The sequence below is a fragment of the Rhinolophus ferrumequinum genome, chromosome 7 (assembly GCF_004115265.2).
Source record: "Rhinolophus ferrumequinum isolate MPI-CBG mRhiFer1 chromosome 7, mRhiFer1_v1.p, whole genome shotgun sequence".
In the NCBI taxonomy this organism is placed as follows: domain Eukaryota; kingdom Metazoa; phylum Chordata; class Mammalia; order Chiroptera; family Rhinolophidae; genus Rhinolophus; species Rhinolophus ferrumequinum.
The window spans coordinates 19,918,575-19,990,663 of NC_046290.1; the positions used below are offsets into that span (position 1 = coordinate 19,918,575).

The 72,089-nt window shown below is 34.8% G+C and overlaps 1 protein-coding gene across 1 annotated transcript; it reads left to right on the forward strand.

The window, feature by feature from the left end:
• Nucleotides 1–20,211: 20,211 nt before the first annotated feature.
• Nucleotides 20,212–21,773, forward strand: LOC117025120 (fas-activated serine/threonine kinase-like). Its single transcript, XM_033110895.1, is given in 2 exon segments — nt 20,212–21,661; nt 21,664–21,773. Coding segments are annotated over 2 exon segments (1,560 nt in total).
• Nucleotides 21,774–72,089: the final 50,316 nt, after the last annotated feature.

A 72,089-nucleotide genomic window follows, 5' to 3' on the forward strand; every position in this document is an offset into this window, starting at 1 on the left:
TACACCTTGGCAATATGGCCAGAGGTGTGTGAGAACATCCCAAGGTGTGATAGGAGGTACACCCAAGGAGGAGGACCCCAGGGCACAGGGCATCCCTGTGAGGACACAGAGTGTAATGTCTAAATTTGATTGAAGCTGCAGAGCTACCTGACTTCAGGGATTTGTGTGTTTAGATACTGACTCTTTCCATAATGATTAGGAGGAATTGAAATTAGAGGCCTTGCTTAATTTTCAGGTGTCATGTAAGTACATACCACAAACATTCGCTCTCCCCTACCTTGGGGAAAAAAAAAATCAACCTCATTACTTTGTAGTAATACCTTGTACTGAAAATTCCCTAAAAGAGTGTTTTTCATGTCCTCCTCTTGGAAGTTATATATAAGTTAAAGTTGGATATATTATAATACATAATATATCACTGAGAAACACAAAGTGATTTAAATTCATTAGTTTATTAATCCTTGGAAGACTATTCTAAAATACAGAGTGAATAGACACTACTATTTTACCCCAGAGAAAAACTGAGGTACTGAGTAGATATGGTAGCTACCTATCTATAGCCAATTAAAAAGAAAAAAAGAAGAAGAGGAAAGGAAAAAAAAAACTTAAGGCTATAAATTGTAGATGGTTTATATATTGTACCTGACAGAGCTCAGGGAAAAAAAAAAAAAAATCAAAAGAGACAGATTCATGCTTTCCAGCATGCCCCAGGAATGGAGGATTCTCTTTTTATGTAATCCATTCTCTTTGAGCCAAAAGCTGACAGTGCACAGACAACAAAGGGCCTGCTAGGTCTGCTGTCCAAAAATACTCACCACAATTTGTCAGTCTTCACATTAAACATGGCTTTTTTACACACCGCTGGCCTTTAAACATAAAAGATCCTGTTGGTTTCCCTAATTAAATATAGCGAGATCAAAGGTTCCCCCGATGTCTTTCTGACTGTCTAACCGTATTTCCAAAACTGAAAGCAAATGAGAACTGTAGGGGAAATGTGTCAGAAGTTCCAGAGATTCAGCTCTCTTTTTGGTGGCTTCACCTCTTTTAAAATAAATATATAAAGCCAGGGCAGCCTATGAATCTTGCACATATTTCCTTTGTTTGCGTTTTCCCGTATCAGATAATTGTTTTGACATCAGAGTTGAAGGAGACTGAAGTACAGAATATAGAGATGCCAGACATGTCATTTTGTAGAAACATGGTATTGCACTATGGTCCCATACTGCAATGAATATTTTTCTAAGTAGAAAAAGACCTCGGAACAATGCATTTTCGTAAGTCAATACATTTTATAGAGGAAGATGCATTAAAATAAAAGAGGTGACTAAATTCCTACTTTAGGCTCATGAATCCATCCATAGATTATTCACAATGGAGGTATTGTTTACAGGAAATTCCAGCCTCAAAGGGATGATCTAATCCTGATTCCTTTGGACTGAGTCAATATTGATTATTCTCATTAGGGAACAATAAGTAATAGATTTGGAAAGGGTCTTCTCTTTGAGGAGCATTATATTTTGGCCAAATAAGAACTTGAGAAAAATTGTTAAAGCTTTAAGGAAGATACGCCAGGATACACTCACTACCTTATTTCTATCCAAACAAACACATTTATTTATTCCAATATTTTAAAGATGGAATAGTTTTGAAATATAAAAATGTATATATTTTATAATAGGTATCATATCTAATATGGTATTTTATATGTAATAAGACCCTAAACATACTAAAAGGCTTTCATATGGTCTTTTCATGTGAGTATAAAATAGACTAACTGAAATTTTCAAGACTCCACTTTTTTTTTTTTTTTTTTTAAGGAGGGCACAGCTCACTCGCAGTGGCTCATGCAGGGATCCACCTTGGTGCTACCAGCAACAAGCTCTAACCAACTGAGCTAACTGGCCACCCATAGACTAACCAAATTTTAACTGACAAATAATTATCAATGAAAAGTTACCAAGGAAATACATAAATGCCCTGTATACTTTACCTAACAACAAAAATTTCTTTCTTCAATATGCTCTTTATTAAAATGTAATAAAAAATCTCTCTGGAAAACCAGATGGTAGATGACATGATAATTAAAGTCCCACAGAAGTGCGAATGAAAAAAATAACTTGCTGCTGACATAAATGACATTTACAATATCACATATGTTTTTTCTAATGAATTTAAAGATGATCTTGATATTGCAAAAGACCTTTATTCCAGAAATGAAACTGCTAGAAGAGAAAAAAATGAGGCAGCAACTTGCATTTCTATAGAAATGAAATATAATTTGAAAAAGAATAGTTGAATAGTAATGAAAAATTGACACAAAGAATAATAATTATTTTTCAATTAAAGCTCCCTATTTTTCTTTTACTCCTATTCGTCAGACATGAAATAAAAGAGAAATTTTATGTCTAATATATTTAATACCTCCATAAATACCCTGACTCTGTCAAAAAAGCTCAAATTATACATTAAGACCTATGCGATCATGTTACCACTTTACCAGCATTATGGAAAGTTCTCAGTAAGTGCTTATGAGAGTCTATGAGGCTCTGGATCAGACAGATTTTTTTTTCAAGATCTTTATTAAAATATAGCTAACATACAATATGGTATTAATTTCAGGTATATACCGTAGTGATTCAACATTTATATACCTAAAGAAGTGATCACCATGATAATTCCAGCAACCATCTGACATTGTACCACGCTGCCACTATATTATCGACTATATTCCCTATGCTGTATATTACATCCTCATGACTTATTTGTTTTATATCTGGAAATTTGGACCTCTTATTCCCCTTCTGGGTTACACAGTCTTAACTTGAGATATTTCTCCACAGCATACCAGGTGTGTGACTATGATCATGTTACTGAACTACTCTAATATTTGACTCATTTTTCTGTAATTGGGGATTTCCTTGTTATGCAGCATAAAATAGTTGGGAGGTTTAAACAGAGTGATATAAACACCACTTAATACAGTACCTGGCAAATACTAAGCCCTCGGTAAAACATCAATCATTATTTTATAGTTCACAGGTTGTAATACTTGCAGACAAAAATATAAATTAAATACTTTAATATTACATGAAGGCCATTTGGTACTTCAATTTAAAGTCTCATTTCTTAAATTGTAACATAACCTTTTTTGGCAGACCCTGTTCAACAGTTGCTATCCGTGCCTGGCTGTGAAAATGTTAATGGCTCTGCATGCTGAACAGATCTCAGCTAACTCTGTAAACAAAATGTATACAAATTTCAGGAACTGTTTCTTGTTAGAAATGGTAATAAACTGCTTATTGCTTTGCAAATATTGAACCTGGGAAAACACATCTTCTAAAAACGTATGGAGAGTAGCTGAGGGCCCACTGAATAGATAAATATGGAGGAAACAAACAAAAATAATTGTAAGACCTTATGAAATCTGGTCTTTGAGCATGCTCATGACAAACTGAAAAATTGTGCTGAGATTCTGAAAAGAAAAAAGAAACAAGGAATAAACATTCTTCGATAAATTTTAGGTATATCTTAGCAAAACTCTGTAGATAGAGAGCCATGGAAATGGAAATATTTGAACTGAAAAGCCATGTCATATGTCAAGAGATTTCATGGTTGTCTAGATCAAATTTAAATTCAATTAGCCATAGCGCAGTGGTAGCATCTTTTCTACCTAGGCATATGGGCAATATCTAACTTTGGTGGTAGTCTGTTTTATAGTAAAAACCGACTTTGCATGCCAGCCTAATTCAATCAGTAAACATCGGCATAAATTAATAATAGAAAAGCTCTTAATCCAGCCTCAGCAATAATGAGAATTTGAACACAAAACCTTTGCAAAAGGATGTACAGTTGCACTTTAACTGGAGCTTAGTGAATAAGGATCTGAGGGTTTAGTCTGAAAAATAATCTCACATGCTGTAGTTAGTAGAGAGTTAATTTTTTTCCTAGTTGAATACATTTATGTCTCTTCTTGGGTATTAAAGACACATTAAAAGAAACTGATTTTTATACATTTGTATGGATCAGTTAAAGTCCCAGGAGGAAACAGATGGTCTTCAAAATGTTTACCTGAAGCCAGTTTCACAGAGGGACTCTACATAGGGGTGAAGGGGAAGTTAAGGGCACCGAGAAGAAAGGAACAACCAGGACTTAACCACAGCAGGAAGCAGTACAACCCTGGGCAGAAGGGACAAAGAGAAGGTGCAGTGTTTACGAGAGCCCAGCCAGAGCTAGATCTCACAGCCATCAGGAGTTGTGGGCATAGATGAAGGGAGCCAAGGCCCAAACAGTAAGTATAAACACCCAGACCAACCTTTCCTCAGAGCTTTCATTCACTTCAAGAGCCTTCCCATTGGAGGAATCCAACAGAAAGCCAGAGAAGGATACTTACAAAGGTTCAAACTCCCAGGGCACAGAATAAGGCAGAGAGGAGCTGAGTGAATAGCGGGTTTGGGGTGAATAAAGGGATAATCAGAAAATAAAAAGCACAGATGAATAAAATGTGATTGGATTGCAAGCTTAACTTTTAAAGTGCCTGATAGTGACGCTATAAAAGAGATGATAAAACTTTTCTTTATGGTCACTGTTTCACTGTATGCATGAAATTGTTTCATCCACCACATTTCAGCTTTAAGTATTTTTAAATTCATATAAATGCGTGCAATAAAATGTAATTACAGCTCAATTAGAGTTCCAGTGCAATTAAAGCACATTGAAAATAAATGATACAAAAACAATCTTTGGTGTTGTTTTTGTGTGCATTTACTGGGAATTGGGCTCTTTTAAGTACCAATCTGTTATTAGAAATATATGGAAATATATGGATTTCCCATATAGTTTACCCAATAAATAAATCATAAGAAGTCATTCATCAGAGTACTGCACTTAAATTGTATATGAAAATCTGGGATTTGAAATGACAAAGATAAGGTTAAAAATAAACATCTGTACATTCCAACTGAAGGGTATTTGCACTGAAGATTTGACAGCTTTTTTTTAAAAAAAATGACAAAAATGGAGGGAGCTGAAAAATGCTCAAAATGTTCAAAGATCTCCTAAACACAAACATAAGTAAATGAATGTAAAAATACCATTTCTGAATAACACATCTTCTTTCATCTCCTACCAAAACAGCAAAAGCTATGTGCTCACTTATCCTCTAGGTTACAATGCTTAGAATGCTATGGGAGGTTAGAATCAGGGCAGCCTACTAAGGAATAAACAAATAATTCCTTGATTCCTATTGTATTAAGGAATTCAAAGCATCAGGTTAAGCGATGTTACCACACAAAGAAATCTACATTACTGATTCCCATTTTTAATGTGTGTATTATTTAAATGAGATGATTTCAGATGATTTCTGTATAACAAACACATGCACACACATACACACACACAATGGTATAACAAAACAATTGGATAAAGAACCACAAATTAAAAGAACAATCAAGAAATAATAAAAAAGAAAGTGGCACTTGCATTGAAAATTGACAGATATGTAATAATGTGCTGGGGAAAGGAGGAGGATATTTAATGTGTAGTATGCACAGATAATGTTGCTAAAACAGGATCTGTCTAATTGTGAGTGACCTTACAATGGCAATTATCCCCAAAGTCATAATCTGGAGTTCATCCCACTGCAATTCCAGCAGGAGCTTCCTCAGAGTCTTTGGAAACTTGTTTTGGCACTCATTCAAGTCTTCAAGCTCTGTGGTGACTGTGTTGCAGGCAGGAAAGAGAGTGCTTGGCTTTGTGCAGGAAAGAATTCAAGTGTGAGCCAGGCAGTAAATCAAAAGTGGTTTATTGTGAGGTAGTCCACTCCACAGCCAGAGTAGAGGCTGCCCGGACCCTGCCTATGGCAATGATTTATATTAGTCAGGCTTTTTAATATGTGAATGAAGAGGAGGAATATTCTCAATACTTTTTGGAAGAGGTGGGTTTTTCCGGGAATTTGGGAATCACCCCGTTTTTGGTCCTTATATGGTCTTCTACAGAAGTGTCACGGTGCTAGGGGGTATGTTATTTAGTATGGAAATGTATTACAATGATCGTGTAACGTGGCTAGAGGTTACTTGGAGGTGAATCTCCTTGCCATCTTGGTCTTGGCTGGTTCTGGCTGGTTTCCTTCTTTCCGCATGATTTACTGGTCCTTTGTCTTTGGCTGGAGGTTCCTGGGTTTTCTTAGAGATGCTACCCATGCCTTATCTCAAGTCCAGGTAAATTTTTAATCTTTGTGCATTCAGTGGTTCCAATCAGATGCTCTAGATCAGGCTTCTAGACGTTTCAACCCCAGATTAGGGACGTGTGCCTTAGAATTCTATTCAAGCTTAAGTCCTATTATAAACATTTTGAGTGTACTAAGATTCCCAGAGTTGTAAGAGGCAGAACAGAAATGGTGGAGGGTGGGGGGCTGGGGAAGGGGGGGGGTGGTGATGATGGTGGGTAATAGAAGAGGATGGACATCTCACTTTTCTCAAATTTATTTACAACTTGAATCTGAGTTGAAGTTTCAAAGTTTCCCTTTCTATTTTATCAAAAACTTTTCCAAAGTTTGACATTCTGGGAAGAAATATTTTGATCATATTAAACTGATTTGTAGCCAAATATTAAGTCTAATATAAAAACTTTCAACATTGACATCAATTATGTGAACCAAAAAGAGAGAAAATATTTTAAAGTTTGCTTGTTGTATGGCACCAGACGAGAAGTACCTCAAAAAAATTGCAAGACAATATACACAACACAGTTAGACGGAGTCAGAGACATTAATCCACTAAGGAAAGGCACTGCAGTGCAGCTTCAGATGCTGAATCAGGAACTTTCCTTTTTTGTAGTTGTTCATATGGTGCAAATATTTTCTGTTGTGAACTTAGGAAAGGCATACACATCTCTGGATCCCTGCCTCTCCTCACAGGATTGTTGTAAGGATGATGTGAAAGTAGGAGTGTGAACTGCTTTGAAGAATATAAAACCAAATACGATAATGATCCTCTCTACAGAGAGAGTATCAATAGCTCTTCTAGTCACTGAACCTGTAATACTTTTAATAAAATTCAATCAGTGTTCAGTGAGGAAAACAGAGCTCAGGCTCGATAGCTCAAAAGAGAAATCTTACTATTGGAGACTAGTTGCTAAAGTCTTCAATGAGTGGAAAGGACAAAATGGAAATATGAGGCAAACCGGAGGTTATCAGGAAGTCTCTTCCTGTATATCCAGCTGTACACGAATAGAAATGTGAAGAGAGGAGTTGGTGTTACAAAGCCTGGGACCTGGGACTATGAGTTGGCTGCTTGGCTGAAAGAAGGAAGAATGAAGGAAAAAGTGGCCTTTTGTTGGGAATTGGAACCCTGAGGAGATGAAGCCACTGCTGGGGTGCTACTTGAAGCAGAGACGTTGGGGAGAAAGGTCCTGACTTCTTTATTCTTCCTGTCAGTGCCTCCTGTTGGTGGAGACTGCATAGAAGCTTATTGACAAGGGAGCTCTGCAAAAGTAGTTTGCAGGGATAGCTCATGACAAAACTGAGCAAACACAGAGGGGTGAGGAGCGGATTTGAGGGTAAATTATCAGCAAAGACAGAAAAAAAACTGACTTAAATGCTAAACAGAAATTACCACCTGGTCTGGTTAAGAAAAAAAAGCCTAAAATTAATAAAATTACACTAACTTGTCTAGCTTAAATAGATTAAGGACCTGACCATGACCAAAACTTGTCAATACAACTTCCACGTATAATTGAAACTCTTCTCCTTAGTTGAGAAAAGAATTCTCTTTTATCTCGAGACTGTAATAATTGCAAATCCCTCTACTATATCATCCACACTACTTACTGCTAGGTGAGTGATGATTAAAAATTAAAAAATTAAAATTAAAAAATTAAAAAATTAAAAATTAAAAATATAATCATGTAAAACTTCTGAATAAAATCTTTAAATTCACTCACCATTATGTTGACTGTAGGATTATGACCAAAATACTTAGCAAGGCATTCCACAGTGTCCCTAATTTTATCTTGACTACCTCTATGGCCTAATTTACACTAATCTACACTTAGATTCAGAGTACCAGCACACCAAATTATTTACATTTCCAAAAAATTACCATCCAATGTCTCATCTCTGAGTCTCTTCTCACAGATCCCACTTTGGAATATCCTGCATCACCTTGTCAAATCTGACTAACTAACACATGTTCATATTCCAATCCTTAGTTCAGGCACCAGGTTCTTTATGAAGTCTTTTCTGAATCCAGCTTGTTAAGTAAAATTGATCACCACTGTCTGTGCCACTACTGGCTCCTGTACATCTGCAATAACATTTACAACTGTAGTTGTAGGAGGCCCTACCAGAAGTTTAAATTGAAGTTTTAAATTCTTCTCTACTTTAGGAAGACAGAAACTGAGCAATCTTTAATGATAACCTCTTTAGGTGATTGATGAAATCAGCTTTGAGTTTCTAGAGGTAATTTCCATAAGAGTAATGTAGGGTCACAGATTCAAGGATAACCTGCCTTGGATGATGGAAAAGCAATCCAGATTTCAAGGAATGAGGACTGCCAGGGAGATAAGAGGACATGACTATTGGGATATATAGATGTTGGAACATTACTAAATTCTGAAACAACACTCTTGGGACAAACTGACATTCTAACTGATAACTTTGAATGGAAATTCATAAATCTGGAATGCAGTTTTGGAATATCAAACATGGTCATGGCAGAGGGTTGCAACGGGATGAGCTATGTTCTCACTGAAGAACCACTGCAATACTGGCTAAAATGTTATCCAGTGAGACGTCACTGTGACACTAACCCAATTTCTTCAGCCTCTGTGTGATCGACTTGAACTGCTGTGGCAGCAAGATTCAATGGCAGAAGAGGGCAATTCAGACTCTAATTGGCCCTCTGCTTGGTATAGTTGCTGGACTGACTCCCTTTTTAGCTCTGTAAGCCAATTTCAAGAGGACTTAGAGTAAATGCAAGGGAGGTTAGCAAGAGATAGCATTACCTACCATAATAAGCTTGTAAATAGAAAACTAAATAAATATATCCATAATTTTTAGGGTAAAATTCATACTACTTAAATATAATGCATTGCTTAATTACAATGTATTGTTTACATGTCTACAACTTCTTCTAAACTCTAATTTTTTGGAGGACAGAACATAGATTTTATTTACTTTGTGTCTCAAGTGTCCTCCCCAGTTTTTGGAGTATCAGTAAGATTTTAATTAAAGAAGAAATTGTCAATAAATAAATGAATCATTTCACTCATCTTATTTTTGTGAGATGAAGGCAAATCCAAAGAGGACAATTGTACTAAAATTATCTTTACATATATTGTTGATAAAAGAAAAAATAAAAATATAAAGACAATTATCTGATCAAAGTCTGTAATATTTTGCAAGTTAGGTACAGTGACAAAATTTAAAGGTAGAGTTGAATTAGAAAGAAGCAACCTACAGTTTTCAGTCCTGTTACTAATCCAAGCTAATAAGTAGATAATAACAGGTAATTAATGTCTCTGGGCTATAGAATCAAGATACATAGCCCATTTTCTGAGTCATTCATTTTCTAATACTATTTAAAGACAAGATTACTAAATTTATGTGTGGGAGATTTTATAAACCTATAGCAATGTCCAGATATTTACAAATTTCCAATACCACTTCAGTTTATGTGACTAAAGTCAAAGACTAAATAGCAGATGTCATAAAATGAACAAGGGATATTGTTAAGTTTCTTTAAAATGCCCTAGATATTTTTGATATCTATAAACAAGGCTTCTTTTCAAACTTTCCAGAGAACAAATTGCTAAAATAAGGGAAATATAATAAAAGTCAGGGAGAAACAAGTGGATATGTAATGATGAAGGGGGAAATCTTGAAGAAAATAGTCTCCTTAGGCACATGACCTGTTTTGAAGTCAGGGAACTGTATACTCATTTTCAATAAAGCAAAAGCTCACTAATAAGAAATAGTAAGAGATGAGGTAGGAAAAGTAATATAATCCAGGAGTCACTTGTGTGGGAAGCTCAAGTTCTCAAGTCTGCTAGGATAATTTGTCTTTAGGCTTTAAACACAACTACCATAGTCCCCTTCTTACCATGGTTTTGCTTTCTGCTGTTTCAGTTACCCACAGTCAACCGCAGTCCAAAACTATGAAATGGAAAATTCCAGAAAAAAAAAAAATCCTAAGTTTTAACCTGCACAGCTTTCTCAGTACCATGATAAAATCTTGTGCTGTCCCATTCTGTCCCAACTACGACATGAGCCATCCCTCTGTCTAGCATCTTCACAATGTGCAAGCTCCCTGCCCATTAGTCACTTAGTGGCTGTCTCCGTTATCAGACCGACTGTGGCAGTATCACAGTGCTTGCGTTCAAGTCACCCTGATTTTACTTATTATGCCACATAACTTTCGTTACAGTATATTGTTAAGATTGTTCTATTTTACTATTAGTTATTGTGAACTGCTTACTGTGTCTAACTTATAAAACTTTATGATAATTATTTGTATAGGAAAAACCATAGTATTAATATCTATGGTTCAGTACCATCTGAAGTTTCAAGCATCCACTTGGGGTCTTGGAAGATATCCCCACAGGAAAGGGGGGACTATTGTTCTAATACAAATGTAAAAGAAAACTCATTTTGCCCTCTATATTTCTCCAGGGATTCAAAGAGAACTTACATTTGTCATTGACTTATGACTTTAATTTTCTGCTTCTACTTACTTCTTAATTTCTTCAAGTCCTATTCTTTTCCAAACTATCCTTTTTTTTTTTTTTTTTGAAATATATGCCAATCACTTGCATAGGAATGAAAATGTAGGAGGCTTTTATTGAAGTGTTGGGGTAACAGGAAAAATAAATTGTAGAAAAGCAAAAGAAAGGTCTTAAAGTTAGATATTAGTAACCTTTGTTAGTAATAGACTAAACTATTGACACAAATATACCGAGATTTCAGTCACTCAAGTAAAATACATTTTACTTTAATCTCAGGTAATAATAGAGATAAGTAGAACACAGCCGGTGTTGTTGTTCTATTATTCTCAAAAGGTGGCTTTTTAGCACCTATCATTTCCCAACCCATGGAAAGAGGGCAGGAGAAAGCCAAGAGCAAGCTATGTGATCTGTATACAAACAAGCCATAAGCTTGACACTTCTGGTCAAAATTCATCCTCGCACCCCACCCACATTAGTCTCCTGGCAACATCTAGCTGTGAGAGAGGTGGGAAATGTAGCTATTGCTATGCTAGCCAGGAGCCGCACTAAAATTTAAGAGGTTCTATTTCTAACAGAAGGAAGCATTGTTCTCTCCTATACCATGTTCTATGAAAAATGATTAGCTTCTTGGTATTTTGCTAGGATCCACCTACCCTTGCTACCTCCAAGATCTCATCCTTCTTACTTGCCTGGATAAGCTAAAGTATCTTCTTACTCTATTAGACAAAGCAATTTACTTCATTTTATCTCACTTCTGTCTTCTGTACATTGCCTTGAAGATATATTATCTCATAGCAAAAAGAGCCTACTTTGGTATTTTCCTTAACAAAGAGTATATGCCCAAGTGAATTATTCTGTTTCTCCCTTAGGAAGCAGAAATTCAGGTGGTAAGTTCTACCGAGTAATTTCTTTTTCTCTACTCTCACAGATAAGGAACCTAATGTACAAGACTGAATGCAACCATTAGAAATTTGCACATTAGACAGAAGATTAAATATTTTAGTCCTTAAATATTTCCATCAAGAAAAAAAAGTTTCTGCTTTAGAGGCATTATATGTAGGTTGAATTGCAATAGGAGGGGTAAAAGCTGAATCCATTCAGGAATATATGCGTGTTCATAATTCTTTACAACATCAAATATATCTTTACCATTGCTTTAAAAATTATCTCTCTCCGAATCCCTTATTAATCAGGTTAGCTTATGCCTGGTTTAGAAGTATTGCCTTTTGTGTGTCTACTGAAAAGTGCCTTATAAATAGAATCCCACAAAATCAGGTTATTGACTGACTGAATGAAAACAAGGCATTTAGTTAATAAATATTGTGCCGAGAACTTTACAAATTACTAGAAATAGAAAGATACAGCCTTTAATCCCACAGAGGTTACAACCTAGTGGGCAGAAAGACAGGTAAAGAGACAATGATGACACAATATAACAGATGCATTATTAAAGGTTGGCAGTGGATGGCACAGGCTCAACCTGAAAGGGCACCGTTGGAAGAACTGGGAGGTCTTCTCAGAGGAGTTGACACCTGTACCTTGCCCAGGGAGGGGTATAGGAAAGAAATCCTCCAACGGGAATGAGTGCCTAGGCTGGAAGGAGCTTAGATATTAGTGACAGGAAGGAGATTGTAGTTTCTGAATAGTGTATCAAGAGGACAATAAAGGAGATACGCAGCTGATGGCTTTTGGGTTTTCCTAAAATTTCTGAGTTTTCACATGACAGCAATAGAAAGTTACTGGTGGATTTTAAACAAGTAACCTCAACAAGGTTTTATTTTAGAAAGATCATCTTGAAGAGTACAGAATAAAGACAACTTGAAGGTATTAGTGACAAATTAAGACACTATTATGTAGGAAGTTTGCTGTCGCCTCCCAAAGATCTATATGGAGTAGTCATGCAGATTGACTAAAACTCTCAATTCCATACCTAGATGCAACCACTATTAAAATTCTGAATATAAATACATATGAGTGCAAAATTTTATATAATTACATATGTATATATTTTATAAGTAATAATTTGCCTATATTTATTCATGTATTACTTTGAAAACCTAAATCCATAATGGAACTCAACCCTGAGAATCATACAAGCAGCCAAGATAAAATTTTTCCGAGCTATATGAGGCCATTTAAAATTTTATACAAAACCTCCCAGTATTTCTCTACCACACACACAACAGAAAGCTATTTGCCATCCCGACAAAGGCCTCATGATTTGACCAAAAGAGATTTTCTGATCTCACTTCTCGCCACTCTCCACTCAGTACTTTGATCAAACTATTCTGGTGGCCACGGCAGTGCAAACTTTGTGTTTCGCTCGTGCTTAAATCTTCCCTACCTAAAACAGCATCTAGCACCTAATGAGTACTCAACACACATTTGTTAAATACATTTTCAAAGCATATGTGCAGTACAAAACAGCTATCCAACTATAAACAGTATTTTTATGATGTCATGTTTGCTGAAGGAAGTGGGTCTAATTGCCCAGAGACTACTTAGACAGAAGTAGATTTTCTCCCATACTCTGGGCCACTTAGTGTTCTTTGAACATCCGAGAGGGCGATATTAGTGTCATCCCATCTTAACACTGTCTTCAAGGGCCAAGATGAAACACCAAGAAATGTTCAGAACAAGAATTGACAACCCTGAAAGGGATAAGCACTTACTGCTTACAAAAAAGACATCTTACCAGCTAATGGCTACATTTACAAGGATTCCTGTTCAGTGAAACACTGGAAAAAGACAGAGTATTGCTCTCCTTAAACTCACGTAAAACATCATACATTCTTGTTAGTATGTGAGGTAATAAGAATAAGTATTACACATGCAACACCCTCAGTGAGGTAAAATCAGCTGATCAGATTAAGCTTAGTTGACAAAGAGTTATGAAAAACGACAGTAAGTGCTATGGGTGTTCAAGGGAGCAGAATAAAGAAATCACTGTGACATTGTGTGTCATATGATTTGGACTTCTTAAATAGGTTTGGTAAAATGTAATATGAACGAGGGAAATAATATTAAAGGCATGGCATGGATGCCAGTTAATATTATTTCCCATGGTGCATTAAACAGGGTCCCACCAAAAGGAACTGGCCAGCCTGGCTTAAAATATGAAAATGTTGAATTTGTGAAAAATCATTTACAATTTAAAAAGGCCAGAATATGAAGGGTCTTAACTTAGGTCAGGATAAATGAATGAATGTTTCTGACTTATTCAAATCAAGATATTTCTGTTGTTGCTTCACCTGTTTTAGCATTGAAACTAACCTACAATTCAAATTACATTTGATTTGCACTAAGAATCTATGGTAATGTGTAACTAGTACATAAAAATAATAAAAAATCTTCTTGTAGACCAAGAAGATTTATATAGAATACAAGAAAAGGGGGGTACTAATTACAAAGTACATATTTAATATAAGAAGTGCTACATAAACTTGATAGTATATAAGTGAAATTTAACTTCTATGAGAATGTGGTAAGTTTATTTCAGAAAGTATACTGTTAGGTTATATGTAAAGAAATACTGTAAAGAAATGTACTCATTGTTTATTAACTAGAAGAAATCAAAGATTATGGTCAGAGTGGAGTTTTAAAACTATCTGGTTTTAAAATTCTGGTGATGGTTTTATATCTTAATCCTACTTTACTTAACTTATACTTAAGATTCTATAATATTAAAATATTAGGATCTGTTTTCCTCTCTCTCTACTCTCTCCCTCCCTCTCTCTCCCTTTCTCCTTCTCTCTTTTTTTCTTCCTCTATCTCTTTCTTAGGATCAAATAAAAGAAGCATAACTTCCCAACCAGTGGTACTATGGTGTTCCACATACATTACAAATTTGTTCGAAGATTTAGATTATTTTTTACACTCATTCAAAACTTTACATCTGTAATTATAGTTGAATACTATATGTATAGCTTTCTTCTGAAAACTCCTCTATTTAAAAATCAATATTTTGGCTTTTAAAGCTTCATTTTTAGCATCCACCACTAGAGAAATCTCTATAACATTATAACGGTGAATCTCTCCTCTGAGTAAGATATTTAATCATTCCAGATAGTCTCATTACTTCAGTCAATTTTCTTTTGTAATCACCAGTGAAGTTCTTTTTATGTGAATATTTAAAATAATAGCACTGTTAAAATCCTTGAAAAAAATGGTAGAAAAAAGATTAATTTTTCCCACGAAGATATATCCAAACAAACCAAATTAAAATAAAATCCTAAAATATTCAGCATGGTAAGCGAATACTTTGAAGTACATAAGATATCATAGAGACACTTCTTTAGACCATTTCAGCAAAAGGAATCTGAGGTTCTAGAAATATGTCGTTTTGTTCACTGAGAAGCTCTCTACATGTAAAATTAAACCATAGAAAATTCTATCAAGTGGTATAAAGATAACACTATGCACATATTGCAGTGCTTAAATTTTGAAAATACCAAATGTCAGCAAAGATGTAGAGCAATAGAATTTCACACACAGTGCTGTAGGAGTAAAACTTTGTATAACCACTTTGGAAAACAGGCATTATCTTCTAATGCTAAACAAATATATACTCTAAGACCAAAAATTTCACATAGGTGTATGCAGAAGTCATACCTATGTGAAACAAAAGACATGTATCGCAATGCTTATAGAAAGTTAAACTAAAAACAACCCACATACTCATAAGCAGCAAAATGGATAAATTAATTGTAATATATTTATGCAGTGGAACACTCTGTAAAAGAAAATGAGCAAACTATTACCATATAAAACAGCATGGATAAATCTCCTAGATATCCTGTTGGATGAACAAAAAGAGAAAAATTTTTAAAAAGTGTATATATATATATATATGGTGTGTGTATATGCACACACACACTATATTTGTTCATTAAAATACCAGAAGAGCCAACATAAAATGTGATGTTAAAAGCCAGGGTTGTTGATACCTTTGAATTGGAGATTGGGGGTAGTGATTAACAAGAGTATGAGGAGGACACCCAGGTTGCTAGAAATGTTATCTTTCTTGTGCTAAATGGTGATTTTCAGGTAGATTTAGTGCCTGATAATTCATCAAGCTGTACACTTTTGATTTGTTTATGAGACGATTTTCAATACGTACATTTTAGTTTGATAAAAAAGAGCTTATTAAAATATTCATTTATCTGTGATTGCCTCAGCAGACCAGATACTAAAATATTCATTCATGATAATATTGTGATTTGTATGAGAGTGAAAAATTGGTATGACCAGTACAGTAAAATTTGTGTACACTCTAGGAAAACTTGATCACCATTTAAAAATACTCAGCATGCAAAATTCAAATGGATTCAACATTCACATGATCAGGAAACTTCAACTAAGAAAGCTCAATAATGCATTTATTAAACAATAAACATGGAAGGTGGTAGATTTAAATAATAGTCACAATCTTAAAGTATAATACGAAAGATAATTTTACCTGAATTTTCACTGATGCTTAGAAAGTAATTTTTGTCCTGGAAATAGTCTGCAGTTTTTGCTACTATTGACTTATGTGAAACATTCTTGTCATTTGTGGAGATTGTAAAAAATGAAAATGTAATCATTGACATCATCAAAATGGCAGTGTGACGTGAGTCTCGGAAAATCACCCCTGGAATTTACAACAAATTGAAAAACTGTAACTCCACAAAGGAATCCCTGCACAGCAGACAGGCAAGATGAAGAGACTCATGACTGAATTCACCTAAAGGAGTAAACAGAACTGCTGAAACACACGGGCTCTGAATCTCGTGCAGAAGAACTTTGGAACTTCAAAAGCTCTCCGCATCCCCACAGGGACGCGGAGCCCTATGAACCAGGTGAACTGTTAACAGAGGACAAGCCCGCCTTCCAGGGAATCCCCGCAATGTGAGAGAAACTGCAATAGTGTAGAAAAAACATAACATTACAGTGTGAAAGAAAAAAAAAGGCTGCAGTCGGACAAAAAATAAAACATTCTACCAACACGTACTGGAAAACAAAAGAAAGACCTCTTCCTATCAACCTGTTACAGAAGCCACTCCTGTAGATGTCTAGGAAGAGAAATAATAAATCATTAATTGCCATAAATAACCAAGGCAACAAGACAGTTCAGAAAGAAAGTGAAAAGTCTCCAGAAAATGAACTTAAAGATAAGGATATATGTGACTTAAATGACAGAGAATTCAAGATTGCAGTTCTGAAAAAAACTCAACGAGATGCAAGAAAACACAGAAAGGCAGTTTAATGAACTCAGAAACACAATCAAAGAACAACATGAACATTTTACCAAAGAGATTGAAATTTTAGAAAAGAACCAAATAGAATTTCTGGAGAACTCAACAGAAGAAATGAAGAATGAAATAGCCAGCTTAGGTAGTAGAGTTGACGAAAAGGAGGAAAGAATCAGTGACATTGAAGATAGAAATCTGGAAGTGAGTCAGGAATGGAAGAAGAAAGAGACTTGAGGCTTAAAAGAAATGAAAGAACTCTATAAGAACTTTCTGACTCCATCAGAAAGAGCAATATAAGAATAATGGGCATACCAGAAGGGGAAGAAAGGGAGAAGGGAACAGAGAGTACATTTAAACAAATAGTCGATGAGAACTTCCCAAACTTGTGGAAAGAACTGGATCCTCGAATCCAAGAAGCAAATAGAACACCTAATTATCTCAACCCCAACAGATCTTCTCCAAGGCACATTGTATTGAAGCTGTCTAAAATTAACAACAAAGAAAGAATCCTCAAGGCAGCCAGGGAAAAGAAGATGGTAACCTACAAAGGAAAGCCTATTAGATTATCATCAGATTTTTCAGCAGAAACTCTACAAGCCAGGAGGGAGTGGAACCAAATATTCAAAGTATTGAAAGAGAGAAATTATGAGCCAAGAATAATATACCCCACAAAGATATCCTTTAGATATGAAGGAGGAATAAAGACCTTTCCAGACATACAGAAGCTGAGGGAATTTTCTAATACACGACCTGCACTACAAGAAACACTAAAGGAGCCTATTTGACCACCATCAACAGGGACAATTTGTGGCAACCAAAACATAAAAAGGGGGAGAGAAATGGCCTGAACCGGAACAAGGGAATGCAGAAAGTAAGCATGATGAAGAAAATAGAATACTCTAAATATCAAACATTTTTTTACATAAACTTAATGGTAACCGCTAAAAAACAAATCCAGAACTGAAATACATACTGTAAAAAAGAAGAAAGAGAGGGAAAAATCATAGAATACCACCACACAGAAATAATAGACAACAACAAAAAGGCAAAGAAACAATGGAGACACAGTCTTACCAGAAAACTAAAGATAGAATGACAGGAAATCCTCACATATCAATAATCACCCTAAATGTAAATGGACTGAACTCACCAATAAAAAGGCACAGAGTAGCAGATTGGTTCAAAAAACTAAACCCAACCATATGCTACCTCCAAGAGATGCATCTCAACTACAAGGACAAGTATAGACTCAAAGTGAAAGGGTGGAAATTGACACTCCAAGCAAATGGTACCCAGAGAAAATCAGGTGTAGCCATAATGATATCAGATGAAACAGACTTCAGGGTGAAAAAGATAACAAGAGACAAAGTGGACATTTCATAATGGTAAAGGGGACTATACAACAAGAAGACATAACAGTCATCGATATTTATGCCCCCAATCAGGGAGCACCGAAATACACCAATCAACTACTAACAGAACTAAAGGGAGAAACTGACCAACACACAATTATACTAGGGGACCTAAACACATCGTTGACAGCTATGGATAGATCATCCAAACAGAAAAAAAATAATGAAACAGCAGCCCTAAATGACACATTAGATGAAATGGACATAATTGACATTCATAGCACACTTCATCCTAAAACATCAGACTATACATTTTTTTCTAGTGTACATGGAACATTCTCAAGGATAGACCATATATTGGGACATAAAACTAGCCTCAGAAAAGTTAAGGAGACTGAAATCATACCAAGCATATTCTCTGAACACAAGGCATTAAAATTGGATATCAACTGCAAAAACAAAGCAGGAAACCCAGAAATACATGGAGATTAAACAACATACTTTTAAAGAACGACTGGGTCAAAGAAGAAATTAGAGGAGAGATCAAATGATACATAGAAACAAATGAGAATGAAAATACATCCTACCAAAAGTTTTGGGATGCAGTGAAAGCAGTTTTAAGAGGGAAATTTATATCATTACAGGCCTAGCTCAAGAAACAAGAAAAATCCCAAATAAATAACCTCAGGTTTCACCTTAAAGAACTAGAAACAGAAGAACAAATGAAACCCTACGTCAGCAGAAGAAAGGAAAAAACAAAAATCAGAGCAGAACTAAATGAAATAGAGAACAAAAAGACAATAGAAAAAATTAATGTGACAAACAGCTGGTTCTTTGAAAATATTAACAAAATTGACAAACCCTTGGCTAGACTCACTAAGATAAAAAGAAAGAAGACACTAATAAACAAAATCAGAAGTGAAAAATGGGAAGTGATCACAGAGGCCACAGAAATACAAAGGATCATCCAAGAATACTATGAAGGACTATATGCCACCAAATTCAATAACCTAGAAAAAATGGACAAGTTCTTAGAAACATATAGCCTTACTAGGCTGAACCATGAAGAATTGGAAAATCTAAACAGACTGAACAACAGTAACGAAATTGAATCAGTCATCCAAAACCTTCCCAAAGCAAAAGTCGGTGACCAGATGGCTTCACTAGTGAATTCTACAAAACTTTCAAAGAGGATCTAACAACAATTCTGCTCAAACTCTTCCAAAAAATTGAAGAAGAGACAGTACTCCCTAACTCATTTTATGAGGCCAACATTACCCTGATACCAAAACCTGGTAAGGACAACACAAAAAAAGAAAACTACAGAGCACTATCTGATGAATAAAGATGTAAAAGTCCTACACAAAATTCTAGCAAATCGAATGCAACGATGCATTAAAAAGATTATTCATCACGACCAAGTGGGGTTCATCCCAGGGGCACAAGGATGGTTCAACATCTGCAAATCCATCAATGTGATACATCACATAAACAAAATAAAGGGCAAAAATCATGTGATTTTATCAATTGATGCAGAGAAAGCATTTGACAAGATACAACATCCGTTTATGATTAAAACACTTAATAAAATAGGTATAGAAGGAAAATACCTTAACATAATAAAAGCCATATATAACAAACCCTCAGCTAATCTTATGATTAATGGTGAAAAACTGAAGCCCTTTGCTCTACGTTCAGGAAAATGGCAGGGCTGTCCCCTATCACCTCTGCTTTTCAAATAGTGTTGGAAGTCCTTGCCAGAGCAATCAGGCAAGGGAAAGAAATAAAAGGCATCCAAACTGGGAATGAAGTTAAATTGTCACTCTTTGCAGGTGACATGATGGTATATATAGAAAACCCTAAAGACTCCACCAAAAAGCCATTAGAAAAAATCAGGCTGCGGGAAGATGGCGGACTCGATGGCCTATGAGGAGGGGGGGGGGGGGGGGGGAGGGGAGGCCGGCTCCCCCCCAAGACCGACTGAGGGAGCGACCTGCGTGGGGCCTAGGGAGTCATGATCTCCATCACCTAACTCCATGCTTCGAGTCCTGCTATCTGCCCACGCCTCTGCTATTCGGCTGTCTGGCCTGCTGCTGCTCCCACCAGTACAAACCTGTTGCCTGGGGCCCAGCAAATGCGGGGACCAGCCTCCTGGAGGAGGCCCCCATGCAGGCCCTGTGCAGGGGCTGCAGCGGCTTCTGGAACAAGCAAGGAGCCCTGGGGAGCTGCTGCGATGGCTGGGCCAGAACCCTACCAAGGTGCATGCCCACGATTACCCTGTGGCACTTTGGCTTCTGGGCCAGCTCTTGGGGTCTCGGCCACAGCCCCCTCCTGTGGAGCAGGCCACACTGCAGGACTTGAGTCAGCTCATCATCCGAAACTGCCCCTCCTTTGACATTCACACCATCCACGTGTGTCTGCACCTTGCAGTCTTACTTGGCTTCCCCTCAGATGGGCCCCTGATGTGTGCCTTGGAGCGTGAGCAAAGGTTCCGCCTCCCTCCGAAGCCACCTCCCCCTCTGCAGCCTGTCCTTCGTGGTGGGCAAAGGTTGGAAGCTGCTCTGAGCTGCCCTCGTTTCCTGCGGCGTCCACAGCAGCACCTCATCCGCAGCCTAGCAGGGGCCAGGCCACAGGAACTGACCCCACACGTGATGGTGCTCCTGGCCCAGCACCTGGCCCGGCACCGTTTGTAGGAGCCCCAGCTTCTGGAAGCCATTGCCCACTTCCTAGCGGTCCAGGAAGCCCAGCTCAACAGCAAGGTGGTACAGAAGTTGGTCCTGCCCTTTGGGCGGCTGAACTACTTGCCCCTGGAGCAGCAGTTTATGCCCTGCCTTGAGAGTATCCTGGCTCGGGAAGCAGGGATGGCCCCGCTGGCCACTGTCAACATCTTGATGTCACTTTCCCTGCTGCGGTGTCTACCCTTCCGAGCCCCGCACTTTGTCTTTTCCCCAGGTTTCATCAACCACATCAGTGGCACCCCTCATGCCCTCATTGTGCGGCGTTACCTCTCCCTGCTGGACACGGCCGTGGAGCTGGAGCTCCCAGGATACCGGGGTCCCTGCGTTCCCCGAAGGCAGCAAGTGCCCATCTTCCCCCAGCCACTCATCACCGACCGTGCCCGCTGCAAGCACAGTCACAAAGATATAGTAGCAGAGGGGCTGTGCCAGCTTCTCGGGGAAGAGAAATACCGCCAGGACCTGACGGTGCCTCCAGGTTACTGCACAGACTTCCTGCTGTGTGTCAGCAGCTCTGGTTGTGTGCTTCCTGTGAGGACCCAGGACCCCTTCCTCCTACATCCTCCCAGGTCCTGTTCCCAGGGCCAGACTGCCTCTCAGCCCACTACCCGAGACCCTGCCCAAAGCTACCCTTCGAGGAACTGGAGTCACAGAGAGGCCTGCCCCAGCTCAAGAGCCACCTACGGCAGAAGCTCCAAGCCTTGGGCCTCCACTGGGGTCCTAAAGGGGGGTGAGGGGATACACAAGGGGTTCAGGATGGCCCCCCTGTGGGGGGTGGACAATTTGCACTTTGTCTCCGTTTTGGTTTCTCATTAATGTCCCTTTCCTTGCAAAAAAGAAAAAAGAGAAAATCAACGAATATAGTAAAGTTGCTCGCTACAAAATCAACATACAGAAGTCCACTGCATTCCTATATACCAACAATGAAATCTCAGAAAAAGAAACAAAAAGAAAAACATTCCTTTTGCAATTGCAGTAAAAACAATAAAATACCTAGGAATAAACTTAACCAAGGATGTGAAAGATCTATATGCTGAAAACTATAAGACATTTTTAAAAGAAATTGAAGAAGACACAAAGAAATGGAAAGACATTCCTTGCTCATGGATTGGAAGAATAAATATAGTTAAAATGGCCATATTACCCAAAGCAATATACAGATTTAACTCAATCCCCACCAAAATCCCAATGGCATTTTTTAAAGAAATAGAACAAAAAATCATCAGATTTGTTTGGAACCACAAAAGATCCCGAATAGCCAAAGCAATCTTAAGAAAAAATAACAATGCTGGAGGTATCACACTCCCTGACTTTAGCTTGTACTACAGGGCAACAATAATCAAAACAGCACAGTATTGTCAGGAAAACAGACACATAGACCAATGGAATAGAATTGAGAACCTAGAAATAAACCCACATAAATATAGACAGATAATTTTTCACAAAGAAGCAAAAAACATACAATGGAGAAAAGACAGCCTCTTCAATAAATGGTGCTAGGAGAATTGGAAAGCCAGGGGCCTAAGAATGAAACTGGACTGCTATCTGTCACCATCTACCACTATCTATCCACTATCTACCAAAATTAATTCAAAATGGATCAAAGACTTAAGCATAAGACCTGAAACAATAAACTGCATAGAAGAAATCATAGGTACTAATCTTATGGACCTTGGGTTCAAAGAACATTTCATGAATTTGACTCCAAAGGCAAGGGAAGTAAAAGCTAAAATAAGTGAATGGGACTAAATCAAACTTAAAAGCTTCTGCACAGCAAAAGAAACCATTGAAAAAATAACGAGGCAACCAACTGAATGGGAGAAGATTTTTGGAAACATTGCTTCCAATAAGGGGCTAATATCCAAAATATACAAGAAACTCATGCAACTCAACAACAAAAAAACAAGCAACCCAATTGAAAAGTGGGCAGAGGACCTGAAGAGACATTTCTCCAAAGAGGACATACAAATGGCAAATAGACATATTAAATAATGCTTAACATCATTAATCATCAGAGAAATGCAAATAAAAACCACAATGAGAATTCACCTTACCCCAGATAGAATGGCTATCATCAACAAGACAAATAGTAACAAGTCTTGGAGAGGCTGTGGAGAAAAAGGAACTCTCATACACTGTTGGTGGGAATGCAGACTGGTGCAGCCACTATGAAAGGGAGTGTGGAGGTTCCTCAAAAAATTATGAATAGAATTACCATATGACCCAGCAATCCCTCTCTTGGGTATCTACCCAAAAAATCTGAAAACATTTATCCATAAAGACACGTGTGCTCCAATGTTCTTTGACTCTTTGTTTACAGTGGCTAAAACATGGAAACCAAAATGTCCTTGGATAGATGAATGGATAAAGAAGTTGTGGTATATATATATACACAATGGAATACTATTCGGCGGTAAGAAAAGATGAAATAGGAGCATTTGTGACAACATGGATGGATCTTGAGATTATAATGCTGAGCGAAGTAAGTCAGACAGAAAAAGCAGAGAACCATATGATTTCACTGATATGTGGTATATGAACCAAAAACAACAAAAGAACAAGACAAATGAGAAAAAACTCATAGACACAGACAATAGTTTAATGGTTACCAGAGGGTAAAGGGGGAGGCGGATGGTAAATGAGGGTAAAGGGGATCAAATATATAGTGAGGGAAGGAGAACTGACTCTGGGTGGTGAACACACAATGGGATTTATAGATGATGTAATACAGAGTTGTACAGCTGAAATCTATGTAAGTTTACTAACAATTGTCACCCCAATAAACTTTAATTAAAAAAATATATAATCATTAATAAGTGTTGATCAATTAACAGTAATTTTTATCACTCCAAAAATCACATGGACTTTTTTTTATACCAAAAGCACTGCAAGTATGCTAAAATTTCATAATTGTTTTACAGAACTGCCAACCAAGAAGCTGCTTTAAATTTTGGCTATAAACCTGGGGTGGAAGCTCTTCGGAAGAACACTCCCAAAATGTTTCTCCTGGAAGTAGATGAGGTTGTATCACTCAATATAATTTGCCAAAGGATTATTTCATTATTAATCAAGGTCAGTAGCATGTTTACCTGTTTATGATAAAGGATAAAACTGAGAAACACCCAAATGGAAGAGATACATAGAGCAAGTTATGGGGGTGTGGAGTGCATGGAAGTCCCACGCACTCTCAGAAATGCCATCTTCCAAGCACTAAGCCAAAAAAGAAAATTATAGGTAGGTAGGTAGATAGATAGATAGATAGATAGATAGATAGATAGATAGATAGATAGATCGATCTAGATATAACAAAAGTAATATGCACAGATGGAAGCTCAATTTTCTTACTGAAAAAATAATTTGGATTTTTTTTATTTTTGCAAAAGCAATATTTTAATATTTAATATATTTCATAAAATTTGATCATTTCTCTTGAAATTATGTAACACAAGGAAAGTGTGTATATATGTATTTTTTTAACCAAGCCCAATATAGTTTTTTCAGATTTTTCAGTTTACCATCTGAGTATTATCATTTTTCTTAGCATGCCAGAAGATGAAAGTTTTGCGAGGCACTAGTATAAATAAAGAATTTAGGTATAATTCCTTTGTAAAGGATGTAAACAGGTCCAACTCACGAAAGATTTCAAAAGAGTTTTTTTTGCTGGATCATTTTGCGTTTTGTCATCTCCATCATTTTCCCCAATTCTCCATCTCAAAATAATCCTGATTATAAAATCTCGGAAATAGGACTTTTTTTCTTTGCTTGTTTACAGCTTTATGCCATTTCCTATAACACAGCTGATCATTAAGAAATGAATTTGGGTTGAATACCTTGTTTAATGAATATAGAAATGATTTGCCTGATTTGATCACCGTTTTCTCAAGCTACTAGTTTTAGGAATATTTCAGAGAATAAATGAGAATGAAACACTCCCTACAGGTCAACTATGGGTGAAAGTGAGGCATACTATTTCAATATTCCTGTTAGTTAAAGACATTTTCTTATTCCTAAGTAAACTTAAGTGAACCTTGACACGTTTCCATGAACCTTATCAGTGTTCTCTTTCCTTGTTTATTCTCTCGTGCTTTCAACACTGGCATTATTTTACACTTGCTTCCCTTTCAAGAAGTTTTGAAAAGGATTTCTTTCATTTGTCCTTTCATATCCAAATGATATTTGAATCTTGAAGACTATAACATCATTGTAATGCTTTAAAATTAAATGAAGTTTGTTCCTCATGATTATGTTGACAGATACAAACGAGAGAAAATGCATGAGTGAATCTAAGTAATCTCAGTAGACTAAAAGTAGATTATTTGCTTTTCTTTCTCTGGTTGTTTCAGCAGACAAAATATCTGATAGCATCGAGATTTATACCCTTTTCAGAAAGCTGATAGATTAGTCATTGCTTTTCAGAAGTGATTATCAAGGACAGCTAAAATCCAGTCTCTTGCATCTTCGATCATGCCCAAAGCCTAACTCTCATGAAAGCTTTTTAAGTCAGAATGGGAAGATTATGAGAATTTTCCTAACCAAAGGAAAAAATAAAAGTCTTAGCCTGGGGATGATAAACAAAACGATTTTTTGGAGGCAGTCTGAAAAATATGCTTCATGCAATTATGATATGTAAAGATATTTCAAAGATTCAATTTACAAGCTTCTAACTTAACTTTAGAAAGTTCTTGTATTTCACTATCAGTTTAAACTGAATTAATTTAAACTACTAGCCTTAAAAAAATATTTTTTCTTCTCTTTTGTACACATTTAGTTCGTTCTGCCCTCAATGACCTCAGATTGAGAGAGAAATTCTTTGTCTATTACATGAAATTTTGTAAAAGAATAAAATAAAAATAAATAATAATAATAATAAAAGCCATTTTAAAATCTATATTAGATGAATAATAGTAAACTTCATTCTGTCATTTTTGCTATTAGAAGTTATGACCACAGAAGGCTGGCAGCTCAGGGATATCCTAGTTTTAGAAAGTTCAATCAAGTTGGCAGCCTGAAAGGGAGGAGACATCCTAGAGTGGTGAAAAGAATCTCCTTGCTGGTGGGTGGGTGGTTGCACATGAAAGTACTTTGGAAAGTAAGATTTGTGTTCTTCTAAGTGAGAATCGCTCATGAGAATGTCTCTGAGTTTCTCAGAAGAAACCATGAATCTTGAACAAACCAGAAAAAAGACAGGTTGTTCTTTTATGTCACGAACACTTTACCATTTGTAATCTAGGCATAAGTACGTTTTTGTTTTTCTTTAATTGGCATTCACCTTTGAAAAGGGTGACTTTAAAAAATTCAATAACTTTTGCAAAACATATGAAAGAATGTTCTTTTAGTTTTCAGTCTCTTCCTAGTTCTGTGAGGTCCAATTAAAAAAAAAAAAAAAAACTGACATACTTAGGATAGGGTCATACCAAACAGAATCATATCATTCCAAGTCATTGTAATAATTTTCTTCTGCGCAAAAATTATTTTAAATTTTGGTGGGGGGTGTTAGTGAGGGTGTTTCATACACAATTCATAATTTATATAGTGAGATCATAAATGTAAAACTAAATCATATCACCCAATTTTTCAATCATCAGTAAGGCAATGCATACAAAATAGAGTAATAAGAATCCATTCTTGTTTGAAAGAAAGACCCTCAAAAGAGATTCACTTCAACTTTCTCACTGTCAGAAAATATTTTACTATTTGCTAACTCAAACCTGTCATGCTTAATAAGTCTAGTTTCCTCTTGTCTGTCTTCAATATAAGAAAAATATTGATTACCATGCTTTCAGCAAGCCCTTCATATATTTGAAGATTTATTAAATAATTCCTCTTTAATAGTTAAATTCCTAGTTTTGTCATTGCTCTATACTTTATTCAATTTACCTCTTTCTTTGGAACAGAAAGAGAATTTAAAGTCTTAACCTGGGGATGATAAACAAAACAAAATTTTTCTAATTTACTTCCTTACCTTGAAATTTTATTTTTCAGCTGACAAAAATTTGTAGTACTATGACATTGAGAAACTTTTTGGTTTAGAACTGATATTGGCTATAATCTATAACTCTAAAAGTTGACAAATGGTTCATAATATTTCACTACATTGTGTTTTAATTTAAAAAAAGAATACTATCAATGCCATTTTCCTTTTGACAGTTGTTTCCTTTTTCTCCTTGCCATATTTTCTAATACAGTTGAACTTTTCAACTTTTCCTATAGTATACTGCTACTTAAATGAGAGCCAAACTTACACTTAAGGTTTGTAATTAAGTTTTATTAAGTAAAGAAATGTATAATGTCAAAACTATATTTGATAACTTATCCTTTCTTCTCTTTAGTAACATCCTGTTGTTGTTTTGCTTTACACATATCTTACAATATATATTTTATCATCAAATAATTTTGCTTTGGCTATTTCCTCCCTAGCTCACCAAGTTATAGTCATTCTTAGTATTTTAATAATTTCAAATATTATGTGCATTTGGATTTATAAACTTAATACATATTAGGGCATTGTTATTATTATTTTTTTTATAATTCTTCTGCAATTTGAGTGGTAGAGCCTTAAAAAGAATTGTCTCTCTAAATGGATAGGCTTCAAATATTTATATTTAAATGAGGTAAATAAAATATTATAAATTGAAATTATTTGCATCCATGTTATAAAACTGAATTGAATATAACATTTAAAAATTATTCAATAATCACATTAAGAATAATATTTAAAATCAATTAAAATGAAAAAGTTATTATTATTTGCCAGAGTTAGAGAACATTACATATAAACATATAAGCATGTGTGTGTGTGTGTGTGTGTGTGTGTGTGTGTGTGTGTGTATTCAGAGACTACAGGTTTTCCTTATTCAGTGGCCCTTTCTTCTGTAGTAAGAGACTCAAAGTTATTTCAGTGTTGCAATATACTCCACTTAAAGTTCACATTCCCTGCTCTTCCTGGTTGCTAAATAGTCCATGTGACTGTGTCATTTCCCAAAAATGTTTAGAAGAATGTGTAGGTAATGGAACCACAACAGCCACTTTGGACATGGAATAATCTGGACCATGGTAACCAGCGCTGCAGAAAAAAGAGCAGAAGGAGACAGACAGGCCTATACTCCTATTATCATAGTCACTATGCCCTCCCAGGACTCCCCGCTTCTATTTATTCACGTGATAGAAATTATAATCTTATGTTTAAGCCACTTATTTAAAGTCAAGAAATGTATCAAAATGTAAGGAAACAAAAATGGAGATTGTCTTTCTTAGTTGAAATTTTGAAGTCTAGTAGACACTGGTGCACTGCTCAGATTCTGCCTCAGCATTGAAGCACCTCTTCCTCATACCACTGGCATTGTAGCCAGCTGGCAGTCTTCAGCTGTTGCCAACTCCAAGAATTGTCCTTTGCTGGAAATAAGTCACCCTACCTAGGGTCACACCTTTTTTTTTGGAGCAACTGGCATGCAGAGACTGGTTAACGCAGGGTTATAAATCCCTGGCCTCAATGCCTCAACTAGGGATAATTTGAGGGCATTCCAGCTTCAAGCCTCTTCATGGTGTCTGCAGGGGCTTTAGTCAAGCCTTCATGGCTGCCTAACTTTTCATACGCCCATTCTTTTTTCCTTGACTTCCCCCACAGTCTGTGAGTGTCAGAGCATGTCCATACACAACTCCTGCACACTGATTGCCATCTCAGAGTCTCCTTCCTGGAAACCCAATCTGCATTGATATTAAAAGAAGCATTAAAGATTAAAGTATAATTTAGAGAATTTGGTTGCAATGGTCAGGGTGTTAAAAGAACAAATGTTTCCAAAACAATCTATAGATTCAACACAATCCCTATCAAAATACCAATTGCATTTTTCACAGAACTAGAACAAATAACCTCAACATTTATATGGAATCACAAAAGACCCCAAATAGCCACAGCAATCTTGAGAAAGGAGAACAAACTTGGAGATACCTGACATCAAACTACATTACAAATCCATAGTAATCAAAACAGCATGGAACTGTCATGAATACAGACACATAGATCAATGAAACAGAATAGAGAGCCCAGACATAAATCCAGACCTATATGATCATTTAATCTATTAGAAAGGAGGTAAGAATATGCAATGGGGTAAAGACAGTCTATTCAAAAAATGGTGTTGGGAAAACTAGACAGACACATGCAAAAAAATGAAACTGGACCACCTCCTTACACCATATACAAAACTCAAAATGTGTTGAAGACTTAAATATGACTCCAAATCATAAAACACCTAGAAGAAAATATAGGCAGCAAACTCTCTGACATTCCTCTTAGTAATATATATATATGTATATATATATATATATATATATATATGTATGTATATATATATATATACACATATATATATATATATATATATATATATTTCCTCAGGCAAGGAAAATGAAAGCAATAATAAACAAATGGGACTACATCAAACTAAAAAGTTTTTGCATAGCAAAGGAAACAATCAACAAAATGAAAAGACAACCTACTGAATGGAAGAAGATATCTGCCCGTGATACATCTGATAAGGGGTTCATATCCAAAATTTATTAAGAACTCATACAACTCAACATCAAAACAACAAATAATCCAATTAAAAACTGGACAGATGAGCTGAATAGACATTTCTCCAAAGAGGCATACAGATGGCCAACAGACATGAAAAGATGCTCAAAGTCACTAATCATCAGAGAAATGCAAATTAAAACCACAATGAGATGTCACCTGTCAGAATGGCTATTATCGATAAATCAATGAACAAGTGTTGGCGAGGATGTGGAGAAAAGGTAACACTCGTGCACTATTGGTGGGATTGCAGATTAGTGTAGCCACTATGGGAAACAGTTTGAAGATTCCTCAAAAACATTAAAAATACAACTACCTTATGACACAGCAATTCCACTTCTGGATATTTATCTGAAGAAACCCAAAACACTAATTTGAAAAGATATATGCACCCCTATGTCCACTGCAGCACCATTCACAATAGCCAGGATATGGAAGCAACCTAAGTGCCCATCAATAGATGATTGGATAAATAAATTGTACATTTATACAATGGAATATTACTCGGCCATAAAAAAGAATGAACTCTCATCGTTTGTGACAACACAGATAGACATAGAGGGTATTATGCTAAATAAGTCACACAAAGAAAGACAAATACCATATGATCTCACTTATATGTGGAATCTAAAGAACAAAATACATAAACAAAACGAAACAGACTCATAGATACAGCGAAGAAACTGATGATTGCAAGATGGGAGGGTGTTGGGGGTCTGGATGAAAAAGGTGAAAGGATTAAGCAGTACAAATTGGTAGTTACAAAATGGTCATGGGGATTTAAAGTAAAGCATAGGGATACAGTCAGTAATATTGTAATAACTATGCATAGTGCCAGGTGGGTACTAGACTAATTGAGGGCATCACTTTTTAAGCATAAATGTCTAACCACCATGCTGTTCACCTAAAACTAATATAAAATAATATTGAATGTCATCTGTAACTGAAAAATAAAAATAATTTTAAAAGAACAAGTTCTTCATCTCTCATAAATGTACACATTGTTTGTAGTTTGGTGATAGAAAGTAAAGCAAATGAAAAATAAGAAGAATTAAAACCAATGTTTCACTTCCCATTTATTATCGTAGAATTTTTTGGAATATTTTTCCTCATGTACAAATAAAACTTTTATTTAAAAATTCACAACAGAAATCAATTCAATTCAATGAATTTTTGAGCATGTGTTATACAACGAATGAACATCATAATGCACTCTGAAAAAAAAGATGATAAATACAAGTCTTAACCTGGAGAAGCTCATGCCTAGGTTAGGGGAACTAGTTATTATATAAATTACTATATAAATAATCTTTCAATGATATTCAAAAATCTATCACCAGTATTCCTAGGGGAAAAACATCAACAGAAAAACAAGTTATTCCAAAGAAATTCATATTTCCGTTCTTCTTCTGAACTTTTATACCCATTAGCAGAGCATTTGGGCAGCCATAATAAATACAGCATTTTCCATCTATCTTTGCAGGTATACGTGTTTCCGTGACTAAGTTTTCTGCAACGATATGTACACAGATCAGTAATCAGTGCACTGGATGTGAAAGGTATTCATTTAGGTGTGTTGTTACTTCAAACTGCTCAGTTTATCGACCATAAGTCTATTATTGATATAACCAAACACTGGGGTAAGTGGCGTTTATAAGGGATATTCATACTTCTTAAGGTCGTAAATAGCATTTTTTCCATCAGAAGGAAAAGTGTTTATGACTGAAAACAGGCTTTCTGGCTATTAGGAAACGGTGCTTATTCATGCAGACGATTTGAATTCACAAATTGACAGAGTTCACGGTTTCAGTCCTTGTGGTGCCTTGCACTCAAGGGTAAGTGCAAACAGCACTGCAGTATTAAGGGGCTGGTATTCGGGACGCCAACGAACACTTCCCTGCTAGGCACGGTAGTTACGATTTGATCTACATCTGTGTCAGCTGTCACTTAATCAAGTCAGATTTTCCTGTAGCACAAAAGGTTTTGTGAATTTTACAGCAAAGGCATGATCATGTTTTTTTTAAAAAATGCAAGATGACATTTCCATTCTTCTTGATCAGATACTGACATTTCCCCTTGAGCCTTCTAAAGCTCCTTTCCCCATAAATATCCTACTCCTCATTGAATGGAGTTAAAACTCATTTATTTTTTATTAAAAATTGCTGCAATAAAATTAAGGTTTTTCTAGCCAGGGATGAAAATTATGCTAACCAAATGTGCACATTTCATACAAAAAAAAAAAAAAAAGATTTGCAGAAAAGAGGACTAAGGTATTAATCAAATTCTTCACTTTAACAAGTTTGATATCTACTCTGCAAAGCCGTATGTTGTTGAAATAATACCGATTTTTTTTCAATTTTAATGTTTATCATATTATAAATTAGGCAATGTTGAAATGCTTTACGTTAGTTACCAAAACATATTTTTAGATCATACAGTAATCTTGTAATCACTCAAAGCACAAATCAATCACATTCATATAAAACAATATTCTAAAAAATGGCATATTCTCTTGTCAACAAGTAATTGGTTGACTAAATTAAATCCGCTTTAAACTACTTTGTGTGCATAGAGCACTTTTCAATTCATTGAAATGGGAGACAGAAAAAAAAAAAGTCCAACTCAAATACTGAATATAACCTTCTTTTTAGAAAAAGTTTATCATACAATATAGCTTTGAATAAATTCTCAAGGAAAAGTAAAGAACATTTATTCAAAGCTATATTGTATGATAAACTTTTTCTTAAATGGAGATTATATTCTATATTTACATATGTGTATGTGTATATGTATATGCTTATATGTATGAGGGTGTGTGCATGTACACGGTATACGTGTATATATGCATGTGTGTTTATATATAAATAGATAGATAGATATCTATATCTAGATAGACAGACAGATATATCTCTATCTTTATCATCTATCTGTCTATCTATCTAGATATAGATCCCTATCTATCTATCCATACATGCACACAAACGAGTATATACAGAGGGTGACAAAAAGAGATGTTATCTATGTATTACTTTTTGAAGTTGAATTGAATTATGGTAGCAATGTCTAGTATGACGTTCGCTCAAAAGATGGCGTTCATCAAATGAATATTAGTGTCACCATGCGACAGGCAGGACAATCAAAGAAAATGGCAGAAGCATGGTTGTCGTTTGAGGGGCACAAGACAATTTTGAAGTGATATTAGAAATTCGAGAACATTGTGAAAGTACAATGACATTGGAGGCATGAGTATGTAACAGAACCTCCAACACGCCTAACAGTTGCACGCACCCGTAATAAGTCTGAGACACATGGTACGGTGTGTGATGTACACAAGGGAAGATCCAGGAGGCCTCGCACAGCAACAAGTCCTGCTTCTGCTGTGGTGTTAGAACAGTTTAAACGCTCACCACAGAAGTTTACCAAACAATGTTCACCGTAATCAGAAGTGTGTGGACCCTAAAGGTAACAACTTTGAGCACCTCTTGTAATTGCAGAAGTCAAATGTGCTTGTGTTCATCTTTTGTTACTGGTAATATTATTACAATTTTAATACACTTTATTACTTTCTAAATTAACATCTATTTATAGAAATATATCTGTGTCCAATTTTCATTTTCTCTATGAAATATTCTCCTGGTCAGTATTAATAGATTTTGATACATTTTGTGGAGGTTTATCTACATTTTCCCTCAGAGACTAATTAATTAGTCATTAAAGGAGTAAGATTTTCTTAGACCATATATGTGTAGATGGTTTATGTGGAAAAGGAAAACTGGAGCAATGCATAACCATAAATCTTTCTTCTTCCCTGGTAGTCCAGAGACAGAGAACATCTTTCCAATATGGCTCATCTGTGTGAATCCCTGTGAAGCCTGTTATCTACTTCCCATAAACTAAATACATGAAAGAGTGCTTCTCCTACCGTGTTTCCCCGAAAATAAGACCTAGCCAGACAATCAGCTCTAATGCATCTTTTGGAGCAAAAATTAATATAAAACCCGGTCTTATATTATATTATGTTAGATAAAACCCTGTCTTATATTATAGTAAAATAAGACTGGGTCTTACATTAATTTTTGCTGCAAAAGATGCATTGGAGCTGATTGTCTGGCTAGGTCTTATTTTCGGGGAAACACGGGACCATTCTTGTATTCTCCATTTTCCTCAACCCTTGTTAAAATTGAACATACCAATTTTGCATTTTAGAGTTGGTCTCTCACCTTGGATTTCTAATATAACCATTGCTCCCTCTCCCTCAAATGTCTGCAGTCTCTTTCATTGAACCAAGCTCACATTCATGTGAAATAAACAGTAATGAGATGTAGAACAGTAAGTGGTCTAATTAGATGAACTTCTTGAAAGGGCAGGGGTGAGATTTGTAGATGATTGTTCAGTGAATAGATATTGAAAATGCAAGGGGAGAGTCTTTGTGTGTCAGTAAAAGCATTATACTGAGCCAGGAAGTTAAATATTTGGGAGGTTATGGGAGAATCATTGTTTCCTACTGATGTAGTCATAATCAATGTAAATAACTGAGTTGTGTACATATTCAAGTAACGTTAGTTCTCCTACCCAGAATTCATAGTTGTAGAATGCAGTAATAGGAGAAAACAGGTATATTTTTCATAATTGTTTGAATACACTGGCTTGACTTTTACCATATGGAGAACTTGGACATATTTTGCTCTTAACACTGGCTAAAACCAATGTCAACAAATGTTGTCCAAAATTACCTTTGAAATATATTTTTAAAAGTTAAGAATATATTCCTTCCTTGAACTATGCAAGGGAAGAATTATATAATGATAACCAGAAATATGTGGTCAGATTCAGGTAAAATAAAATACTTTCCGTGATGTTTAAGTGAATTCAGGACAAGGCTTCGTTTACCTACATGTTTGCAAATAATCTGATAGCTTTATTTGAAAATATTCTGCATTTTCAGATTCTCACAGTTTCACTAGCTACATCAAAATTTAGAGGAATATGGTATTTGCAATCCTTTATTAAAATCTAATCTTAAGATATTCTGGCCTACTTTTAAAGTTAAAAGTTTTTATAGTTTAGTGAAATTCAGCTAAATTTTTAGTGATTCCTCTTTTTACTGGAAACTTCTCTGATTTACAATTGAGCCATCATATCCTAGTTTGTATAGGCTAAAGAATTTTAATAATTCAACCATTAAATCCTGCTGCTTATATTTCAAATACAATCAAAGTGAACTGGAACAGCATAGATAATGCATAGTAATTCATAGATGCACAAATAAGATTTATTCTAACTAAAATACAGTCAGAATTAATGATCTTATTCCTATCTTAGAAACAAGTACTTTCTCCTTTGCTTCCTTGTGCCTCTACCACCACACAAAAGCATTCAATGTTTAGATTTCAGATGATGATGTTTTCAGCAATAGATATATGGAATTAAGGAAGATGGCAGCATAGAATTGTGAAAAGACACATTCACTGAATTTATATAAGCCTATCACTAACTAGTTGATCCTGATACTAACGAGGTGGTTGACTTTAGAAACTTTACAATTTTATATTCATAAAATCCTCAAGACCTTTTATTTATTTCCTTTTATTTTATTTATACTAAAATCAATTTCCTTTAAATACCACCAGGACTTTCTGGTTACATTATTAAACAATAAACCCAGTTTAACAATGTTAAAATATTAACTTGAAATAATAAATTATTTTTATCTATTGTGGTGATATAATTAAGGAATTTTAAGTCTCTTCATAGCCAGTATTCTCCATATACGAAGATTGACAATTAAGTTCACGAACTCATCCTAGAAAAAGTGCTATATACCTCATTGCTGAATATCACTACCGTCAGCTTCAAAGTACTCCCCTTGGGAAGCCTATGAAATGATGCCAGCACCTAATCCACTCTTCAAAGCAATTTTGGAACTCTTTTTCTGGAATGGCCATCAGGGCTCTCGTCATATTACCCTTGATGTCCTGAATGTCATCAAAATGTCTTCTTTTCAATGTTCCCTTTCTCTTTGGGTAAAGAAAGAAGTCATTGGGAGCCAGATCAGGTGAGTGGGAAGGGTGTTCCAATACAGTTATTTGTTTACTGGCTAAAAACGCCCTCACAGACAGTGCCAAGAGTGCTGATGCACTGTCGTGATGAAAGAGCCATGAATTGTTGGCGAAAAGTTCAGGTCATTTTCGTTTAACTTTATCATGCAGCCTTTTCAGCACTCCCAAATAGTAAACTAAGTTAACTATTTGTCCAGGTGGTACAAATTCATAATAAATAATCCCTCTAATATCAAAAAAGGTTAACAACATTGTTGCAAAAAAGTCCACTAACTTAATTGTCAGGGTTGGTGCATGATGAGAGACACAAAAATATTAATAGACTTTAACCAACATTTGCTTTAACTTCCATTTATCCATAAAGAGTAAACTCTAAAATATCTAAGATTAGGTGTGGGTTTAGATTGAGTGTGGGTGTAGCGGGAATTGGATGGTTAAGTTTAGTGTAGTGGAAACTATCAGTGCTCAGGCCCCTCAGATTTCTTGTATCTTTTCCATGTGATACTTACCCAGTTTTATAGTGTGTTTGACTTTATACTCCTATGCAAGCCCTCGGCTGCAAATGTTCTTTGGCATACTGCCCGACACATACTGGAGTAGATTTTCTTATATAAGCACAGAGAACAGAGGCAACTCACAGCCATCCCTTACTCACTAAATGATGAATACAAGTATAAGCTCAGCTCCTGTTTCCAGAGCCAGAAAAAGGAAAAAAAAAAACAAGACAGGTGTAATTTATGGCTGAGTCTGGAACATCGCCTAAAACGATAACCTTAGTTGGCTTGTTCCCCTTCCCTCTTCTACCTCCACTTCCTTCCTGGTTTTGATTAGAAGTGTTTCCTTAATTTATTACATACAAGTGAATTCTAACCTAAGGATCTGCTTCTGGGGAACACAATTTTAGGGATTTGACTTTTAAAAATAAAGAAAGCAGGACATGGAGAAGTTTGAATGAAAACAATAATTTAAGTGCTATTTATCTATCTATCTATCTACCTATCTATCCATCTATTTGTTAGAAAACCACCTAGATTTTTCAGTCTTATCTTCATTAAAATCACTCAAGATCTTAAAACATGTTATTTAATCTTAAAATTCAGAACACGATGCCCTTTATAATATGGCCTTAAACCACCTTTATATTTGTATCCATTGCAATAATTCTAAATACAACTTATGTCCAAGCCATTGTTAGCTCCATTTCTCCCATGCCCTAAATTATGCTACTTCTCTTTAACTCCTTTTCCACTTTTTTTGCCCATCAGTTAAGATACAATATATATTTTGAACTTGAAACCAAAGGTGATATATAACTGCTAATTGCTTATAGAATTTGAGAGTGAGATGATAATATTTCAAATTTAATTATGGAAGAAATGAAAGATTTGGTAAAGAAATAATTTTAACATTAATAATAGTGAGAACAGAGCAATAACAAAAAAAGGTAAGGTTAAGGGTATTTTATGAAGTTATAGTTTAAATGTTAGTTAAAAATGAGTATAGCATTAGAAAAAAATACAATGTTACAGAACGTAATGAAACGACTTATTTAAAATTATGAATTAAAAACTTAAATATAAAGTCAGATAAGTGCAAAGGTATAAAGAAGAAAGAAACCATAGATTAGAAATATCAGGATTGAAAAGACAATTCCACCACCTTTTTTTCTTTTTTAAGACATTAAAAGGATAATAAGAATCCCTTTTCTGGGAAGGTTGGATTAAGATTCTCTTAGATAACTCCCCTGCAGAAGACAACTATCATCCATGGACAAAACACAAAAGCAACTACCTAAACAGCACTGAAGTGTGGAGAGAAGCTGATAAAGAGTAAATTGTTTGAAGACAGGTGAGGGGGGCTGAATTAAATAAGATTAGCCTCTGTGCAATTTTGCCCATGCATTCAGGGTGGTACACAGCAGGTAGTAGGGGTGTAAGTGGAAAAAAAATGATTTTCTGATTTAGAAAGCCAAAGCCTAGAAAATCATGACTACTGGGAATGATGGGGAAACGCTATAAGCAAAGAAGGAATATCTAAACCCTATCTACCCATAGGTCTTACGGACTCCTCATGCCTCCTATGTAGCAATGGCTTACCTACTCTACCATGCCCATACACTGAGCGTGGCTCACTCTGGTCTATCACCCTTTCCTTATAATAGTGAGACCTCTTTCTTTCTTTCTTTCTTTCTTTCTTTCTTTCTTTCTTTCTTTCTTTCTTTCTTTTCTTTCTTTCTTTCTTTCTTTCTTTCTTTCTTTCTTTCTTTCTTTCTTTCTTTCTTTCTTTTATTAAAGTTTATTGGGGTGACAATGGTTAGTAAAGTTATATAGGTTTCAGGTGTGCAATTCTGTAATACATCATCTATATATCCTATTGTGCGTTCATCACGCTGAGTCAGTTCTCCTTCCATCACCATATATTTGATCCCTTTTACCCTCATCGAACACCCCTCTCACCCCCCCATTTACCCTCTGGTAACCTTAATCTTTCTTAAGAATACTTGGTGAAGGTCTGGGGAAAGAGAGTATGAGGGAGTTCAAACTACATTTGTGTTTAGCGCTCCCAAGGACTCTAAACTTTAAGATAGCCCTAACTTGACTGTAAGTACTGTATTACAACTATATATAATTGATGTTGACCCACTTGGATGGTGGCCAGTGCCTCTGCCTCCTATGTGGTGTCCCTAGAGAAGCAATCCTCGTGTCTTGGCGCTCATGAAAGTGTCCCTCTTAGGGTCAGGCTCTTGATTTCCCTTAGTTCTCTGATGGGCTCAACAAAATTATTCAGATTTCTGTCACTGTTAAGGGCAGAGAAATGTTCTTTCTGGCTTTCTACCTATAGGGCAGAAATAGAACCAAATCAAACAATATATAAGAAAGATATAACATATTGGCCAATAAATGCAACTAGTCAAAACAGATAATAAAGAGAAAAATCATACAATTATCTCAATAGACACAGCAAAACATTTGCACAAATTAAGACTTATTCATTATACAAACTTATAATAAACTATAAATAGAAAGAAACATCCTTAATCTGCTTAAGAGTTACCTGCAAATAAACTACAGCAAACATTACACTGATTGTGAATGATTGAAGTCTTTCCCTCTGAGATTGGGAGACAAGAATGCCTGCTGTCACTGCCTCTATTCAGTGTTTCATTTAAGTGTCTAATCAGAGCAATAGAAAAGGGAACCAAAAAATATATGTGTTGGAAAGAGAAAAAAGTACTATTATTCACAGATAAAGTGATTGTGTATGAGAAAAACAAAGATTCTAAAAATAATTTTAAGAAATAATACATGAATTTATCAATACTGCTAGATACAAGGTCAATGCATTACAATAACCGATGATTTTTTAAACCATCAGGTTGGTGAGAGAATCAAAACCCACTAGAGACCTAGAGAATAAATCTAATTACCCATTTCTGAATGAAAATACAAAATATTACTAAAAGCAAATTGGAAAAGCTTTAAAAAAGGGAGGAATAAGAGTTAAGGATTAATAATTATACTATAGAATAATATAGTATAATATACTATATTATAAAAGAATTAATAATTATACTATATCAATTCTTCTCAAAATTATCTATAAAATAAAGCCATTACCAATCAAAATAACACCTAATCTTTTACTGTTGAAAACTTTATTAAAATTCATATACAAATGAAAATAGCCAAGAGAATCTTGTAAAAAAACTGGATCAGTAACACAATTAGATAAAGCTACAATATAAGAATAGGAAAATAATAGTCAGACAAGTTAGAGAGCCACAGACATAGTCAATTTCATTATGACAAAGATTGTACTGCAAAGCATTTGGTGAACATTAAAATTTTCAATAAGAGGTGTTGAATAAAATAGATTTCCATGTGGAAATAATATATCTTGATGACTATCACACAATATTTACAAAGCTAAATAATAATTTTTTAATAGAAAACAGAACAATATCATCCTTTTCTTGGGATAAGAAAAATGTGCGAAATTAAACACGAAAACCATTAACTGTAAGGCGGAAAAATGATGATTAGAGTACATTAAGAACTTCTGTTAATCAAAATCAGCATTATAGGAATGTAAAAGTAAACCACAGGTGAGGAGAAGGCATTAGCAATACATACGAGTACTTTTCTATTGTTCCTTATATTTTGTTTGTCAACTTTTATTAATCCCCAATTTAATGCAGGAGCTAGATCAAATTTTACACATTTTTAAATATATTGACCACTTTGCTTTGCTTTGTTAATAGGTGTTACTTAATAAATACTGGGGGTGCCAAAAACATGTATACCAGTGGACACTTTGGTCAACATTGCTCAAGCAGTAGTTCGCCATAATCAAAAGTGTCTGGACCCTGATAGTTACCACTTTGAGCACTTCTTATAATTGCAGAAGTCAATGTGACTTGCATTCATCTTTTGCTATCAGTGTATATTATTATAATTTTAATAGATTATCCTTTCTTAAAATTTGTACACATTTTCTTGGCATCCTCCGTATTTTAAACTAAACCAAAATTGCCTAACATTTACTTATCCATTATACTTATCCAGTCTTTATTTTTTCATCAAGTATATTTCTTAAGTTTTAATACATACAATTATAATTATGACTGGGCCATTTGTATTTCATATACAACTTTATGAACTCAAATTCAGTGACATACAACCATGCACATTTTTACTCAAGTGGAATTTTCAGTTCTGAACCCGTATTTCTTAATTAGTCATTTTGGAAAAGCTCAATATTTTGGTTGGAAGCAACTGACATATCTTTCTCCTAGTGTCTCTATATGAACAATAATCATTGATAGCAATTAAGACTGCATAATCTTTGAGGAGCCTATTTTAGTTCACTTATGAGTTTCTCTATTGCTTGTTTTATCTCTTAATAACAGACTGATAACTTTTAATGTTATATATCATTCTTTTTTATAGTAGAAGCTTAAGTCAGTTCAGGATAAATATTCCCAAGTTCTTTGATAATTAGAATAGTGTTTCTGGTGGGTACATGAAAACTACAAGTATAAACTCTAATATGTCAGCATGCCAAAAAATAAACAGTGGCTGCATTCCAGAAAGGATTAAATTCATTGAATAATTGTTAATAAGGTTTTCACTCAGGGGTCATTCATCTTTCTCATTTTCTTCCTCTGTTAGCAACAACAAAAATAGGTCTCCCTAATGAATTATTGAATCAGACAAGATAAAATAATATAAATGAACATACAAAAATTCCATTAAATGATATAATCCTAAAGACTTTTACAGACTCATTTATTATGTAAAATAACTTCAGCTATCCAGAGAACATAGAAACAATACGCTGAATAAATACCTACCATAAAACAAGAATTATAAGGACATATTAGTTACATATACACATGGTCTTAGCAAAGGTGCAGTTTAAAACTCTGGTTTAGACTGCAAATATAGAGGAAGGCAGGGGAAAAAGTGGTCATTTCATGCCATTAAGTATAAGAAGTAATTTTTACAATGAAGGGAGTTGACTTTCTTATTTCGTGCAAATTAATCACATTACTCACAAGTTAGACTTTTATAGGAACACATTTATATTGAGATACTAGTTTTGATAGATGCTTCCCACAGCCAAGATAGCACAATTATACTAATGTGATATCCTCTATAAAAATTCATGCATTCCCTCTTTTTTCCCCACAGCAAATGTATACTACAGGCAAAAAGTACTAAATTTCCAGGTAAGAAAAGTGTCACCAAGAAAAATAAGACTGTTAAAGTTATTAAGTTGGAGAAATAATTTTATAATTTTAGAGATTCTTTTATCTTTCTTATTACCAACATCAATAAGAATTGTCTCCTTCATAAATTCCTGAATTTTCAAGTGTCAGCTATTAGTGTTTTTATCATTTACTCAGATATATGCTAATGTGCTGATTATCCATTTAATGAATCTTGCTTTTAATCTCAAAACGATTTTTTAGGCATCGTTTACTTTTAAGGAGTATGGCTTTAGGGTTAGATGCTCCTGTGTTTAAGCTCCTTCCCTGACCGGCTGTATTTTCTCGGAAAATTTACTTCTTTGAACTTTAGTTTTCTCATATATAAAATGGCCTCAAAACAGCTGTCTTATAGTGTTAGTCTGAGAATTAAATAAGACGATGAAAATAAAGGGCCTTGCAGAATGTCTAGCTAATATAACTGTACAATAAACAGAAACTGTTATTAACGGTATAATAATATTAACACTATCATTATTATACAATATTGCATCTGACATAATATCCCCTTTAGTCCTTTCTGAAAGTGACTTTCATCATGTCCTATGGTTCTTTCCTAAACTTCAGTGAACCCCAGTGTGCTGGGGTTATAACCTGCAACAACAATCTACAAGAGAACAACTTCTACTCAATGCATGGAGGATAAACTTTTCTCTTCTTTGCAATGTTAAATTAAGTGGTCTTTGAAGTTTATGAAATTAGTGGTCATTTCAAAATTTACCTAGTAGAAAGCAATGGATTCTCACTGAAAAAATCTTCAATGATAGATCAGAGTGCAGTTATATAAAATAGCAAAATGCAAAAGGTGAGCTTAGCAAGTATTTGATAAATAAATGAGTAAATTGAGTGAGTGATCTGACATTGCTTTAATACGCCTTCCTTCATACTGCATTGGACCATGAAATACTCCTAGTGGTGAGTTTGTGACTAATACTTGTGGACTCCAAAATGTGTCACAATATTAATTTAAAACAGATATCAGATGAGCAAACCCACAATTAACTATACCCAAATCAGTTGACTATTCTCTTTCTAGGTTGTTCACTATTTATATAAGAATCAAAGAAAAAGTGTCATTTCTTTTTTCATTTTAAATAATTTCTCTGTTAATGTGATGCATTCTTTAGTCAATGTCTCACATATAGAAGCATATAGAACTCTTTGAAACATACTGAGACTGTTTTTATAAATATATCATTTAGTATTTTTTAGCCATTCTATTGGAATCCACAGAATGTGTGTCAGTGTGGTTTATTCAAATAATCGCTTATGGAGGAGCATTTACATTTGTTTCAATTTTAAAAAATTATTGCAAATCTCCCTGTCGCTATCATTCTTGTGAAAGTTGCTTTGAACATATAAGTGTAGAGACAAAAATATGTGGAATTTTAATAGGTATTGTTAAATAGCCCTCCAACATGCCTATAACTATTTATACTGCAACATTTATACCAATTGTTACCTACATTGGATATACTTGAATTTTCAATGTTTTGTTATGCTGACTGGCAGATAAGGGTATTTCTTATTTTAGTTGTGACTTCCTTGGTTGTCAGCAAAACTATACATGTTTTCATCTATTATTAACAATTAAAATGCCCTATCCAGTAAATTGTTACTTTTTATTCTAGACTAGAGGAAGGAAAGGGTAATCCAACAAAGCAAATTTGTAGGAACTATAAACAAAAATAAATAAAATTACTTCTGCTCACCCACATCAGACTTCAGCTTGTTTCACTTCCACCAGCCAGCAGTATTATTAAAATCTTCAGGATATAACCCCTACCTCAGCAAGGAGAACCTTTATTATGAAATTCATTTTATCTCCATTGCCTAGCCTTTCCCTATTTGAGAATCGTTTCATTGCTTTACCATTACATCATTGTTAAGGTATTTTTTCTAAAATAAAGGAACCTTTTGAAATTAATTCAAACCTCTGTCTCTATTGAAACAGATAGTTATTTTTGATTGACATTTGAAGTCTAAAAATGGCTACTCTTCTCAATCTGAGCTCAATTCTATTCAATAACTGTTCTGCAGTTATATTCCCAGTATCTCGGTCTACAACCTGCTTTATAATAGGTTCCCAATATTATTTGACATATGTATTTTACACACACACGCACACACACACACACACACACACACACTCATACACACACATACAGACGACAGTGATCCATATTAGCTCTTTCAGATCTGATATGTTTTTGTGTAATAAGTCATTTTTAAGTTCGAATAAAACCATCTTGAGTCTATATATCCGACCCTAATTCAACTATTCTGGAGGCAGAGAACTGCCAAGTTAGCGATCTTAATTTTATTACCCATTCTCAAAGAAGGAGATGATGGAGATTGCCTTTCTATTTAATCTCTTTGCTATGTTAATGTGTAAACAATAAAGTTAGCTTAATTATAAAAAAAATAGAACAAGTTATGCAAAGGGATTAAGACATAGTTTTGAACAATAGGAACGGCACTTTAAAGATCATTTCCCCCTTTAGAAACCCATCACCTCTTTGCCAATAAGAACATGGGGCCATCAGAGCAACTCAGCAACCCAGCGAAACATATTTGTGGATTGTCTTTTATAACTTTACTAGAGTTCTCCTACCAGGAGTAAATAACCCAATGTGCTACAATATATTTTAATTTTACTTTTGCACACTAATTCTTCAGTCTTTACAGGATATTTAACATGTATGTAGTCTTAGGGGCAAGGATGGCTGCCTCAGTATTTCAGTACATTGAATGTCTTATACGGTAGTGTTTTTGGAGAGTGAAAAGTAAATTAGTTTTTATACCCCTGTTGCAGACTTTGTCTACATTGTTAATGAAGCCAGTGAAATTCTGATGGAAGCAGTAATTTGTAAAGGAATGTTCGGCATCAGGTAAGAACACTAGCATAGATCACAACTCTGCACCACATGAATTCCACAAAAAAGGTTTGAGAATTTTGAGCAACACCATCCTGACTCCATCATCACTATCCCAGGATGGGAAAAATGAATTGCCCCTGAATTTACAGAGAAATACTTTTAGCATCTCCCTCCACCTTCTCTCAAAGCTATGCCTCCACCATCCAGGTGAGAGGGGAGCATAAATTTTATTAATGAGAAAAAAAAAATACTTGAATGGATTCTCAGTTGTCTCAATTTCAATGGGAGATGTGATTCCAAGTGGAGCAAACAGGTGCTCTGAAGTGGTCAAAGACATAGAAAAGAGTTCACATGAAAAAAACTTGGTTTCCTTTTGATTCATGTATGATAAAAAATATAGAACATGCCTACCAATGGTGAATTTCCAAATGAATGTTAACTACATAAAAAGTGAAAATAAGGGAGTTTGTTTAGGGGCAGAATTCTCCTTTGCCTAAAAAAAAAAAAAAAAAAAAAAATAAGTAATCTGCGAAATATGTTGTCATTGGCCAGCAGATGACAGAAAAGGATATTATTATACAAAACCTAATCTTAGAGTAAATTTTTATGGATACGTCTGTATCCTCCAACATATCGTATGTGGACTATCTTTTATTCATTGTTAACATCAACTTGATTATAGTATAAAACAAAGTACAGAAATATAAAAGAACAAATTATTTCCTGTGAATTGCTTCAACAGTATTGTAAAAAAGCACAGAATATAGTTCTTTCCTGCAATATAAATAACTTTTGAAAATTAGTTAAAATAAAGCTATAACTAATATGACATTTAAAGCAAAGACCTTCTAATATTCTGAATCATGATGACTTGAGTCTCTCCTCCCCCCAACACATGCTTCATTAATGGACTAAATGATGAGAGTAATAACAATGTTTTTCTAACACAATAAGATATGTACTTAAAGCTGCTTTTTAATTTGTATTTTGTTCAACTACTTAAATCAAAGAATTTTAAGGATATGCAACGTTTGCAAATGTAACAATAACTCAGCTTCTAAAAGTGCTTTATCAGGCCTCTGGATTTAGGGATGAGAATATATGAATAGAGTCCAAGTCCAATGAATGATAATCCCAGCCTTGTTGGAGATTTATGGTGTGGAATTGGGCAAACTGCCTAACATCTCAGTTTTTTCATCTGCTAAAAGGAAATAATAAAAGCACTTCTCTTGAAGGAATTGGGTGTGGTTCAACTAATCAAATATGTTTAAATATAGGGTAAACACATTTCCATAAATTATGTCCATGCAAGGAAACCTCTTCTGGTTCAGATTTGGAAGTATTCAAGTGAATTTTTTTTTAAGCTTGCCTTTAATATATAAGTACTTTTTATTTATTCCGAATTTATCAAAGATGTACACTTAAAAGTCTTTAAAACTCAAGCTGTTAAACCAACATATTTATAGTGAACTCTTTGTTGACAAGCTCAGGGGCAAGAATACACAATAGGGAAAGGATAGTCTCTTCAATACATGATATTGTGAAAACTAGATATCCACATGCAAAAGAATAAAATTAGAATCTTATTGTACCCCATACAGATGTCAAGCCAAAGTAGATTAAAGACTTAAATATATGACCTTAAAATTTGAAATTCCTAGAAGCAAACGGAAAAATCTTGTTGACGTTAGTCCTGGTAATGATTTCTTGGGTACGGCACAAAGCATAGGAAATAAAAGCAAAAAGTAGACAAATGAAACTATATCAAACTAAAAGACTTCTATATAGCAAAGGAAACAATCAACAGAGATACATGGTGACCTACATAATGAGAGAAAATATTTTCAAAGCATATATCTGATAAAGGCTTAAAATCCAAAACGTATAAGGAACTCCTAGAACTCAACAGCAAAAAAGCAAATAACTCAATTAAATAATGGGCAAAGGACCTGAATATATATTTCTCAAGTGAAAACATTTAATAGCAAACAAATGTATGAAAAGGTGCTCCATATCACTAGGCATTAGGGAAATGCAAATCAAAACCACAAAAAGGTATCACCACCCACCCTTTAGGATAGCTATTATCAGAAACACAAGAGATAGCAAGTGCTGTTGAGGCTATGGAGAAAAAGTAACCTTTGTATACTGTAGGTGGGAATGTAAATTGGTGCATCCACTATGGGAAACTAGCAGAAAGTAGAAGCTTGAGATTCCTCAAAATAGTTAAAGTAGAACTGCCACATAATCCAGCAATCCCACTTCTGGGTATTTATTTAAAGAACTGAAATCACAATCTCAAAGAGATATTAAAATACCTATGTTCAGTGCAGCACTATTCACAATAGCCAAGATGTGGAAGTAAACAAACAGCCTAGTGACAGATGAATTTATAAAGGCAATATGTATACACATACACTAGAATATTATTCAGCTTTGAGAAAGAAGGAAATTCTGCCATTTGCTATAACAAGGATGAACTGGGAGGACAATATTCTAAGTGACGTATGACAGACACAAAAGAACAAATACTGCAAGATCCCATTTATAGCAGGAATCTGAAATAGTCAAGCTCATAAAAGCAGAGCCAAGGGTCAGAGGACAAGGAATCAGGGATTTGTTGGTCAAAGGATACACAGCTTAGTTACGCATGATGAATAAGTCCTACAGATCAACTGTACAGCACTGTGCATATAGTTAACATAGTTTGTACTTAAAATTTGTGAAGAGCATAGATCTTATGTTAAACCTTCTTATTTCAAAAAAAGAGGAAGAGAGGAAAGTTTTAGAGGGAATGGTTAAGGTTATGGCGTTGTTGGTGACAGTTTCATGGGTATATACTTATCTTCAAACTCATCGAGATGTATTCATTATATAGGTACCACTTCTTTGTATCTCAATCATGCCTCAGTAAAGGGAAGACACAAGCTACTCTCTTGTCCTGTGTAAATATATCCACACACATATCTATGCTTGTTTGTTGAATGCCAAGCTGAGAGCTGTTATTGACCCTGGAGGATTAAACTTTAGTGCACGATGCCAAGTAATTAGATAAGTGACATTAGACCATCATTAATAGTCCTGTGCAGTCATGAATGACAATGTCTGCTGAAACAAGGACAAATAATGAAAGCCAGCAGTTCAGAGAAGCCCCTCCAAGAGTTAACATAAAAACCAACTCAGCACAGGATTCCAGTAGAATTTTGAAGTAATCCTTGCCTGCTTTTTCTAACAGCATGCAGTACTAATAAGACAAGTCCTGAGCCAAGTCAATAAACTCACAGTAAATGTCATTTTCCCATATGTGCCCTTTCAGAGGAGAAAATTACATTAATGGCTATCTTTATCAGAACAAAGTAAACATGTCCTATTACAGAGAATATGCTCTCGTTTAGTGGTAGCTCAAACTGTTCACGGTTATTTCATTCAAGTAACAAGCATAATTTTCTAATTCATTGTTGAGGGTCTATGATTTTCTCCTATTTAATTTTCAATAAATGTTTTAAGTAACTAAATATACATTTAAATTTTTAAAAAGTCTTGAAACACTCCGGACAATTGGTTTGCTTTCTTTAACTTGTTTTTACTTCATATTTAAATGGGAAATGGCTATAAACTTATAACACATTAAATTAGATTTCTTAAAATATGTTTTTAAAAAGCACAGTTCGACAGATTTTTCTATTTTCAAGTAATTTCATCATAACACTCTTTCAAATTCAAAGCATACTCTGGCCAACAATGCTTTTAAATACATGCAGAATAAGTTTTAATGCATTTCTATTTAGTACGGTTCATTTCAAAGAGTCAGTAGAACTGAAACTCAGATAAACCAAAAATTTATTATATGTATAAAATTTGTTTATTCAGAAAATGCAATGCAATTCATTATAAAATGAGTTACGGCATTGTTATAAATAATGTTTTTCGTATAAATAATGTCACTTAAGCCTCACAACAGTACATAAGGTATAAAATGATGTGTTATTTTATACAATACAGTTCATCATTACTGCCTAAGGAACCACTCCAAAACATAGCAGCTTAAAACAAGAAGACTCCTTATTGCCTATGAGACTACAGGTCAGCAGGATGCTTCTGCTCATCTGCTCTGGGTGAGGCTGATTTCAGCTGGGTTTGCTAAGGCACCTGCAATCTGCTGGTGGGTCAGACAGGGCCTGGGTCGTCTACCTTAGCCTTACATAGGTGACTCAATGGTTGGGTTTCATGCGGTCTCTCTTCCTCCAGTAGGCTTGGCTAGACTACTTCACACATAGAGGTAAGAGTCCAAGAGAGGGAGCAAAAGCACTCTTTCTTGAGGCCCAGTCTCAGACCTGGCACACCATTTCTTCTGCCATGTTCTATTGGCCAAAATAAGTCACAGGTCAGTTCAGATTCAGAGTGCGGAAAATAAAATCCACTCTGTGATGGAAAGAGCTGTAAGTCCTTTTGCAAGGACTCCATATAGCGGAAGGAGAAGAATTGGGGCCACTTTTAAAATCAATATCTAACTTTCAAGTAAGGAAACTGCAAGAAGGTTAGAAATTTGAAAAATGTCAGTAGAAGAAGTTTTGACTACAACCTAAATATTCTGATTTAAAATCTAAAAATATTTTTGCATTTCAATAACTGTAAGTTTACTGAATATGCCCTCAAAAAATCTTTAGACAAAACCTAGTATCAATTGCAAAAATAGAATAAAATAATATTCTATATTAAATTTTTGTTAACACTACAATGTGAGATGACATTCTAAGAAAATTTAAAATAAGCAACTTGATCCTGCTTGCCAGGAAAGAGTGTAAAGTTTATACAACACAAGGATTTCAGTACAAACAATCTCAGTGTCAGCAGTATCCTACTGCTAGAATACAATTATAATAATTTTTACTTCATTAATCTGCAAACCTCATTATTTTCACAAAATATCCCAGCAGTTTCAGCCTACTTCTTACAAATGTTTATATCCCAAAATAATACATAGGTTGCTGTTCCTTGCAACTCCATTACTTCCATAAAGCATATATTAATTGAAAAACATGTGAGATAAATTGAATAAAGCTTAATTTGCTCTAATCAAGTAAAAACAAATTATATCTTAGAGTTAATCTAGCTATATATACACTCAAAATCCACAAGATGTAATGGTCTCTGCTACTTGATTGAAAATTAAACATCCTGTAGAATACTCAGGTATGTTTTAACTGGAAGTGTCAGTGAGCAATCCTAGGAAGAAAGGTAAACAGTAAGATATAGAACTTCATTTTGCAGAGGATGGGCATTGACACACATTTTCCAGAAGCAGTCAAGTGTTGTGCTGTCACAAAATATATCGGTTACGCATTGCTGCATTAAAAAGCCACCACAACAACAAAACCCTCAAATATTTAGTTACTTAAAACAACTATATATTTGGTTCACAATTCTGTGGTTTGGGGTTTTAGGCTAAGCTCAGCAGGGACGTTCTTCTGCTCATGATTGGGATCCCTCGTGCATTTGTGGTTAACTGTGGGTTGCCTGTGAGTTCTTCTTTGCTATCCTGTCTGGCGTATCTCAGATATCTATGGAACCTCAGATGGGACAACTGTCTAACTCAACTCTTGTCCATGTTGTCTTTCTTCCTCTAATCCCCTGGCTGGGATTGTTCAGATAACAGACAGGAGTGCAAACAAAGCAAGCAGAAGTATGCACGACTTCCAAAGCCCGGGCTTGGAACTGGGACCCGTAACTGCCAGCTCACTGTATTGGCCAAAGTTACAAAGCCAGACCAAATTAAAGGGGCAGAAAAATATAGTCCACATGAAAGGAGCTGCAAAGTCACATTATAAATGCATTAATATATACAGAGAAATGTTTGTGGCCAGTTTTCCAAACACTCTCCTAAAAAATAATAGTTCACATTCTTTTGGTTTTCATAATGGAGGATTGGGTTGGGGGTGTAATGGCATCTAATGGACAGAGATGAGAGTTGCTTCTGAACCCCTTACAATACACAGGACTATTGCCCAAAACAAAGATATCCGGCCCAAAATATCAATAACGCAGAGACTGAGAAACCCTGACAGAAGAAGCATGATTCTAAATTATTCTGTTCAGAATAGATGGTGGATTCTATAATACAGCCTAAGAGTGCATTACTTTAATTAATTTAATTTTGGTACTCATAAACAAAGAGCACATATTTACTGTATTAACTTTGTTTCCATTGATTTAATTATACTGCCACTACATTATAGACCTATTTTTATTTCTTATATATTCCTTTCCAGATTTTCTCATAAGCAGGCATATTTTGATGAATTCTTAATTAGTTTATATTGCATCTGTCATCTTTTTTTTGCTCAGAATTTTTAGGTGCTATATAATCTTCAAGATTATAATAATCTCTAAAAATATTCATAATGTTTCATCAATTGGCCATTGCCCTATTTATTTGAATTGATTCTGAATATTTAATTAACTTTCTTGTCATTCTAAATAGTAAGGTTATATATAAATAAATTTGTACATATACATAATTATTTTAATATTTATTTTTGTTCAGGATAAATTATATGTGAGATTGCAAGTTAAAACATAAAACAATTTTATGATACTTGAGAAACATTGTCAATTTGATTTCTGTTGAGTTAAAGACCTCACCTCTACCAATGCATGGTATATCTTTTATTCCAAGATTTATTATATTAAATATTAATATATTTTGATTTTTTCCTAGTTGATAATGCAAAATATATTATTCAGTTCTTAATTTCCAAGTGTTTACCCACTATTGAATTTGAATATATTTCTTTATATCCCTTTAAAGATATAGAGCTAAGGGACTTGGGCAAATCAGTTAACCTTAATGAGCCTATCAAATATAGGTAAAAATAATACATACTTCAGAATAAGTTAGAAAGTGTGTGTATAGCATTTAGTCCAGTGCCTGAAAACAATGTTAAATAACATTTAATAATTTTTAAAGGGCTAATATTTTAAATAGTTTTCTCTGGTGAAATTTTTTCCTGATCTTTGTCCATTTGTCTGTAGAGGGTATGATGCTCTTTTAGCAATCTGTATGACTATTTCAATACATTTAAAATATTAACCCAATTTGCATAATTACTTTAAATTGTTACCAATCTTTTCATATTCTTTTCCATGCCTGGAATCTTTTTGAAACTATAATCATTTTTTTCCCCTCATTGAATGCCAAACTTATACAAAGCAGGTGTCATAGGATCAAGTGCAACATTATGATGAAACGGTGATTTTTAAAATGCTTATACTCCATAACAGAAACTCTAGAATTTCATCGTAGTGTCTGGTCTTATTTTGTTCACCATTTCTATCAATGGCATGGATGCCATACTGATCCCTTCTGTGCTTGACAAGAAACTAGGAAGTTAGATATAATTTAGACTTAAGGTCTTGGATACAAAATGATCTTGACAAGCTGGAATGATGTTCCAAATAAAATTTAATTCAACAAAGATTTATTGAATGTCAGTGATGTGCAAGATATTGTGTTTAGTATGGAAACCTATTAGTACTGGTCTCGAAATAAACCAGTTACATATTATGAAAAAGAATACTAGTCATGTCTATATGAGTACCAAAAATAAATTAACTAAATAACATACTCTCATGCTGTATTATAGAAACCATATTTACCCAGGACAGAAAATTTTGGAGTCCCATTCTATATATAAGGGCTTCTCAAACTTGGCATTATTGACATTTGGGCTAGATAATTCTGTGTTGAGTGCCTTCACTGTGCATTGTGGAATTTTAGCTGCATTCCTATCCTGTAGATGCCAGTCTTACCTCTCATTATGACAACCAAAAATCTCTCCAGACATTGCCAGATGTTCCTTGAAGAGCTAAATAACTCTAGTTAAGAACCATTGGTCTATGTATGTAAGTACATCAGCCCTTCTTCATACCACTCTTAAAAGCAGACATTAAGCAATTGATGAGAAAAGAACCAAAATGGGAGAGGACTTCATAAACATATCAAAAGAGGAACTTTGTTGTTGTTTTCTTAATGAGCTTTTCAAGAGAAGACAAGTCACCAGGCCACATAATGATAGCTTACAATTTTTAAATACTTTTTACATGAAAGTGCTATCTCAAGGTAGTTAGTTAATGTACAACCATCTTTTCCCTTTCTACTAAACACCAGGCACTGGACATATAAAGTTGTACACAGCAGTTTCTGTGCCTCAAGGGGTTTAGACATCAATAGAGAAAATGCATTAAATAATTACTTTAAAATAATTTCTCATTAACTTCAAGTGTGCGAAGTTCTCTGTAGGGTAAGTATCCTGTTCTATGAGGATGTATAACAAACAGAAGACTTTCGCCTAAACTCTGAGTTTTGGAGAGGGTTTCTTGAGAAAAAAACAATGTTCAAGTTGAGCCATTAAAAACTAGTTAAATTTGATGTAGCTGTGGAGTAGAGACAATAGCATTCCAGGCAAAGAGAACTGTACACATGACAGTCCCAAGACAGATGAGAGTATGTGGGACATGAGGGCCTCAGAAAAACCCAAGTGGCTCAAAGAAAGTGAGTGAGTTAAAGTAAGACAAGATGAACCAGAGATCATGCTGGAAATTTTGAGGGCATGTTGGGATTTGAGTTTACAAAACAATTAAAAATAATTAAAAGTAGAATTTTAAGGAGAGAACAGACACGATCACATTTTCTTCTTCAAACAATGACTCAAGCAGTTGTGTTTTTGAAGCCTTGGAAGCATCCGTAAAACCTATGTAGGGTTAACAATTTATGTGTCAGATGGGTACTACATTTATTGGGGTGATCACTTTGTAATTTATATAAATGTGATTAGTATAATAAATATGATATTGTACCATAATTAATAATATTGTATAACATACAATATTAATATAATTAATAGTATTATAATTTTATAATATAACTAATAATATTGTATGTCAACTGCAATTGAAAAATAAAAAATTATCCAAAACAAACAAAAAAAAGCAGTGGAAGGAATTAATACAAAGAAACCAATTTCCAACTCTCTTCTAAATCCCACTTCTGCTGTAACCCTATATCTGCTTGAGTCATCAGTATATTGGGAACAAAATTCCCATATGCAGCACTTATTGATTATGCAAAAGGTTTTGAAAATAGTCTATGTTTTAAGAAGCCTTTGTGTCCTCAATGAAAAATGTTCTGATTCTAAAATGTTCAGTCTTTTTCTTATACAATAATTAATAACCTTGTAAGAAGTTGTAAAATCAATATTGACCTCTTTTAATAGCGTTGAAATTGGTCATTCAGTACTAAAAAGACATCTGACATCACTGCTTAAAAACGTTTTCCTTTTCTTAGATTATTCTTAGGCACACATTAAAGAGGACACTGGTATTGAGCCTGTGGAATTTCATTTGTGTACAATTGGCATATGATTATGCTTTTGTCAATAAAAATTTGAGAGCAAATAAGTAACCACTGAGGATATTAGTGAATTCCCTTGCAATTTTCATGTTACTACTATGAATTGAAATAGCAAACTTTCACGTATAAAGTTAAATTCTTTTATATATATGTATATATATACATATATATATAAATTCCACATACCTCATATGAAATATATGTTATTACATATTACTGTATTATATTTCTATATAAAAGTAACTTTACTAAGCCTTTTTCAGAAAAAGTTATGTGCTGACTTCTCCCATTTGAGGAAAATTTTCTAATTTGTTAAATTCAGAATAGGAAACCAAATACAGCCTGTTACAAACAGAAATACTACCATGAATATCACTGGTAGAGTTCACTTAACTTTAATTATAATTCGTCCTTGCAAAATGGCAGTAGCAAAGTTCCTGAGCTTAGTCTCAATCGCAAATATTCCTGATTAAAATAATAATTTGCCTAAAGTGAAAAGTTTCAATGGCTCATTATAATCTACTATTCAACCAAAAATACAGATTTCTTATCTAATTAGAGTCATAGATACAAATGGTAGACTATCCATTTACTTTTGAACTTTTGTCTTCCTGTTGTGCAGAGATCTGAGGCTTTGTCAGTAAGAAGAGATTAAATCCCCCATCTCACCACTTATGAATCATGGAACAATGGGCAAATAATCCTCAGCTTCTGATCTTTAAAATAGTATTGTCTTGTTGTATCAAGTTCTCATGAGGTAAGAAATATTAGCAATGCTCACTTACTACACAATCAAAGTTGGTATTGTTCCTCTTCTAAAGGAACATTTTACTTGTAGCAATCATTAACAGTTGGCTAGACAAATGTACCTTGTCCTTTACAGAATAAAATATAAGATGAAAACATTTCATTGTGAAGACTAATCAAAAGGTACCAGCAATTATTTTATTATCCAACTTACTTTAATCCTTTCATTTCCTTCAACCCAGGAATAAAATACTACAGTAATATTAGAGACAAGTAGAGGCAGATTATACCTATATATGTGAAGCAATGTAGAGGATTTCCAACATCATATCCCATTTCGAGGTTGGGGTCTCCAAACAACCGAGAGCTCCATCTAGACACCTGCATTGTCACTCAGGTAACGCGCTCTCAACACTCCAATTCTGGTCAATGGTCAAGTCCTGTTGGTTTCCTCATACATATCCTTGTGGATCTGTTTTCTGTCCTGTATCGCATCTACCATGAGTATCTCAACTCCTGAGGTTTCCTTCAGTCTCTTTACTGCTCCCTCCAATTAGCATTCTCCACTACACCCAGAAGAATCTTTTCATTAAGCAAGTCTAATGATGCCATTTTTCCTGTTCAAAGTTATTCATGAGCCCCTCAACCAGTCACCCAAGTCCTTTCATGCTCTGACCCCTGCCTCTTTCTTCAGCCTCATTGGCCATCTCATAATCTTTGAGATATGTGTTCTTGTAACCCTTAACAAAGATAAGGCACTCACCACCTGAATCACAGCACAGCACGTATTGTTCTCAGAACCCAGAATGCCCTAGCTCGTTTGTCTGATTGATCCTCAGTACGCTATTCATGTACCAGCATCTCTCTAAAAGTGTCTTTGATCTGCATGCTCATAGATTAATTCTTTAATTCTGCAATCTTCCTTTTCTTTAAACATAACACGTTTTTGTATTAGTTTGCTTACATGTCTAAAATTTAGTCTCTTGAAGGAAGAAACATTATTTTTTCAGAGCAGGATATTTTGACATAGTTGTATGTAACGTGGAGTCATGTGGATGGAGCCATTTTGAATCAGTCAGGCATTGAATTGTCTGTCAAAGTGCAACTTATTTGACTTTTATGGCTCCTCCCCCATTGCTATATGGGATTTTTACTTTCTGTTTAATAAAATACAATATTCTGATAATATTTTAAAACAAAATAATACTGATAAGGAACTAAACATATAAAAATATAATTTTACATCTGTTACAACTGGGATCATATTCCTTCCCATGACACACACCTCCTCTCCTTCTGGGCTTTGTTCAAACAACAATCTTGAGACAAGCTTCCCTATCTACCCTATTATAAGTTGCAATGCACACCATAATCGCACTCCCTCTCTTCTTTCTCTACATTGATATTTTCTGTAGTACTTATCAACGTCTGATATAATCTTGCATATGTGTTTATTTGCTTACTTTTGCCCTCTGCCCAGTAAAATGTAAATACAATGAGGAAGGAATATGTATGCATTTTATTCGCATAATATACTATCCATAAATATATGTTGACTGAATAAATGGATTTGTTTCAGTATTATTTACCCAAACACAGAACCAGGAACACAGATTCAAACACCAGGAAACATGGGTAACAAAAAGGATAAGGAAACAGAGAAAGTACAGTAATCAAAAGGTGTGTTTTGTTGGAAGTAGCAGCACTGGATTAATTTGGGCATATCACATGAACACATTATTGTATTGTGTCCTAAATTGATCAGTGAAAATTGAGTACGTTTGTATTTCCTCCATCAGAATTGCAACTAAATTGTCCTGTGGTTGAACAAAAGGAGAGATTTGGGTAATAGATATATTCAGTCTTTAGAGTGAAGAGCTGATTCTGTCAGAGTATACCAAGGATTATGCTTTCTAGTCTATCAAGTGATGGATCGAAATAGCAACAAAAAAAACCCCCCCAACCCCCACCAGCTCTTAATGACTTTGATTTTAAAGATGGAGTTTCAAATCATCGTCTTGAAATCTATGATGTATTCATGGAAACTTCAGAAAACATAAAACAAAGAATTGTTAATATTATGTCCAAATAAAAATTAAGCTTTATTCACCTATTTGTATATTTGACAGACAGTATAAATGTAAATTTTGGCAGATTCTATTCAGTTTATAATTTTCTTAAAAAAAAAAAAAAAATATATATATATACATACATATATACACATATACATATATACACATACACATATACATACATATATATTATATATATACACATATACATACATATATAATATATATACACACATATATATATATGTATATATTTCCTTCTAAATGTCTTGAATATCTTATGCACAACAGTGCTAAAATGGTTGTGATTTGCCTGTCTGTGATATTGAAGCTTTCATAATATTTTGGTAGTTTTCAGTTACCTCAAAACATATAGAACTACTTAATGAGACTTTGACTTTATAGAAGTTGAACAAGGCAGCCTCCTTAGACATGTCTACCAGATGGCTATCACGGTTGCCAGAATTTTTTTTTTTTAAGTTAAAATGTTGGCCTGTTATACCATTATGTTTTCAAAATGTGGAACAAGAAGAATGTCCTTCTCTAATTTCAAAATACACTCTGGATGAGAATCATTGAAAGGATCACAGCAAAACAAAAAAAATATGTTTTGTTCTTCCAAAATTCTTTGATATTACGTGAAGAAGCTGTAAAGAGCCTTAAAATGATGAAATGATTATGTCTTAGTTGTTCAATGTTATGTGTAGGTTATGACAAAACTATACAGCAAATAAATATATTCATTTTCTGGAAATAAGGTTACTTCAGAAGCCAAAAAAAGTATAAGTAATTCAAAAAGGACTTCCTCAATTTCTTTATTAAAAATATAACTTATTTTGAAATCCACCTTTAGTTTCATGAGTTCAAATTAACTTTGTGCTTTAAAACCACTTCCCTGATTAGGAGACGTTTACTTAATTTACTTCAGAGTGTAGAAATGGATAGTCTAAATTTATGGATGCAAAGGACCTGATTGAAAAACAGCTGGTCTACCAGAACAAGCTTGTAGAGTCACAAGGCTGGACATTTTTGGAGAACTGAAAGATAATTCCTACAAGTCTAAAAACCTGCTGTCACTAGTAAGTAAAATTCTAAGTATTACTACTACCTCATACTGTATACAAAAATTAACACAGTATCTATCAGAGACTTAAATATAAAAGCTAAAAGTATAAAACTCTTACTGTGTTTCCCCGAAAATAAGACCAAACCGGAAAATAAGCCCTAGCATGATTTTTCAGGATGATATCCCCTGAACATAAAAGCCCTAATGCATCTTTTGGAGCAAAAATTAATATAAGATCCAGTCTTATTTTCAGGGAAACACAGTAGAAGAAAACATAGTTATATATGTTCCTGATCTTGGATTTAGCAATGGACTCAGATATGACTTCAACCACATAAGAAACAAATGAAAAAATCGATAAACTGACTTCATAAAATTTAAACGTGTGTATCAAAAGACATTATCAAGAGAATGAAAAGTCAACTGACAAGAATGGGAGAAAATATTTGCATCATATATCTGACAAGGTCTAGTACTCAGAATATATAAGGAAGTCTTATAAATCAACAACAAAATATAAACAATTCAATGTACAAATGGGCAAAGAATTTGAATAAACATTTTTCCAAAAAGGATTACAAAATGGCCAATAATCGTGAAAAGATGTGTGATGTCATTAGTCATTAGGAAAACAGAAATCAAAACCACAATGAGATACCACTTCACACCCACTATCATGGTAATAATAATAATAACAACAACAACTGCAAATAACAAGCAGTGGAAAGGATGTGGAGATATTAGAACCACTGTGTGTGTGTATATATACATATATACACATATATGTATGTATTGCATACATCATGTTTCCCCAAAAATAAGACCTAGCTGGACCTTCAGCTCTAAAGTGTCTTTTGGAGCAAAAATTAATATAGGACCCAGTCTTATTTTAATATAATATAAAACCGGGTCTTATTTTAATATAACACCGGGACTAATATAATATAATACTATACTGGGTCTTATATTAATTTTTGCTCCAAAAGACGCATTAGAGCTGATGGTCCAGCTAGGTCTTATTTTCGTGGAAGCATGGTGTATACAATATATATAATATATTGCTGATGGAAATATAAAATGATTCGGCTACTGTGGAAATAATTTAGTGGTTCCTCAAAAAGTTAAACATGGAATTACCATATGATCTAGGAATTCTACCTCTAGGTACACATGCAAATAAATTAGTAATAGATATACAAACAAAAACATATATACAAATCTTCATTGCAGCACTAGTCACAACAGATAAAAAGTGGAAACAAACCATATGCCCATCAACAGACGAATGAATAAACAAAATGTGGTACATCTATACAATGGAATATTATTCAATCTTAAAAACAAATTAAATATTGATTATCTACTACAACACAGATGAATCCTAAAACATGTTCAGAACCTGAATACATATGTGAAGTGAAAGAAATCAGACACAAAGATATTGTATAATTCCATTTACATGACATAGCCAGAATAAATCCATAGGGACAAAAAGCAGATCAGTGGTAACTAAGGCCTGAGGGGAGAAAGAACAGTGAGGAAGTGCTTAGTAGGTACAGGGTTTACTTTTTGTGTGTTGAAAATATTTTACAACCAGATAGAGATGATGTTATACAACATCAGCAATGTAAACTTTAAAATGGTAAATTTTATTATGTGTATTTTACCTCAATAAAAACTGTGTTTTAAAAACTTAAGGTCCTTTAAAAAATTCTAAGTATTCCATGATCAAATGCTTTTGTGACAAGTATGTTTAGCTTGATGTCATCCTATTGGACTGACATTAGAAATGAGCTTGACCAAAGCAGAGCTGCAAACCAAACGGAATGTTATCTTTGGATGAGATTCCAAAGATAACAGCCTCTAAAACCAGTGTTACCACTACATAGAAGAAATACGTCCTAAAGGCTGTGGGCAGTTCAGAGGTCTAACATTACAAAAGGAGACAGAAAGAGTAAAAATATCCAACTGTATCATGTGAAGGAAAAAAATATGTCATTGATATTTTAATTAAGTATGCATGATATTTATTTAATTACCCTCATTTTTTCACATTCTCCTTTTAAAAAGACTTACATTTATGCATCTAAGACTACAAAATACTACAGCCTATAAAATATAAATATGTAATAAATATTTTTAAAATAGTTTAAATCAATCATTGTATCAGAAGACAGAAATGTAAAATATTGTTATATTTTTCTCACACGTATTGTTTTATTAGTGATATTAATTTTTACGTAATGCCACTGTTAACTATCCTATTTAAATACCAGTGTTTATGTAACAGAAAAGTAAATACAGTAACATGAGACAAAAAAAGTAAATATATAATTAAACACCTATATTCATACATTTATGAAAAAAAACAACATGCATGTGTGTACTTATTGATTATATATTTTATAAATGTAACTTTAGTCTTGTATGGTTGCGTCTTGGGTTGGCCTTCTAAAAAGTCGGTTACCCTATTCATATTCACAACATACCCTATGGTTGTGAATAGAAGGAATGAACACAATATCCTTGTTTAAGGGAAATTCACACTTTGAGAATTTAGAAGTAGAGCAGCATTATGACTAAAGCTTGGTTTCAAATGGTTGAGAGACTAATGATTATAGATAGATAGATAGATAAATAGATAGATAGATAGATAGATAGATAGATAGATAGATAGATAGATAGATAGATAGAGATACAGTTATAGATACAGATATAGATCTAGACACAAACTGTTACAGATATACAGATACAGATATAGATACAAACCCATCCAAGTGAACATTTTATTGTGTGTAAATTATAGCTCAATGAAAAAAAAGAATCACTCGGAAAAACTCACCCTTAAGTCACTTTATTCATTAGACCTTGTATACTATCAAAATTATTTAAATGCTGTGTCCTTTGTGTTCTTGCATAAGGAAACCCATTTGAAGCTCTTTGAATTTTAATAGTTAGAAAAAGATGATCTTACTATGTCCCTCAAAAACATTTGGTTAAAAAAATACACCATTAGCTACTCTAGTACCGTACAGGGTCACATCATATTCAGATTCAGCATCCCCACAGAGCCTGGCACAGGGCTGCTGGGAAGGCAAGTGGCCAATAGCAGCTCTTGAACTGAATGGAGAGAAGAGTTCAAGGGGAGGGGGTGGGCTCACGTCAGCAAGTACTGAGCTGGTCTATTTACCTGCTGCGTGCCATTAGGCGAGCCACTGCATATTTCTGAGCCCCCGTTTATCCTCTGTAAACCAGCAAAATCAGAAACTCTGATCCCATCCAGCTTTAAATAGTAATTTGTTTAATTCCATAAACAACTAATACAAATATTATTTTACTCACTGAGAGATGTGCTGAAGTTAAAACATGAGTAAAAGGGCTCTATTTTCTTTATGATTTATATTGCCATATTCTGACATACCAACAAAAGGACCGAGAGTGTGAAGCAGAACTACAGATGTTTGGATGTTCACATTGGCTTATTATCAAGATGCTGAGCCTGACTGCTTTGAAGTGAAAAGCAAACGAAAAATCTCTGGAGGATGAAGCTTCCCCTGAGATTTTGCAAATGTGTTCAGATCTGGCTAGGCCACTCAGCCTTCCAGAGCATCCTTTTACAGCCAAAAAATTGCCTACGTTATGAAGTGAAATTCGGAAGCATCTTCTGTTCTGATCATTCAAATAGCTCCACATATTTTAGTTTAAACACCTTTTAATAAATGGGATCATGTTCTTAATTTTTCCTGAACACTGTACAGACAGAAAGACAGCTTTAGATACAGATATGCATAGATACACGAAGTTTCTTTGAAAAAAACATACACTTAGCTCAAAATAGTTTTGTATTCTTACTTTTATTTATATATTGATGAAGAATATATAACTTTGGATAATTAATATATAACTTTGGGTAACTGGATAATTAAGACATATTTCAACTTAGATTTCGTTTTCATTAGAAAATAATTCAACAGTTAAATCTAGTCTTAGTAGCTAGTTGATTTTGTAAAATGGATTTGTAAAATGGATTTGTAAAATGGATTTGATTCATAGTCTTATTCCACTTGAATTTCTTCATAGGAATGGTAAAAGATAAATGGAAAACTACTTTGGTAGTAGTACCATATATTTTATTTTAAATTGACATTTATTTTCATGTTGCTATCATTAAAATATGGCTTATGACTCAATAAGACCTCCCACGGAAGTGCAAAATCTCCCTGCTTTTAGAAGTATCAGGAAGTAGAGGAGATGTAGATAGGATTTCTCTCAAGGAGCTGTGAACTTTGTAGATTTGTATTTTAACAATTATTTCCCATAAAGAAATAACTAATTATATAAGACATTAAAAGGCATCCAGATAATAAAATCATCATGGTCAAATTTAGGTAGTACAGCATCCTAGATTCCATTCTTGGAATTTCAGCATATCCATCTGTATCTCAAAGCTCTGAGAAGTCCCTAGTGAAATAAACCAACAATGAAAACAGCCTGACGTTTTAAGTTTATCTGACTACATCCTCCTGCCTGTCAGCCCCGTTCCTCCCTTACTGCCTGGGAAACCATTGCACCTCTAATCCCAGCTCTGGCCCAGTCTATCTCAAACATCTAAGGGCTGTGGGTTGTCTAAACTTTTCCGTAGAGCTTCGCATTCTATGGACTCTAGCCTCTATAGTACTTCCTGAAAGTATAAAAATCACTTAATTATTAGAACATATTATCATTGATGTCCTCCAGCCTCTAAAACCATTCTCAGTCTATTTCTGATTCAAACTTCCTCTGTTAAAAAACTAGCGGGGCTATCGTAAATGTCTCTCAATCCTAACATTAAAGAATCGCCAGTTGAGGGGAGGAGAGATTCTTAGAATCTGAAAATTCATCTTGAATTCATGACATTCCAACATTTGTACAGGTTCAGTCTGATTGATGCTCTTCTAGTAATGCCTTAAATGGAATTTAACTTTCCCTTCCCACTTTTCTTCATGTAAAACTGAAGTACATTCATGAAAGTGTTTTAAGCAGGGAAAGTCTTAGATTCAGGAGGAAGTCTAGTTATGTCTCATTTGCATTTCTCCACCTGCCTATTGACAAGAAGTCACCTTCTTGGATTTTATTCATGCATCATATCATTTTTGTTTGTTTGCGTTTTAGGTGATGAAGTAAGTATTTAAAAATATGAATCGCGATGTTTCAAGGATAGAGTGTAACAGTAGAAATGGGGAAAAAATAACATTCTCCGTTCCCGTTTCTCGGGCAGCTAACAGTGTTTTCTCACTTAACACTCAACAATCTATGAAGTCTGTATTATAATCTCTGTGTTGAAGATGAGAAGTTAAGCTCAAGGAGATCTTCTTTTTCATAAAAGAAGTTCAGGAATTATATTCTCTAAATTTCTCCAAAATATCAACAGGGTACATGATGCTTTGGTGAAATATAATATTTGGATATTAAGTAATTGATACTAACAAAATCATTATGTATTTGAAGATAGCTCATTTTGTTAGTCTTTTGTACAATTCTGATCCTTCCTTTCGCCCTTTTGATATTACATTTACATTAGATTTCAAATCTTAAATAGCAACTGGTTATGTCATCTTAATCATGATTTCTATAACATTTATTTACTCCTTATTCAGGACTGATTAGTAATTTTGGTACAAACTCCCCAGAATGTCTGAGAGGAGAGTCTGATGATTTTCTCTCAGTGTTCTATTCATTTAAGTAGAGTACGGCTATCACTCAAAAAAGAAGCAAGATAATCTCAGACACCCATGCTCGGCATGCAGTGATGAATGATCTAGGGCTAAGTAGTGCTGAGTATGAGATGAATTATTTCCAGAGGGTTCATGCCAATCACCCAACTGACGTGATCGATACTATTCAGTATGATACAATACAATCCCAACTGGAAACGCACAAACACATCGTTGTTGCAATCAAAGCTTGCCTAATTCTAGCCAGCAAGTTAATTGTATTTAAATACTCAACGCTTAAACACTCACACAGATTTACAGGCTTAAGAATTAAATGTAAACTCTCTAGTTCTGAATTCATTGACCAAGCAAGGCACTGCAAAAACGAAATCACCACTAACCCCATCAATAAAGTCAAGTTCCACATACCCTGTGGTATATATCAAAATGATATCAAAATTAATAGTAATTGTAGCACTTTAACAAATGTGTGCTGCGGTCTTTAAGGGATTGTTTCAATAAAGCTCCAACTTATTTTAATGGATTAGAATTGGTGTATCTCTTTGCCAAAATTTTAGTATCTACTCTTTAATTTTCAAAAGAAGTAGTAAAACTAACTTTAGACTGCAAGTTGAGCAAAAGAAGTAAACAAAAATTGTCCAGTTGTCTGAAAGGTTTTTATTTCAAAAAGAACAATGAATGGAATGCATCAGTTCTGTACGTAGACTATAGATACAATGATATACCCCTTTTCTGAAAAATGAAGAATGCAAATGGATAATATCTGGCTTTACAAAGGAAGCAAATGTTCCAATACCTTACAGATTTCTGACTTTGTCAGCACACATAACCAGATTTTATGTCAGATCTTAAATAAATACATCAATAATAGCAATTAATTTTTGAGAGGTGATTGGGTGACAGATACTGATAAATGATTTACATACATTGAAAAAACTCTAAACAGGATAAAACGATGCCTGTGGGGGAGCTTGTGCTAACCCCATTTTACAGATTACTGAACTCAGATTTTAAATGTCTAGCAAACTGCCCACAGCAACATTGTTGAAGCATGACTGGTCCAAGGATGATCCAAAATAACCACTGAGTGGAACAACTGCACTCTACCGCCTTCCTGATTCTCCTATTTAGGAAGTATAATTGATCTGCATAACTGGCAGCCCTCCTCTGCATGCTGTTATGTAGTGTAGACTCAGTCTTCTAAAGAAACAGTGTGAGTACAGCTTATGAGGAGCAGGATGCTTGAGAAATACCCAGCCACCTGGAAAGCCATAACAAGTATAACTTGGTAATCAGCTCTTTCCCAGAGCTGTGATGTCTCACATGTCAAAAGTAAGCACTTACGAGAGTTCTGACAAAATTACACCCAAAAGAAATTTCTCCCTCACCAGGAAACTCCAGAACGATGAATCGCACTGGTACAGCGTTTACAAACCACAATCCTGAATGCATAGGGATTTTTTTTTCCCTCTCTAAACAACCATCAATAAACAAATTCATAGACTTGCCTAAGAGGAGTAAACTGAATGCAATCCTTGCAGCAAGTATTATGACAGAGACAGTAATTACAGAAAAAAATTTGATCTGATACGATTCCAGAAATCAGGCACTAGAATAGCTTAAATCTTCAGATGGAAACTCTGGTGCAGGTTTATGGGTGTGTGTGCAGAAATGACTGCTTCAGTTCCCTTTTGAGCCTCACTACACTGTGTTGAGCAGAGACTTCAGAGAGTGGAGAAATCACTTTTAAGCCGCTGGTACATTACATCTTTGTATGGCTCTTGGACGCGTACCAAAGTATTGCAGATGCCAGCTGTGCCCAAGGCTGCAGGATGAGGATCAGCAATTATTTCCTCTCACAAAAGAATAAACTTGAATTGAGCAGAGACTCAAGAAGGGAAACAGGAAAATGCCCCCCACTTCTTTGGAGTTTTAGCTGTGGTCATAGGTTTCAATAGCAAAAACCTGGGAAAGTCAAGCTAAATTAGAGTAGAATCTACACACTCTTCACCTTGAACATAAACTCAGCTGGCTCAGCAAACGACACACTATCTTTCAACATAGTTATTTGGTATGACATGGCACATGAACTATGGTTAAATTGACGATATCTGATCATATGATTCCTTTTCTTAAAATATGCTCCTATACATTGAAGGCCAGCTCTTCAGGATATAATTCTAGATCCTTTATTACCCCAAATGTTTTCATCACACTAATATTGTGTTTTATCCAGTTTCTCAGCATCAAATTTCCGTCTCCCACATTAAGCTCTCTGCCTCTCAATCTACCTAGATCAGTTTGTATTTCTCTTCAAAACTTTTCTTACACATCGCTACCTCCTCACTCCCTCTCCATTTCTCAATCTCTTAGTCCTCTTTATGTTCCCTAGCACCGTGTCCCTTTAACGCAGCATCTAACTTATTCTGTTATTCTCGGTGCCATTTGTTCTCTGGACAGTCCCAGGGCCTTGGTCACCCCTGTGTCACAGTGTTTGTTCAGAGAGACAATGAGTGACTATACCTTTGATGGTCTGTACCCATTATGTTACATAATACATAAAACACAGCAGGAGTCCAGTAAATACTTGTAATGAATGAATGAATCATAGATATTACTAACGATGTACTTCACAATCTGACGTAACATCTTTCCTTTATGCCATAATTATTAGACTGCAATGGAAAATAAATACATATATTAAGTTTATAATCTTTTACACTCAGGCCCATTGACCTTACCTAAGTGAGAAAACTACCCCAATTCCTAATAAATTAGTAGAACGCCATCAATTTAAATGTGCTTTCCTCTTCTTGGTGTTCTAGAGGCATAGGATTGGAGATGACATGTGACGACTTCTCTTCCTGGTTAAAATAATACAATCCGGAACAATGAGAAATAAATATTCCAATGTAAACACTGAAGCAGGAAGGATATTTACTATGATTGACTGCAAAATTATTAGGCAAGAAGAAAAAAATTCAAGGACAAATAAATTTCTCACAAAGTTCTCAAAATTTTTGCAAGATGTGTATATGAAAGCATAGATAAACCAATTCCTTTTATAAAACAATGACTGCTAAATTTGGCTTAGTGGTCTGAGCAAGATATCTAGATCTTTTTTTTTTTCACCTAAAGAGGTGTGAGAAAAGTTGGAGAGGAAGATAAAATAACAAATACTGATAATTTTGTAATCCATGGAGATCTATTGTACAATTTTCTATGTACAAGGTCGGACAATTAAGTTCAGGAACTGTTCCTAGAAGTGCTACATACCACATCATTGACTATCACTATGGTCACCTTTGAAGTACTCCCCTTGGGAAGCTAAGCACCAATGCCAGCGCCTAGTCCACCTTTGGAACTCTTTTTCTGGAATGGCCATCAGAGCTGTTGTCATATTACCCTTGATGTCCTTAATGTCATCAAAATGTCTTCCTTTCAATATTTCCTTTATCTTTGGGTATAGAAAGAAGTCACGGGGGGGGGGGGGAGAGATCAGGTGAGTAGGGAGGGTGTTCCAATACAGTTATTTATTTACTGGCTAAAAACTCCCTCACAGACAGTGCCATGTGAGCTGGAACATTGTCCTGATGCTAGAGCCGTGAATTGTTGGTGAAAAGTTCAAGTCATCTAAGTTTTTCACGCAGCCTTTTCAGCACTTCCAAGTAGTAAACTTGGTTAAGTGTTTGTCCAGTTGGTACAAATTCATAATGAATAATCCCTCTGATATCAAAAAAAGTTCAGCAACATGACTGCAACAAGTTCGCGAACTTAATTGTCAGACCTCATATATAGGGGAGTCACAGAGAAACTCAGAGTAGTAGTGTATTTGCTGTACAATAAATATCTTTCTTACCTTTCCTAATGATTTCTCATTTCTATTTACTCTTATTCTTTACCTTTGTTTTATTTTAAAGATTCATATTACATATCTAGAAATTATTAAATTGTGTTTTATTATGATATTTCAAATAATATTCAAGTACTAGTAGATTATAAATAACACTAAATATGCCTAACAAAATGTTACAAATTTGTAGTTGATGTATTATAGATATTGTTTTTATTAATAACTTCAATAATAGTTTTTAAAGATTTTTAGAGAAGATATGAATATGACATTACCATGATAAAAATAAGTTTTTCATGTTCCCAAAAGTCATGGTGTCATGGTACAAAAGCTCCTATCAATTCACCCTTGCTGAATCAAAGAATGTTTCCTGATTTCCATAGTTTGTGAGAAAAATGAACTGCAGAAGTTACCAAATAATCAAGATAATATCATTTAATATGCAAATAGAAAAAAATTTTGGTTCATTATAATGATGTTTGGATTTGCCTAAAAGTTAGGCTTCTGTATTACTATTTCTTAATTATTTAGGGAATAAGGAGGAAACATTTGGCATGATTTACACAAACTACAGAAATTTGGCAGAATATGAAAGTCATAGAATAATTCAAGGCATTTATTAAAATTTATTCATAACACTACATTGGTTACATTAGGAAGTGGATAATTTAACTCTTGTATAAAATATGCAATTGAATATAAAACTACAATGTTTCTAAAGTGGAACTATAACTGAGATAAAAAACTGATCTCTTGTTCCTATTAATTAAAAAATATGCTTAGATTAAGAGATTTAAAATAATTCACTTCACCTATGTGATTTTAGAAGAAAGTCTTAAACTGAGAGATGCCTGATGGAATGGGAACAAGATAAACATAATTAAAATTGCCATTCAAAAAGGGAGGGACATTAAAGACTCAGTAATAATTAGTCACTAGTGAAGAAAAATTCTGGTGGGGGCTAGAATTGCAAAACTCCTTTCCTGGAAATGAAATGGGTTCCTCACATAGACCCTGCCTGAGCATTCTGGGAGCAATACATTTCTGTTGCCTATGGCTTTGCCCTCTTGGAGGTTATTTCTTTTTCATCCCTTATGGCCATATATAAAAATGGATGTTAGGAGATTCTCCCTAGGGGCTGTCCACCTTATTGGCCATTTCCTGCTTGCTCATGATGAGAAACTTGAGCGCTGTTTGGCGAATTGAAAAAAAAAAAAAAAAACACAGATTTTTTCCAACTCTGAATTGTAATTTCTTCAATAACACAATTATGTCACAATATACTAGGCATCTGTTCTATTTGCTGGCAGTTGATTCCATGTGCCACTATCTACATTCAAAACTTCTTTTCTGGAAACTACAATTACATTAACTCTGTTTACTAGCTTCCTTGCTTGACCTTAATGACCTTAATACTTGATTCTTGGGGCACAGAGGCAATCATAGATTTTTCAGCCCTGTGAAGTCCCAAATTTCTGGATTTTTCCAGATCTTTCTGTCTCTGCCCACACATCCGAAAATTCTTGCCTGTGATAGATCATGTTTTATATCTTACTTTGCTAAAAACAGCCAGAAGCAGGTATGGTATACCAACGTTATTGCTCTAGATAACCACTTTCCTCAAAGCTCCAGGCACTCAGCAGCATTTCCCTTCCAGGTTATTGTAGGTAACAATTTTAATAAACATTTGGTCAAGGCCTCAGAAGGTCCCGACCTGTAACAGCATATTCTCTATGCCTGTTACCTGACCACTAATCCAAAGCCACATATTTTAAGGGTCTATTACACTGCACTTATTTCTAGGATTAAACAGTGTGCCAGGCAGGGTTCAGTGGAAGAACCATAAACTATTGCAATGCTTTCAAGCATAAAGAAGAAAACAGGGGAATAGGCTCTTACAAAATCCTATAAGACATAAAGAAGCATGTTCTGGTCTGAGCCTCTTAAAAATACTTCAAGAATAGAGAACAGGCTCATTAGGGAAGCCACCTCTTCTAAGACCACAATGGGGACTATTTCATTAAGGTCTACAGCTGCCACCACTGCCATAGTATCCTGGGCAAGATGAAGTGACAGACTAGGCAACTGAAGCCATAATTCCAGGAATATAGAGTCAAATTAAGAAGCCAATGCAACCCCCCACCATTTCTTGACACCTAGGAAAACGACTGCCTTACTAGCTGATGTGCAAGGAGCTATAAGGGGCGGTGGGGCTTCCTCTGTCTTATAGTTTTCAGTCTGAATGAAGGATTTCCTTTGCACAATTTAATTCACACCAAGAACACTAACTCCAAAGGAGTGCGGAAAGCCAATTCAGAAAGATACTACTGGGGCCAAAGCAAGATAATACAGGATAGAGGGCAACTGTGTGGTAATGGCTAAAGTGGACAGATTTCTAAAGATGTCCCCCAAGGTGCCTGTCCCTTGGTTATTTCATCAAATGCAAATGTAGGTACAGCGGAGAAGGGATTTTGCAGATGTAATTAAGGTTATGGTCCTTAAAATAGAGAGATTTCCTTGGAGTGTAGAGAGGTGCCTAGTCTTCATCATATGAACCCTTAAAAGCAGAGAAAATTCTCTGGCTGGAGGAAGAAGAGATGCTGCAGAACGAGAAGTCAGAGAGATTCAAAGCATAAGACACACTCAACCTGTTGGGGTGGCTTTGAAAATGGAGAAATGAGGCCACCGGCCCAGGAATGTGGGCGCCTCCCAAAGCTGAGAAGGGCCTCGGACCCACAAACAGCAAGGCAATGGGGACCTCAGTCCTATGACCACCGCACTGATCTGAATTCTGTGAACAACTTCTGTGAACTTGGAAATAAATGCAACTACAGAGCCTCCAGAAAGAAATGCAGCCCTGCGGATACCTTAACATCGGCCTTGGGAGACTCCATGCAGAGGACCAGCTGAGTAACTCTGTGCCCGAACTTCTTTGGTTAAGCCCATTACTGAGGCATGATTGGCGTGTAAGAAGCTATATTAACATATTTCATGATGTTAAAACTCTATGATTTGGGGATACGTATAAACCTGCAAAACCATCACCACCATCACATGCCTGAACTTCTGACCTACAGAATCATGAATGAATAAATTAGTATTCTGTAAACTGTTAAACACATGGCAATTTATTGTGATGCCAAAAGAAAACTAATATACCAACATGTCATCAACACACTACACATACACAGACACACTACAAAAAAAAAAAAAAAAAAAAAAAAAGAAAAGAACAAAAGGGTGGGGTTGGGTTTGAGAGAACAGATAAATCAATTCTGCCCAAGGTTCTTAGAGAAAATTCCATGAAGGAAGGGCAATACAATCAACATTTATGTACAGGGATAGAGAATGGAAGAAATTTGATGGGTGAGGAAAATGGCCTGAGTAAGTTAGAGGTGACTCAAGACACTATGAATCAGATTTGTTTTTCTGGAAAAGAGGATGGCAGAGTGGATGCTGAAGGACAAAACTGGGAGGAAAAACTAAGACCAGCATGTGGAATGGCTAGCATGAGAGCCTCACAAATTTCAGGAAAAAGATTCGCATCACAAAACAAACCATACATGAGAAATGTGAGACATATGAGTGTATTTCTATAAAATAAAGTACTACCAAAGTTTTTATCAAGCTGTTTCTGCCCATACGGCTGGTCCACCCAGTTTGCCCTGCTGTCTCTGTAGTTTCCTTCCAACTTCCAGACAACAAGCCTCTTAACTGTTCTATACACAGATTTGCTGCTGATGGGTGCCTATCTATGTCACATAGTTGCTTAGTCTTATTTATGACTATGTCTACACGATAACATAAATGAACGAAAAGGAATGAGGACTTCAAGGGAGAAACTCACTGCCTGTGTGTGCCTGCCAGAGATCAGGAAAGGGAAACTATGTTTTCCTTCATTTGCTCATTAACATTTTCAACATGTAAACACTATCTTTTCCCATAACAGATTGCTTGTATATTACACAAGTTTCCATCATTCAGTTATTTTGTTCAGTTATCTATTAGGCAGTAACCGGAATTTGTTCACTAAAAATTAATCATATCCAGTTAATCTTTATTCTTTTAAAATCACCAGATTCCCCCACCCCACTTTCATCAACAAATAGTTTTTAATTTCCTAATAAAGTATGTCAATATGACTAGAACACACACAGACACACAGACACAGACACAGACACAGACACACACACACAGACACACACACACACACACACACACACACACAGTCGAAGTACATTCATTTTTGCTTGCCAGTGTAGAAAGCTTGTTCTGGATAAGCATCTGTATACTGAAAAATACAATCACAAAAATAAACAAACACATGCAAAGCCTTTTAGCAGGGTGGTGGATGCCTGTGAAGCTGCCATCCTCAGATGATGCATCCAGCTCATTTCATGCCTCCAGTTGGAACAGCATTAAACAAAATGGCAAGGAAATTAGGTTCCAATTTGAGTACATGCTAGCAACAAATTCTGTTTATTTCCTTCTTCCCTCGGCCGAATGGCAGCATTTCATGCTAAAAGAAGGCATCAAATTTCCATTTAAAGTTAGATTTTCAAACACTGTATCTTCACAACTAACTTCCTATAACCTCGAATACATTTAAATTGGTAGAATCAGCTACATATGTGTGAATATGCACCCTTAGATTTTAAAGCAGACATTTAGCAATTTTAATTATTATTTTAATTTAGCTTGGGTAGCACAAACATCTCAATTCGGATCATTTTTTAAAGTTTTGTTTTGTAACTTGAAAATTTTTTAGAAGGAAATTTTCTACTGTCACATTGCATTTTAATACATCAAAGGTACAGATAATAGATCCAACAGAAAAGCCAACAACAGTCATGCAAAGTTTCAAAAGATGTACATATTTTTAGTTTGGGTAAATGTATAAAGATAT